At 43.6% G+C, this 72,089-nt stretch overlaps 1 protein-coding gene across 2 annotated transcripts; it reads right to left on the bottom strand.

Annotated features, from left to right (window-relative positions):
- Positions 1 to 20,847: 20,847 nt before the first annotated feature.
- MYG1 (MYG1 exonuclease) lies at positions 20,848 to 36,071 on the bottom strand. 2 transcript variants are annotated; one of them, XM_075851841.1, is made up of 7 exons: positions 35,817 to 36,071; positions 29,718 to 29,830; positions 29,462 to 29,621; positions 28,629 to 28,805; positions 22,178 to 22,300; positions 21,868 to 22,049; positions 20,848 to 21,119 (listed from the first exon to the last, which is right to left on the bottom strand). In XM_075851841.1, exons 1-7 carry the CDS (start codon positions 36,036 to 36,038, stop codon positions 20,960 to 20,962), a joined length of 1,137 nt encoding a protein of 378 aa, XP_075707956.1. In that variant the 5' UTR covers positions 36,039 to 36,071; the 3' UTR covers positions 20,848 to 20,959. The 2 variants fall into 2 exon arrangements, with proteins under 2 accessions (XP_075707956.1, XP_075707957.1); XM_075851842.1 differs by having other exon boundaries at positions 28,656 to 28,805.
- Between the last annotated feature and the right edge of the window lie 36,018 nt (positions 36,072 to 72,089).

Below are 72,089 nucleotides of genomic sequence, written 5' to 3'. Positions count from 1 at the left end.
CTTCAGTGAAATAAACCCCAGCGGGAGGTAGAAGGACACGTCGGGTGAGCTGTTGACTCTCCTGGGAGAACATGTCTGGCTCAGAAAGCTAGGGGTGCAAATTAGTCGTTTACATTAGAGAATACAGGGACCTTATAACAATATGAGGCCGGATTCACACGAGTGTGTGCGTTTTGCACACGCAAAAAATGCGGCGTTTTGCGTGCGCAAAAGGCACTTTACAGCTCTGTGTGTCATGATCGTATGGTGCGTGGTGGCGTGCTTTTTGCGCAGCCGCCATCATTATGACACTGTATGTTTGTAAACAGAAAAGCACGTGGTGCTTTTCTGGTTTCATTCATACTTCTCCATGCTGTTGCGCGAATCACACATGTCCCCCGGGAGTGCTTCCGGGCGGTGCGTGTGATTTTCACGCACCCATTGACTTCAATGGGTGCGTGATGTGCGCAAAAAACGCACAAATATAGGACATGTCGTGAGTTTTACGCAGCAGACTCACGCTGCGCAAAAATCACGGACAGTCTGCACGACCCCATAGACTAACATAGGTCTGTGCGAGGGGCGTGAAAATCACGCACGTTGCACGTACGTATTTTACGTTCGTCTGAATAAGCCCTAACTCTGGTTACTGACATCTAGAGGGTTAATTGTTCCAATGGAAGAGAATCACCTCTAAGAGATAACTAAAATAATACCAATATCCTAACAAAAGGGTATAAACTGATGCTAAAGTATTAAATTGTGTAACATTGCCTACGATTCAGGGCTTATGGTAGAAACTTATTGGAGTCCCTGTCATGTGGGAAGGAAGACAGCTGTAAAAGAAACAGTCAATAAGATACCGTTTGGCTGGTTCCGCTGAATTCTACTGGTGAGGCTGGATGGGTAGGCCTCTCGTTGCGAGGAGGGCTGGAGACAACTGGTTCAGAGTGAGGTAGATTTCCCACGATGAGGATGGCTATGCGCACTGGCAGAGGCGATATCAAATCTCAACTCATTTGTGGGCTCCATTAGGTGACAGGATTGTATGAACTTTGTCCTTGTAAGGGAAGGTCAATTTAAATGGAAATTCCCACTTGTATTTAAAGTTCTTGGCTTTTCTGACAGAACAGTCAGAAAGGGCTTGAAAGCAGATCTCTTAGTGAGGGTATGTTCACACACAAACTCAAAAACGTCTCAATATACGGAGGTGTTTTCAAGGGAAAACAGCTCCTGATTTTCAAACGTTTTTTTATGCCTCTCGCAATTTTGGCTGCGTTTTTTACGGACGTTTTTGGAGCCATTTTCTATAGAGTCTATGAAAAACGGCCCAAGAAGTGTCCTGCACTTCTTTTTCGCGGCCGTTTATTTACGCGGTTGTTTTTCAAAACTGCCGCGTAAATAACGGCCCATCACAACAGAATGCTGTTTTTCCCATTGAAATCAATGGGCAGATGTTTGGAGGCGTTCTGCTTCCGATTTTTCGGTCGTTTACGGCCCGAAAAACGGTTGAAAATAGGCCGTGTGAACATACCCTAATAGTTAGGCCTCATGCCCACTTCAGTCTTTTCCTTCAGGGTGCTATCTGTTTTTGTCACTGATGGCACCCTGAACCCATTCATTTCAATGGGCCCATGCACACTTCAGTTTTTATTTTTTGAGAAAAAAAACAAAACATGAGCGTTTACAACAATCCTCACACCCTTAATCCAAAGGATAATGAGGTACATCATTAGTACAGAATTACAGAAGAACAATAAGAAACAAACAGACAGTAAAAAGGAAACCGTGACTGCTGAAGAGAAAAGGAGTGTAAGGGTATGTTCACACGGCCTATTTACGGACGTAAATCGGGCGTTTTTGCCCCGAATTACGCCCGAAAATAGCGCCTCAATAGCGCTGACAAACATCTGCCCATTGAAAGCAATGGGCAGACGTTTGTCTGTTCACACGAGGCGTATATTTACGCGCCGCTGTCAAATGACGGCGCGTAAATAGACGCCCGCGTAGAAGAAGTGACCTGTCACTTCTTTGGCCGTAATTGGAGCCGCTATTCATTGACTCCAATGAATAGCAGCGCTAATTACGGCCGTAATTGACGCGGCGTTCAAGCGCCTGCACATGCCGGTACGGCTGAAATTACGGGGATGTTTTCAGGCTGAAACATCCCCGTAATTTCAGCCGTTACGGACCCCCGCCGTGTGAACATACCCTAAATGTTATACATATCTATTGAGTGTCAAACAGATATTATGGCTAACAGAATGTGCAAACATTATTAGGTCTAAATCCTATATGCAGAGAGACAGAAACTATACTTCCCAGAATCGAAAAACAAATATAATGGAAATATCTCAGCAGACAGATACCACAGGAGCTTGCGAGCGTATATCAGGAAGTTGGTCTACAAAGTCTGACCAAAGAGACCAACGTAAGGCAAAGGCAGAGTATCGGAAGGTTCGTATTGCCAACATTTTTTCCATTAACCAATCCAAGCGCACCTGGTTAGTGAGTTCCTGAAGAACCAGAGGTGACGGGGACTTCCAGGATCTAGCTATTATAATTCTAGTCGCCATTATTATATGTCCCACAATCGTCCTCATGGATTGCGGGATGTCCATAATGCCTATGAAGCATAGAGCTAGAGCCGGAGACGGGAGGATTGTGCAGCGAGTAACGTTAGATATTAAGGAAAAAGACACCTTCCAAAATTCAGATACCCGCGGGCAACTCCACCAAGCATGAAGGAAATCACCCCTCTCACCACAGTTACGCCAACATAGTGGAGAGTAGGATGGGTTAAACCTGGAGATTTGTGCAGGCGTTTTATACCATCTCATCATAATTTTTAAAGCAGTTTCCCAATGTGATGAACTATGAGAGGCTTGTTTTGAGCCTCTGATGGCCTGCATCCATTCTTCCATTGAGACAGTAGTATTGAGTTCCTCTTCCCACACCAAAAAATGACCAGGTTTCCAAGAGAGTTGAGGTCTATGGAGAGCAGTATAAAAAAAGGAAATACCTTTTAGTTGATGGGCTGAGCTGTTATAGTAATCGAAGGCTGCTTTGGGAATAGTCGGAGAGTCAGGAGACCAGGACTGTAAAAGATGTCGGATCTGGAGGAATTTATAAAAGTCCCGATTCGCGATGCCATATGTATTCCTGAGATGTTGGAAAGAAACGAGACCTGTGGAGTCCAGGAGATTTATCTGGGAGATGCCCACTTCTTCCCATCCTTGGAAGGATATGTCCGGAATCTTAATGGATAGGTATTTGAGCGGTAAAAATGTCAACAATTTGTAATCCTCGATAGGTGTACATTTGTGCAGAAATTTCCAAGCTGCCATAGAAGCAGCTATTGTAGAGAAGCAGGTTGAGAAACTCATTGGGTTCTGTTCACTGGAGCGTAACAATGAGATGAGAGGTACCCTGGCTAGATCTCTTTCAATGGCAACCCACCTTAGATCTGAGTTATTATTCCACCAATGTCGAAGATGGGAGAGAATGGAAGCGACATAGTATTTCCTCACATCTGGGACCCCCATCCCTCCACCAAAACAAGGTCGAACCATGGTGGAGGCGCGAATCCTAGGCTTTCTGCCCGCCCAAATAAAATTGGTAAGTAAACGTTGCAACTTTTGTAAAAAGGTGACAGGAACAGGTATAACAAATGCCCGGAAAACATACAAAATAATAGGAAGTATCATCATTTTAACAATAGCCGTACGACCAGCCCAGGAAATCATAGGTTTAGAAAAGGTGCCCAGAAGATGAGATATCTTGGGAAGAAGGGGAAGATAGTTCCTAGCATACATTTGAGAGCTGGGACTCGTCAAGGATATACCCAAATATGTCAGGGAGCCGTCCTGCCATGAATATGGTAATTGAGAAGCAAGTAACGTACAGGTCGCTTGATCTATACCAATGTTCAGGATTTGAGATTTGGTGTCATTAACTTTATAATATGAGATTTTGCCGAATTCTGAGAGAACTAGTTGCAATGACGGCAAGGAAGAGAGGGGCTGCGTGCAAGATATAAGGACATCTTCAGCATATAAACCTATTTTGTGGGTATATTGGTTTACCTGAATACCATGAATACTTGCAGTAGAACGAATTTTTTCGGCCAGAGGCTCCATGACCATAGCAAAAATTATCGGGGATAAAGGACACCCCTGACGAGTCCCGTTGGTGATGTTAAAGGTATCGGAAAGAAAGCCTGAGGACAAAACCCTAGCCGATGGTGAGGACACTTCAGTTATTTAAATGGCTCCGTTGTTCAGGTCCGTCAAAAGTAGAGCATGTCCTACTTTGGTCAGTGATTTAGTGACCGTGTGGCCCATAGAAGTCAATGAGTCAGTCAAAAAAACGGATGGCACACGGAAAACTTCCGTGTGCCGTCCGTTTTTGACGGGTCCGTTGCCATAGCAACGGCTGGGTGAGCCAAAGTTCACAGACTACAGTACACATTCATTCCTGAAGATGGATGTGGAGAGACTTATAGCATTGGTGCATGATCACCCAGAACTGTGGGATACGCGGGCAGAATGCTAACCACGACCGCTATAAAAAGGACGCCGCGTGGGAGGAACTTGCCAAGGAGCTTTTGACGCACAGATGGCAGCAGGGAACTAGTGCCCAGTGTCACAAAATAAGTAAGTAAATGCACACATTTCACTCCAAAAAAAAACAAAGCAAGCCAAGCAGAGTAATCTCAAACTGTGCTCTATGCTCTGAAAGCTACAGAAAACAGCACCAAAAACTTCTTGTAACCTTTCTATGGGTGTTTCCTGGGACATGTGACAAGTTCAAATGAAGTTTACCTTCCGTTTTCTAAACGGAAGCACAACATCCGTGTAAAACGGAAACACGGAAACAAAAACGGACACACAGATCCGTCAAAAACGGCCGATAAAACGGTGATGGAAGTGTGCATGAGGCCTTAAGGGAGCGAGATCCGGAAATAACTAGTAAGGGTAGCACTGAAATGTGAGGGCTTCAGCTACACTGGCGACTTGCAACAGTTTGACTGCGCTATAGATTCCGCCAAAAAATAGAAACCTTACGGAATGGAGACAATCAATTTGCAACAGAAGTATTACCATTGAAATCAATAGTATTGCAAACTGATGTTATGGTTTCAGTTTGCCTTTCAGTTGATGGGTTCCTCCGAAGGAAAGGTCTGACGGAACCCATCAACGGAAACCAAACGCTGATGTGAACACACCCTTACTGTATCAATAATGCAGTCAGTTCAGAAGGTGGTGTGCAGAGAACTGCATTACTGATTTCTAGCGTGCCCAGGAGTGTTGTAAGACCCAAAGCATATGTCCCCACTTTCACACAAAAAATAAAATAATGATTTATATACAGCTATTAAATCATACCTTTATACCAGATGAAATATTACCTGCATACTGTTACTGAACACAACTCACTATTATAAGACCAATAATAACACAATATAAAAGGTACAAATAATACTGCCACACCTCAGACACATAATGACTGAATAATACCTCCACACCATATAAAACTATACAAATCTATATTGCACATTATTTTTTTTTACTAGTTTAACCCCTTCAGGACCCAGCCACTTTTGGACCAAATGACACAGCCTTATTTTTTAAATCTGACGTGTGTTACTTTATGTGGTAATAACTCTGGAACGCTTTTACCTATCCAAGCGATTCTGAGATTGTTTTCTCGTGACATATTGTACTTTAAGTTAGTGAAAAAATTTGGTCGATAAATTCAATATTTTTGTGTGAAAAACACCAAAATTTAGAGAAAATTTGCAAAAAATTTGCATTTTCTAAATTCAAATGTATCTGCTTGTAAGACAGATAGTTATACCACACAAAATAGTTACTAACTAACATCCCCCATATGTCTACTTTAGATTGGCATCGTTTTTTGAACATCCTTTTATTTTTCAAGGACGTTACAAGGCTTATAAGTTTAGCAGCAAATTCTCAAATTTTCAAGAAAATTTCAAAAGCCTATTTTTTTAGGGATTAGTTCAGTTCTGAAGTGGCTTTGAGGGCCTAATATATTAGGAACCCCACAAATCACCCCATTTAAAAAACTGCACCCCTTAAAGTATTCAAAACAGCATTTAGAAAGTTTCTTAACCCTTTATGCGTTTCACAGGAATTAAAACAAAGTGGAGGGAAATTTGCAAATGTCATTTTTTTTTGCAGAAATTCAATTTTAATCAATTTTTCCTGTAATACTGAAGGTTTTTTACCAGAGAAACACAACTGAATATTTATTGCCCTGATTCTGAAGTTTTTAGAAATATCCCACATGTGGCCCTAGTGTGCTACAGGCCTGAAACAAAAGCCCCAGAAGCAAAGGAGCAGCTAGAGGATTTTTGGGCCTTCCTTTTCTTAAATTATATTTCAGGCACCATGTCAGGTTAGAAGAGGTCTTGTGGTGCAAAAATAAAGGAAACACCCCAAAAAAGACCCCATTTTGGAAACTACACCGCTTGAGGAATTCATCTAGGGGTGTAGTGAGCATTTTGACCCCACAGGTGTTTCATAGATTTCATTAGAATTGGGCAGTGAAAATGAAAAATCACATTATTTTCCAATAAGATGTAGCTTTACCTCAAAATTGTTATTTTTTTCAACAAATAAATGATGAAAAGCACCATAACATTTGTAAAGCAACTTCTCCAGAGTACGGAAATACCCAACATGTGGTCATAAACTGCTGTTTGGGCAAGCAGCAGAACTCAGAAGGGAAGGCACGCCATTTAACTTTTGGAGTACAGATTTTGCTGGTTTGATTTCTCGGCACCATGTCGCATTTGTAAAGCTCCTAAGGTACCAGTACAGTGGAAAAATAGTGACTCCATTTGGCAAACTACACCCATTGAGGAATTCATCTAGGGGTGTAGTGAGCATTTTGACCCCACAGGTGTCTCATATATTTTATTAGAAATGGGCAGTGAAAATGAAAAATTACATTATTTTCCAATAAGACAGAGCATTGGTTCAAAATCTTTCATTTTCTCATCAAATAAAGGAGAAAAAGCACCGTAACATTTGTAAAGCAACTTCTTCAGAGTACGGAAATACCCCACATGTGGTCATAAACTGCTATTTGGACACACAGCAAGGCTCTAAAGGGAAGGAGCGCCATTTAGTATTTGGAGTTGAGATTTTACAAGATTCGTTTTTTGACCCCATGTTGCATTGAGCTATAGTACCAGTACAGTGGTACCCCCGATAAATTACCCCGTTTTGGAAACTAGATCCCTCAAAGAATTTATCTAGGGGTGTAGTGAACATTTTGACCGCACAAGTGTTTTGCAAAAATGAGTAAACAATAGATGTTGCAGATTGAAAATTGCTGTTTTCCACAGATATGCCATTTCAGTGCCCAATGTGTTGTGCCCAGCTTGTACCACTGTAGACACACATCCCATAAATTGTTAAGTGGGTTCTCCAGAATACAGTAATACCCCATATGTGGTCATAAATTGCTGTTTGTGTACACGGCCAGGCTCAGTTGGACCACCATTTGGCTTTTGAAGCGCAGATTTTGCTTGGTGTTTTAGTGGTATTTTATCTTATAATGTGGGGGCATATGTAAGCTGGGCGGAGTACATCAGGGTATATGTAAGCTGTGCGGAGTACATCAGGGTATATGTAAGCTGGGCGGAGTACATCAGGGTATATGTAAGCTGGGCGGAGTACATCAGGATATGTGTAATCTGTGCGGAGAACATCAGGGTATATGTAATATGTGAGGAGTACATCAGGGTATATGTAATATGTGAGGAGTACATCAGGATATATGTAAACTGTGGAGTACATCAGGGTATATGTAATATGTGCGGAGTACATCAGGGTATATGTAATATGTGAGGAATACATCAGGGTATATGTAATATGTGAGGAGTACATCAGGGTATATGTAATATGTGAGGAGTACATCAGGGTATATGTAAGCTGTCTGGAGTACATCAGGGTATATGTAAGCTGTGAGGAGTACATCAGGGTATATGTAATCTGTGCAGAGTACATCAGGGCATATGTAAGCTGTGAGGAGTACATCAGGGTATATGTAAGCTGTGAGGAGTACATCAGGGTATATGTAATATGTGAGGAATACATCAGGGTATATGTAATATGTGAGGAGTACATCAGGATATATGTAATATGTGAGGAGTACATCAGGGTATATGTAATATGTGCGGGTACATCAGGGTATATATAAGCTGGGCGGAGTACATCAGGGTATATGTAATATGTGCGGAGTACATCAGGGTATATGTAAGCTGTGCGGAGTGCATCAGGTCATAATAGGATGATGTAATAATGGGGAGAATGAACCATGGATTGGTGTGGTACGCTTTGAACCTTTCCTTTATGCACAGGCCGGGTTTATTGGGTATTATACAAAATATCTGCGCTCCAGTATTGCCTAATCTTTGACTTCTTCACTAGCCCTATAAGCCGCACAAGGCCCTAAAGTTTCCTCATCACCGCTGTGTCCATGGGGTCCACCTGGGGGGTCCAGCAAATGACGATGTGGGGTATTTAGTGAAATTCTACTGGACCTAAAAATTAGTCTGGGCCGTCATTTAGAATAATTTTGCATCATTGCGTTTTGAGAGTCATAACATGTTATTTTTCCGTTAGGGCGTGTGTGAGGGCGCGTTTTTTGTGGAACGAGTTGTAATTTTTATTGGTTCCATTTTGGGGGACATGAGATTTTTTTTATCACTATTTATTCCATTTTTTGGGAGATGAGGAAACCAAAAAACAGCCATTCCAGCACGTTTATTTATATTTATTTTTTTACAGTGTTCACCGTGCAGTATAAGCAACATGTTAACTTCATTCTGCGGGGCGATACGATTACAGCGACACCAAATTTATATCGTTTTTTTACGGTTCACTAAGTTCCCACAATAAAAATACTCTTTTCTAAAAAAAATCATGTTTTAGTGTCGCCATATTCTGACAGCCATAACTTTTTTACTTTTTAGTTGATATCGCTGCGGGACGGCTTGTTTTATGTGTGACAAACTGTAGTTTCTATTGGTACCATTTTGCGTTACTTGCGACTTTTTGATCACTTTTTATTAAAAAAATTTTGAGACAAGATGACCAAAAAATAAAATACTGTCATTGTTTTTTATTAAAATTTTTTACGGTGTTAACTGTGCGGTAAAAATAATGTGATATTTTTATAGATCAGGTCGTTCCGAACGCGGTGATACCTATTATGTATAGTTTCTTTTCATATTTTCATTTTTTTTCTAATAATAAAGGAGTTGATCAGGGAGACAGGGCAAGTGTTTTTTTTTTATTATTTATTAATTTATTTATTTATTTTTCTTTCACATTTTTTTGTAAATTTTTTACTTTTTCTTTTACACTGACCTGGGGACTTGAAGATCTTGTCTTCTGATCCCCGCTACGATGCACTGCACTACTTATGTAGTGCAGTGCATCGTAACTGTCATTTTTCATTTGACAGTTAGCCGATTAGGTCCTGCCTCGGGCAGGACCTAATAGGCTACCGTACCTTGGCAACCAGGAAGCCTAGTAACGGCTTCCTGGTTGCCATAGCAACAATCGCCACCCGCGATTCATCGCGGGGGGGGGCCCGGGGGTTACAGAGGGAGCTCCCTCCCTCTGTAAACCACTTCAATGCGGCGGACGTCATTGACAGCCGCATTGAAGGGGTTAAATGGCTGCGATCGGCGGTAACAGCCATCGCAGCGGCAAGTCAGCTGTGTATAACAGCTGACAGCCGCTGAAGATAAAGCGCGCACAGCTCCTGTGCTCGCTTTATCTGCCGGGCGTAACTGTACGCCCGAGTGCGGGAAATCACTTGGAATTTGGACGTACAGTTACGCCCAATCGCGGGAAGGAGTTAAAACACAAGTAACAAACATAAATAAAACCAGTGACTGAGTAATACCCCCATACTGTTACTCAATAATACCGTCACACCATAACCACAGTGACTGAATAATACCCCCATACTGTTACTAAATAGAAACCACTATACAAATACCAATATTAACACCATAAAGTGACCATATAACGGTAGATCCCAGTTATATAATCTGCAGATCTCCTGTGTATAAGTGATTACAGCACATTTACATCCAGTGACTCACAGATGATGTTTTCTCTGATTAGTGTCGTTCACTTTCCCTTTTTTTTTTTCTCCATCCGGCCCAGACCACTGTGATGACTTATTCCAGCCACGATTTGTCTCTGCAGAATTTGACACGCAGACATGTTGGTTTCTCGCTTTTCCAGCACCCTCCGCACCTTTACCCCATCCTCTAAACAAATTCGTAATCCAGTGCCCCAGACATTAATGATTCCACAGTGCGGGGGCGTGGCTTAGCGGCGTATGTGAGAGGAAGCAGGAACCGGAGCTCCCGCTGCCGATACCCTGGAAATTATCCTGAGACTCCACTATACTAACGCGGACATACCTGTAGTGACAGGGGAGAAGACGGTGATCCTCCAGGTACAATTCTGGAGCTGATTGAAGCTGTTATGACCCGGTCCAGGAAATCTAAGGCGGCAGAGGACGGTGAGCTGGGGCTGCAAGATGGCGCCGACATGTGCTCGTATACAGAGAGCAGAGATGTGAGAGGGGCGGCAGCATCCAGGCTGGAACGCTTTGCTAGGAAGGCCCCTATGAAACCTGAGGCAGCTGGAGGAATGTCGGATGGAGGGAAGGAGCAGGCTGGCCGTTCAGGCTCGAGATATGAGCCGCTGCGAGCACAGATGGAGTCAGAGGAGGAGGAGGAGAATGGAGGAGACGCTCCAGGCGGTTCAGGAGGAGGATTGAATGGAGGCATGCAGAACTTGGACAAGCCGGGCCCCACGCTGGCAGATGTTTTTTTGGCGGTAAGCCTGAGTAATACTACGCTGGCTAAGCTTACCTGCCAGGTGGGGGGAATCAAGGAGGATTTGTCTATCATACGTCATGACCTGCAGAAGGTGGCAGAACACACAACAGCGGTGGAGGGCAGAGTCAGCAACTTAGAAGATGGCATGCTGCCCATGAGACGGGATGTAAATGCGGTGGCGGAGGATGTAAAGTATCTCTTATCTAAAACTGATGATTTGGAGAATCGTTTAAGACGAAATAATGTGAGGATGGTGGGAATCCCTGAAAAAGTGGAAGGGTCTAATCCGGATTCCTTTTTTGAAAAATGGCTATTGGAGGTATTTGGAAAAGAGTCACTGACCCCATTATTTGCAGTGGAAAGAGCTCATAGAGTACCCACACGTCCTGGTCCACCTGGGCGGCCACCGCGACCTGTTCTGGTAAAATTGCTCCATTATAAAGATAGAGACATAATTCTTCGACAGGCCCGGGAAAGGCAAGATATTCGGGTGAACGGTGTGAAGGTGTCTTTTTATCCGGATTTCTCTGCAGAAGTCCAGAAGCGGAGGATGCAGTTTCTGGACATAAAAAGGCGGCTGAGGAATCATCGGGTTCCATATTCTATGCTGTATCCTGCAAAGCTTCGGGTGGCGGCATTGGGGTCCGTACAATTCTTTGAAAGCCCGAAAGATGCACTCAGATGGCTGGACAGTCATGATGATCGCCTACGGCATGATCGTGAGGAAGCGGCGGCGTGATCAACAGGCGGATGGCTAAAGAAGGGACTCTGCTATGAAAGGAGGAAGATGAGTTACATGAGGGCATAAGGCCTTGTTTTTTATGCAGTTTTATGTTGGTCTAAAGTTAGGCTGCAGTTCATGTGTCATTGATGGTTGGAGGGGAGGGAAGTGCTGTCAGTTCAAAGGCAGACTGAGATGATGGAGTCATTAACAATACTAATTGTTTATTGAGGAGGAGGTAGCGGGAAGCTCTTGGTTCTGAGATTAACACTGTAAGAGGAAAAGAATGTGTTTTTGCAAAGTGAGTGGGAAGCTGTATGGTCATAGAGGTGAAGTTTTCTTTACCAGCCCGGGCCCTCCTAGGAGGGTATGTTTATGGATAGTTGGGGGGGTTAGGGTGGGGGGAGGGGAGAGGTTTTGGAGGGAAAGGGAGTTTGCAACGCAGTACACTCAGATAGCCACTGGAGGTAATAGGAATAGCCACTGTCAAAAGCAAGAAACGTCCAGATGGGGGGTAGGGTAAATCTGTTGTCCTGGAATGTGAGAGGTATGGGGGAGATAGCTAAAAGGCAGGCTATATTTGATTACTTAAAAGGGCAGTCCGCTGGAGTGATGGGCCTACAGGAAACTCATCTCACTGCTGATACGGTGCAACAGATAGAGTATGGATACGGCACAGCTTTCATTCTTTTCATTCTACATACTCGAGGGGGGTTAGCCTCCTAGTGCATAGAGATGTACCGTTTAGCTGTTTAGATTCCTTTAAAGATAGGGATGGGAGATATGTTGGGGTGCATTGTAAATTGTTTAATTGGAAATGTATACTTGTGGTGATGTATGTGCCTCCCCCGTACTCTGTGGTACCAATGAGAGAGGTGTTGGAGAAACTGGCTGGCTGGCCTATGATACCGACCATATTGATGGGAGACTTTAATAATATAATGGATAAAGGGTGGGATAAATTTCCAAACGGGGGGGGGGGGGGGGGAGAGATGTTTGTCTGACAAGGTTTGGTAAATACATGACGGAAGTTGGGCTCACGGATATCTGGCGGGCAAAGTGGCCGTCTACCACGCAATACTCGTGTGTTTCATCTACATATGGATCGCTGTCCAGAATAGATTTAATGTTTAATAATGGAATAGGGATGGAATGTGTGGAGGGGGTGGAATATTTGTCACGATCGCTGTCTGATCATTCTCCAATGTTGCTAAAGCTCCGAACAGGTGTACAGACGGGGGGGCTGAGAATGCACTGGAGGCTCAATCCATTTTGGATACGCTTGGTGGGGGAGGAGACCATAACCATGAGCCTGAGAGAATACTTCGAATTTAATAAGGGTACGGTTCCTACAGATATACTGTGGGATGCTATGAAGGCGAATATAAGAGGGGTGTATATAAGGGAGATTACCCACATAAAAACTAAGACAAGGCAAATAGGTCAACATTTGACGGACCGGGTGACAATAACGGAGGCGAGCCACGTTACCAATAATAATGCGGAAACTTTAGCACAATGGAAGGCGGCTCAAAAATTGCTTAGGGAACATCAGATGGAGCAGGCAGCTAATAAAAGATTATTTCTGCAACAAAAATACTATGAGGAGGGCGAGATGACAGGCAGATTGTTAGCAAATATCGCACGGCCGGCGCAGGAGAGTGCGTTCATACATCAGTTAAGGACAGCAAGTGGGGCTCTGGTGGAGGAAACAGGAGATATATTAGGGGTGTTGACATCATTTTATAAGGAACTATATCGCACTAAGGTGGACTATCCGGAGGATCTTCTGTCAGAATATCTGGCAGAAATGACGTGGGTTACTTTGGGAGAGGAAGAGAAGGAGGGGTTGGAGGAGTCAATTACTTTAGAGGAAATACAGGAGGCGGTGAGCTCTATGGCGAATGAAAAGGCCCCAGGGATAGATGGTATACCCACTGAACTGTATAAGACATATGGAGAGACGGTTCTGCCAGAGTTACTGGAGGTGTTCCAGGATAGTTTCGCCAGAGGGCGTTTACCGCAGACAATGTATGAAGCTGCTATAGTTGTGATTCCTAAAGATGGGAAAGATCGAACGCAACCTGACTCTTACAGACCGATATCTCTGTTGACTACAGACATAAAAATCTTAGCTAAAGTACTAGCTAATAGGTTGTCGCGCGTAGTGACTACAATAGTAGGGATGGATCAGTCAGGATTTATGCCAGCACGTTCTACAGCAGTTAACTTACGTAGACTATTCTTAAATTTGCAGACAGATGCCCCGGATATGCGGTGTAGAGCAGTGTTGTCGTTAGATGCCGCTAAGGCGTTCGATAGTGTGGAATGGAACTACTTATGGGCTGTATTGGAGCGGATTGGCTTTGGAAGGAATTTTATTAAGTGGGTACAATTACTGTATAAGGAACCGGTGGCTCGGATCAGAGCAAATGGAAGGATGTCGGACTCTTTTAGGTTGGAGAGGGGGACGAGACAGGGGTGCCCACTTTCTCCGTTACTGTTTGCGCTAGCGATTGAGCCACTAGCAAATATGGTAAGACAGCATCCGGGGATAGAAGGGTTTCGCTGTGGAGAGTTGGAGGAGCGTATAGCACTATACGCGGACGATATTCTGCTGTTCCTGGGGGAGATAGATCATTCACTGCCAGTGATAATGGCGATATTGGAGAGGTTTGGCAGGTTTTCAGGGTTAAAAATTAATTGGAGTAAGTCGGCGTGGTTACCACTCCAGCCAGTGAATACACCATTGATGATTGGAGGAACTGAAGTGCCGTGTGTACGGAAATTTAAATATCTGGGGATTACGGTATCAGCAAGGGTGCAGGACTTTGTAGAGTTGAACGTGATACCATTAATGAATAAATTGGCAGATAGGACCAAAGTCTGGCTTGGGTTGCCGCTGTCAGCACTGGGACGAGCAAATCTCATCAAAATGATTCTGATGCCCCAGGTTCTCTATATTCTGCACAATGCCCCAATGTGGTTACCTAAATACTGGTTCAGGAGAATACATAATTTGTTTAGAGACTTAGTGTGGAAAAGGGGGGTCCCCAGGATAAAAATGGAAAAGCTACAATTACCAGCAGAACAGGGGGGGTTAGCTATTCCGAATGCGTGGATATATTATCTAGCAGCCCAAATACAACACTTTAAAGGATGGAAGAACAGGGAGGATTGGAACTCCAGTGGGAAACTGGTATACTATCTGGGTCAAAGAACGAATTTATTAGAGGCCATGGAGTCGCATAAATTACGGAGGGAGGCGAGAGGGAAACCGACTCTGCTACTATTACATAAAGTTTGGTGGGAAAGTAAGAAGATATTGGGGATTGCAGGATGCTCCAACTATATGCCTTTATGGGATAATCCTTATCTATGGGAGGTTAATATTTTGGAAGGATTTCAGGATTGGGAACAAGCAGGGATTAGATATGTGCACCAGATATATGAAGGAGGTACTCTTAAGCTGTTTGCGCAGCTACAGGAAGAGTTTGGACTCTCACATAGGCGGTTCTATCAATATCTTCAGCTCAGGCATGCGATGCAGACACAAGAGAGGCTGGTGGATTTGAGTTGCTCCACTATGGGAGGGATGGAACGAGTGCTGGAGGCCCAGGACACTAAGGGGCTTATTTCGGTGCTATATAGTATGCTGCTTACTAAATTCCTAGGAGATCCGTTGGTAGAGACTAGACGAAAATGGGAAGAGGATGTAGGGACGATAGCGGATGAAGAATGGGAGGAATTAATCGGATCGCCCAAAATAATCTCTATTAGTGTGGCACACAGGAGGTCGCAACTCTTTCTGCTGCATAGGGTGTATAGGACACCTAAGGTGCTGTGGCAAATGCGAATTAGAACAACAAAAGAGTGTCCCAGATGTATGTTTGATGGAGCAGATATAAAGCATATGTTTTGGAGTTGCCCAAAGCTGAATATATATTGGAAAGCAGTTAAGGGAATGGTATCTAGAGTATATGGTAGAGATTTCCCACTGGAACGGAAGATCTTTTTATTGGGTTGTATGGGGGAGGAAGGAGGAGATGGGGTAGAATTACTGGCTATAAAAAAGGTTCTGTACCATGCTAGGAAATTAATTGCAAAATATTGGTTGCAGGCGGATCCCCCGGAGGTGGCTGAGCTATTTGGATATGTTAATCACACGGTATCACTGGAACACCGAATATATCTAAAAAGAGGGGCAATGCATAAATATGAGAAGCAATGGAGTAAATGGGTGAACACCTATAGTAATGTGACACATTAGATGGGATTTGAAGGTGGACTGACGCATATATATGTGTAAAGTATGATGAAATCACGGGCAGGCATACAGGAAGGAGGGAAGAGGTGGAGGGACTTGGCGAATCAAGGAACAGAGGAGGTACTGCGAAAGGGGAGGGGAGTTCGGGGGTTAGGGTTAGGGAAAGGGATATATATACTGGTACAACTAATGATGATGAAAGGCAAAGTGTAATGTAAATTACAGGAATTTTGTTCTAAGCACAAGATGTTATGTTGGTACTTTGCTTTTTTTCCTGTTGACTGATTCTTTGTACTTTATCAGAAATGAAAAGGATGTATAATTCATGTTGTATTTTCAATAAAAACTTGTCTGATTTAAAAAAAAAAAAATGATTCCACAGTGCTCGACACAATAAAAGTGCCCCTCAGTAACTGTGCCCTCACAGGCCAGCTTTGTGCCTCTTGTAGATCGCGCTACACTGTCACAGTCCTCCCCTTGAATATAGTGCCTCACAGCCCCCCTCCCTTGTATATAGTGCCACACAGCCCTTGTATGTGTGTGCATATATATATATATATATATATATATATATATATATATATATATATATATAGTGCCCCCCTTGTATATACAGTGAAGGAAATAAGTATTTGATCCCTTGCTGATTTTGTAAATTTGCCTACTGTCAAAGACATGAACAGTCTAGAAAATATAAATATATAAATATAAATTTAAAAAAAAACAGAAAATCACATTGTCAAAATTATATATATTTATTTGCATTGTGCAGAGAAATAAGTATTTGATCCCTTTGGCAAACAAGACTTAATACTTGGTGGCAAAACCCTTGTTGGCAAGCACAGCAGTCAGACGTTTTTTTGTAGTTGATGATGAGGTTTGCACACATGTTAGATGGAATTTTGGCCCACTTCTCTTTGCAGATCATCTGTAAATCATTAAGATTTCGAGGCTGTCGCTTGGCAACTCTGATCTTCAGCTCCCTCCATAAGTTTTCGATGGGATTAAGGTCTGGAGACTGGCTAGGCCACTCCATGACCTTAATGTGCTTCTTTTTGAGCCACTCCTTTGTTGCCTTGGCTGTATGTTTCGGGTCATTGTCGTGCTGGAAGACCCAGCCACGAGCCATTTTTAATGTCCTGGTGGAGGGAAGGAGGTTGTCACTCAGGATTTGACGGTACATGGCTCCATCCATTCTCCCATTGATGCGGTGAAGTAGTCCTGTGCCCTTAGCAGAGAAACACCCCCAAAACAAAATGTTTCCACCTCCATGCTTGACAGTGGGGATGGTGTTCTTTGGGTCATAGGCATTTCTCTTCCTCCAAACACGGCGAGTTGAGTTAATGCCAAAGAGCTCAATTTTAGTCTCATCTGACCACAGCACCTTCTCCCAATCACTCTCAGAATTATCCAGATGTTCATTTGCAAACTTCAGACTGGCCTGTACATGTGCTTTCTTGAGCAGGGGGACCTTGCGGGCACTGCAGGATTGTAATCCATTACGGCGTAATGTGTTACCAATGGTTTTCTTGGTGACTGTGGTCCCAGCTGCCTTGAGATCATTAACAAGTTCCTCCCATGTAGTTTTCGGCTGAGCTCTCACCTTCCTCAGGATCAAGGATACCCCACAAGGTGAGATTTTGCATGGAGCCCCAGATCGATGTCGATTGACAGTCATATTGTATGTCTTCCATTTTCTTACTATTGCACTAACAGTTGTCTCCTTCTCACCCAGCGTCTTACTTATGGTTTTGTAGCCCATTCCAGCCTTGTGCGGGTCTATGATCTTGTCCCTGACATCCTTAGAAAGCTCTTTGGTCTTGCCCATGTTGTAGAGGTTAGAGTCAGACTGATTAATTGAGTCTGTGGACAGGAGTCTTTTATACAGGTGACCATGTAAGAGCTGTCTTTAATGCAGGCACCAAGTTGATTTGGAGTGTGTAACTGGTCTGGAGGAGGCTGAACTCTTAATGGTTGGTAGGGGATCAAATACTTATTTCTCTGTGCACAATGCAAATAAATATATATAATTTTGACTATGTGATTTTCTTTTTTTTATATAATCTCTCACTGGTAAAATTAACCTAGCCTAAAAATTCTAGACTGTTTATGTCTTTGACAGTGGGCAAACTTACAAAATCAGCAAGGGATCAAATACTTATTTCCTTCACTGTAGTACCACATAGCCCCCCTCCCTTGTATATAGTGCCACAAAGCCCCCCCCCCTCCCTTGTATATAGTGCCACAGAGCCACCTCCCCCCCAAAAAAAAATAATTTTATTTTTTACTTGCCTTACCCCATTCCCGCACATCCTCTGGGCGGGACGCTTGCGCAGACCAACGTGTTGCAGTGATGTTATCACGCTGTCCTGCACAGGGAGTTCCCAGCGCCTTATAGGCCCAGTTTGCTTCCTCCCCCACATTATCACCGGCCCTGGATAAATGTATGATTGTTGGTGGTCCCTCCACTGATCTCTAGAACAGGAATCCCAACCCATTTGCCTACTCTCTGGACAATTGCAGTGAAAGATGATTTTGAATGGAGCAGCGGTCGCGCATGTGCGTTGCTGCTCTATTCAATGTCTATGAGGCCAACGGATACAGATGAGACTTTGAATGGAGCGGCCGCCATTCCATTCAAAATCCTTGCCACCGCGATTGTGCAGTGAGGAGGGACAGGGGTCTGGTGGTAGGTGTGCTAAAGGCTAATTGTGGGAAAACCACTTTATTGGCTCATGACAGTCAAGCAGCCACATTGTGCTGCTGTACAGGCTCCATTGTCTGCCGAGCGTTCAGGGAAGCAATACTTTTAGGATAGAATACATACTGCATCCGATGAAACATGTCCTTTTTCTCTGGTATTTGTATGGAATCTTGAAGAAAACCTCCATATGGAATTCGATGTATATGGGAGGTACAGCAAGAGTCCATACACTTGTTTGAGCGCAATACTACAGCTCTGCAATTCAAGAGTTTGTACGGAGCGATAATATAGCTGTGAGCAAGAGTCCTAACTAAATTTTAAGTGACGTCTTAAAGGGGTTGCACAGTTCCTAATAATTTAGAACAGCACAGATTAAAGAGCATGACAAGTTAGTTACTCTCATATATATTTTTAGCTATCACTGCATAAGAAAGCAAGGGATAGATTTACTTAGGTTTCCTTTAATAGCACATTGTTTTAAAGAACAGAAATCATTCATTGTGACAAATGTGTAATTATAGGGGACATTTGCATTTGGCAAATACTTTTATAAGGTGTAAAGCTATGTATACACTTAGATCAGTTTATTCTGAATCAGAGTTAAAGGGGTTGCACCATTAAACAATTGAAAAAAAAGCTCACCTGGTCCAGATGGCAGTCACAGGCAATGAGAACCAAGTTTCTAGTGCGTGCACAGAATCCCTGTTGGCCCCAAGGCAATACTCGAAAATAAAGTAGTATTGTCCAGCCCTTCAATATTAAGGATTTTCTTTTAATCAAAAATTCCTTAAAAAGATCATATTGCAAATAGACATGGTGAGTACACAGGTCCCACACGCTTATGCGTTTCAAACCTTGCGGTTCTTAATCAAAGGGGTTGTACCAGAATCGACTATCACCTATTCACAAGATAGGTAATACTTGTTGGAACGCTGGGAACCACACCGATTGCGAATACGGGAGTCCCCGAACTTCTTCACCACAATCACCCACACTGAGGAGCTTGAATGAAACGGCGCGGTCTAGAATGTGATTCCCGCTTCTTTCAATGTCTAAGTCTTACAGAAACAGCCAAGCCGAATAGATGGAACAAAAACGGTACATCCACATGTACCGGATTTGCTGCAGAAAACTTCAGCAGCAAATCCAGAGGGAGTCCAAGGGAAAAGCATAGCGGTATATCCAATCGTGCGTATTTAGTGCTGACCTCCTGTAATGACGTTTCGTCACATGACCGTTGCAGTTTGCGATTGACTGCAGCGGTCACGTGACGAAATGTCATCACAGGAGGTCGAGTGTACAGAGGCCAGCCGGGGGACCAGGGATGCATTGACTCAGCAGCGCCAAGGGGTGAGGAGTCTTATTTTAAACTTTGAAAATAGTATGGGTTTGTTTTGGGACTTGTGGATTTTGCAGCGGATCCGTAGGTAATCCACAGAAAAATCCGTAGCAAAGTCTGAACCCTTTGCCATTTGTTGCAGAATTTGACTACCCATTGAACTTCGTAAAACAAATCCGCAGCATAAATTGACCTGCTGCGCATTTAAAAATCCGTACCGCAGGACAATTTTAGCACAAAAATTTTTCAGCAGCACATGGATGAGTTTGTTCAAATCTCATCCACTTTGCAGCTACTGCTTTCTGCTGCGTCCCACGCACAAATCTGCAGCAATGCCGCAACGTGTGAACATAGCCAGAGAAATATGATTGTCAGAAAAAGCATACTATCCTATTACTGTAGCAGCATCATTACTGCAGAGAACACCATGTAGTCCTAATCTAAATGTTTGAGGCACTTAGCATTTAAGGGGTTGTCCACATCCACGCAACGGATGACCTATCCACAGCATAGGTCATCAGTCCGACACCCGGACCTTGCACTGATCAGCCACTCCGGCTGCCGGATGTTTTGAAGGGTATGCAGTAGTTGAAGCCGGAAGCAGATGGCTCCGACCACTGCATAGCAGCAGTTCTGCCGCTATTCCGTGACCAGTGCCATCTGCTTCCGTCATGGACCCGGAGGCAGCAGGAGCAGCTGGTCGGTGTGGGGTCCGGGTGCCGGAGTCCCACGGATCATATACTGATGACCTATCCTGTGCATAGGTCATCATTTGTCCGGTCGTGGACAACCCCTTTAAGGGACAAAATAAGAGAGACTGACCATCCTGTTTAGGGCTGCAGGTTGTGTATGTGTGTGATAAAGCGTACATAAACGGTCGCAAACACGCTTACATATGGACAGGTCGAAAAATAACTGATGATACAGACAAGCATAGAATACAAAAATATTTACTGATGTCACATAGTATAAATAGAAGTTGTCATATTCTCCGCTCTGCATGATGCCATTGGCTATATCCTAGCCTTAAATACAAAGTAACAACTCTAGGACGTCAGTGCTTTCCGTGCCATTTCCAGAGCGCCTTCCTGAGTCTCGTTTCCACCAATGAAGCCACTGGCATGAACAAAGATACAACCAGAAATGCCACTGACAGAGGAGAGGTCATCTGCTCGAAGCCCACGCCAGTCCTCGGGTAGAGAAAGCCTAGGCAGGTGAACAAGAACCGTGTTATCAATTCTTCCCCCAAAATAAAACAGGAAGACCAGGACTTCTGATCCTTCTACAATTTTTCTCTTTTTAGTCAACACACCCTGCCATTGAAATGTAGATATCTGACAATGCTTTAAGGGGTTCTCCAAACAATGAACATTGATCATCTATTCACTGGGACACCCAACGATCTCTAGAACGGGAGGAGGAACAGAGGATTAGAGATAGTGGGAGTCCTAGTGGTGGGGCCCCCAGAGATCATATACCTACTGTATTCTGTGGATAGGTAAAAAATTTAATTTAAAAGAAGTAGCGAACTGCTCTGTGCCTGGACACCCTGCTGAAGTCCCACCACCAAAGTTTCAGCATATGGGGAGAAGAAGCTGGGGACTAAATTTAGTAGTGTGGCCGGCGGTCCAGCAATGAAGGCAGCGTTTGCGCACAAGGATAGCAGGGGGGCCTGAACAGTAGATGGAACGGCCTCCTATAGACATGAAGATAAAACTACAGGAGGGGTACAGCTGGTGGGAGGGGCTAACACTTTTCTACTTAGTGTCCACCTCCTAGTGGCAGAAGTTATAACCAAGGTCTTCTGTTTCCATTTGACACGGAAAAGAAAAGCAATTTCTGTAATGCTTATATTTTAGGAAATAGCTGTTAAAGCAATTCGCAGATATGTAAGAGTAGGTTTACAACATGTGGACCTATATATTGTGTTTTATGAGAAGTTATTATTACTTACCGATTCAAAAAGGTGTTTGGACCTGTGGGAACACACTGTACCCTCCACTTAGCGCTCTGGTCTGGATAGATCACATATTTAATTTGTTTCTCCAGACTTATTTCCTTTTCGACCTGGAATAAATGCTCCTTCCAAGGGCATCCACCCTGGGCTAGGACCACTACTTCTCCACTGTTATCCACCTGCAAGAGACATATCAGTTATCATCAATGCACTGCTTATTACTGCCCCTAGAGGCATAAACCTTGATAAGCACATACTATATCCCAGGACTGGCCTCATTACAGCCTCAGCAAAGTAGATACTAAACCTGGAATCGCTGTCTGATGGCTTCCTCCACCAAAGCACGAGCCGGCAACCAAGATCGGTGGTAAAAGTCCAAGCGTGACACAAACTCCGTACCAGCCATTTCCATTGCCTTCTTAAATCCACCCTTAAATATAAATTTATGTGTGAGCTCCAAGTGACAGAAAACACACTATATATTTTAGACACCCACCTAACATTGTAAAGCTCCGCAATCTCTGCCATCTCCTTCACATAACACAGTGCAATGCATATGAAGAGCAAATCTGTACTAACATTCTCCTGCAGCTTAGATGCAGTAACACTGCCATGTACTCCGCTATGATCTCTGAGATCTACCTTGTTAGTAAGTCATACTGAGATACTTAAAGGGGTTCTCTGGGACTTAAAAATGTATGGCCTCTTAGACCCCGGCCAATCAGCACAATGAAGGGGCCGAAGCATTTGTGTTCCCTTCATTGTTTAAACAGGCACAGCAGATTGTCCGTATGAGCGGTTATGAGAAGTGCCAAAAGGAGCTTGAGTGCTCTATGGAGGCTATTATTCTGCGAAGTAGTGGTTAACTTAACCCTTTAATGACCAAGCTATTTTTTACATTTTTCCATCGTCGCATTCCAAGAGCTATAACTTCATTATTTGTGCGTCGACCTAGCTGTAAAAGGTCTTGTTTTTTGCAGGACGGGTTGTATTTTTTAATAGCACCATTTAGGGGTACATAGAATTTATTGATTAACTTTAATGAAAGATTTTTTTTTTGGGGTGGGATAGCAAAAACCCCAGAAATGTTGCCACTCTTTTTTGCGTCCTAAATTTACGCAGTTTACCGTGTGGTATAAATAACCCAATAACTATATTCAGGAGGTTGTTGCGATTGCAACGATACCAAATTTGTATAGTTTTTGTATGTTACTACTTTTACACAGTAAAAACACTTTTTTCAAAATTATTTGTTTTTGTCTCCATATTTGACGAACCATAACTTTTTTTTTTTTTTTCCGCCGACGCAGTTGTATGATTTTTTTTGCGGGACGACTTGTCGTTTTTTTGGTACCATTTTGGAGTAGATGCGACTTTTTTATCACTTTTTATCACATTTGTTTTAAGGCAGGATTCACAGAAAACAGCAATTTTTCAATAGTTTTTTTTATATTATTTTTTACGGCGTTCACCCTGCAGGTTAAATAATGTAATAGCTTTATAGTCGAGGTCGTTACGGAAGCGGCGATACTAAATATGTGCAACTTTTTATGTTATTTAGTTTTGTTTTTTTAATAATAAAGCAGTCTGTAAGGGGAAAAAGTGGGTTTTTCATTTTCTTTCACATTTTTTTTTTATTAACTTTATTAAACTTTTTTTTACTAGTCCCACTAGGGGACTTTAATATGCGATCCTCCGATCGCTTTTATAAAACACTGCAATACTTTTGTATTGCAGTGTATTACTGCCTTTCCGTTTAAAACAGACAGGCATCTGCTAGGCCATGCCACTGGCATGACATAGCTGGCATTCACTACAGGCAGACCTGGGGGCCTTTATTAGAACCCCGGCTGCCATCGGAGACACAGACACTCGGCGATCCTATCGCAGGGTGTTGGTAGGATGAGAGGGAGCTCCCTCCCGCTCTCCAAAACCACTCCGATGCGGCGCTCGCTATTGAGCTGATAACCCAGCCACAGAATTGGTCATCATTATATGATTTGCGGGGGTCCAACTCCCGGACCCTGCACAGATCAGCTGTCCCGACTGCCTCCGGGCACCGGATGTCTGTGCCGGAAGCAGATGGGTCCAGTCACAGTATAGCAGCCGTATTGCAAATCTGCTCCTGTTCAAGTGAATAGGAGCAGAGCTGTAGTAACCCAGCATGGCTACTATACAGTGTATGGAGCTATCTACTTCCGGCACTGTCCGCTGCATAACTTTTGAGGCCAGAGGCAGCCGGAGCAGCTGATAGGTGCGGGGTTCCAGTTGTCATACCCCCACCGATCATATACTAATGACCTATTCTGTGGATAGGTCACAAATATGAAAAACCGCTCCATGTCCGGAAAACCCCTTTAACCAATGCAATCTTATAGGTGTATCTGTACATATGTCAGATCAATAATACTTTCACTGGAGTTCCCCTTAACCCCTTAGTGACCAGCCTATTTTAGACCTTAATGACCAAGCTATTTTTAACGTTTTCCATCGTCTCATTCAAAGAGTTAACTTTTTTTATTTTTGCGTCGACAGCTGTATAAGTTCTTATTTTTTGCAGGACAAGTTGTATCCTTTAATAGCACCATTATGGGGTACATAGAATTTATTGATTAACTTTTATTAAAAAAAAATAGAAAATAGAATAGAAAAAAACCCATTGCAATGATACCAAATTTATATATATTTTGCATATATTACTATTTTTACACAGTCATTTTTGCATTGTTTTTTATTTTATTTTTTACAGCATTCAGCGTGCGGGTTAAATAATGTAATAACTTTATAATTGGGGTTGTTAAGGACGCAGCGATACCAATTATGTAACTTTTCTTACTTTATTGTTTTTTTTTTTAATAAAGCATTTTGTAAGGGGAAAACAAATGGGATTTTCATTTTTTTCATTTACTTTATTAAACTTTTTTTTTACTAGTCCCACTAGGGGACTTCACTATGCGATCGTCCGATCACTTTTATAATACACTGCAATACTTTTGTATTAGTGCCTGTCTGTGTAAAACGGACAGGCATCTGCTAGGACCCATTTGCTGGACCCCGCAGGTGGACCTTGTAGATGCAGCGGAGAGGAGGATACTTTAGGGCCTTGTGCTGCTTATAGGGCTAGTGAAGAAGTCAAAGATTAGGCAATACTGGAGCGCAGGTATTTTGTATAAGGGTATGTTCACACGGCAGCGTCCGTAACGGCTGAAATTACGGGCTGTTTTCAGGAGAAAACAGCCCCGTCATTTCAGCCGTAACGGCATGTGCAGGCGCTTGAACGCCGCGTCCATTACAGACGTAACTGGAGCTGGATTTCCATGGAAAATGGCTCCATTTACGTCTGAAGAAGTGACATGACACTTCTTTGGCGCGGGCGTCTATTTACGCGCCGTCTTTTGACAGCGACGCGTAAATATACGCCTCGTGTGAACAGACAAACATCAGCCCATTGCTTTCAATGGGCAGATGTTTGTCAACGCTTTCAAGCCGTAATTTCGGACGTAATTTGGGGGTTAAAACGCCCATATTACGTCCGTAAATAGGCCGTGTGAACATACCCTAATACCCAATAAACCCGGCCTCTGCATAAAGGATTGGTTCAAAGCGTACCACACTAATCTATGGATTATTCATTCACCCCATTATTACATCATCCTATAATGTATGACCTGATGTACTCCGCACAGATTACATATACCCTGATGTACTCCACCCAGCTTACATAAACCCCCACATTATAAGCTGAAATACCAGTAAAACACCAAGCAAAATCTGCGCTTCAAAAGCCAAATGGTGGTCCAACTGAGCCTGGCAGTGTATGCAAACGGCAATTTATGACCACATATGGGGTATTACTGTATTCTGGAGAACCCGCTTAACAATTTATGGGATGTGTGTCTACGGTGGTACAAGCTGGGCACTGAAATGGCATATCTGTGTAAAACTGCAATTTTCAATCTGCAACATCTATTGTGTATTCATTTTTGCAAACCACTTGTGGGTTCAAAATGCTCACTACACCTCATGATAAATTCTTTGAGGGATCTAGTTTCCAAAATGGGGTAATTTTTAGGGGGTTCCACTGTACTGGTACTATAGCTCAATGCAACATGGTGTCAAAAAACGAATCTCCACTCCAAATACTAAATGGTGCTCCTTCCCTTTAGAGCCTTGCTGTGTGTCGAAATAGCAGTTTATGACCACGTGTGTGGTATTGCCTTACTCTGGAGAGAATGCTTTACGAACGTTGAGGTGCTTTTCTCCTATAGTCCTTGTGAAAATGCAAAATTTTAGGCTAAAACTACATCTTTTCGCAAAAAAAAAAAAAAAGTTAATTTTTTCATTTTCACTGCCCATTTCTAATAAAATCTATGAGACACCTGTGGAGTCAAAATGCTCACTACACCCCTAGATGAATTCCTCAATGGGTGTAGTTTGCCAAATGGAGTCACTTTCGGGTAGTTTCAACTGTACTGGTACCTAAGGGGCTTTGCAAAAGTGACATGGTGCAGAAAAACCAATCCAGCAAAATCTGCTCTCCAAAAGCCAAATGGCGCTCCTTCCCTTCTGTGCCCTGATGTGTATTCATACAGTAGTTTATTACCACATACGGGGTATTTTCGTACTCTGGAGAAGTTGCTTTACAAATGTTGGGGTGCTTTTTCTCCTTTATTTGATGAGAAAATTAAAAATTTTGAGGTAAAAATACATCTTAGTGGAAAAAAAAATGAAATTTTTCATTTTCACTGCCCAATTCTAATGAAATCTATGAAATACCTGTGTGGTCAAAATGCTCACTACACCCCTAGATGAATTCCTCTAGGGTGTATTTTCCCAAATGGAGTCATTTTTGTGGGGTTTCCTTTGTTTTTGCACCACAAGACCTCTTCTAACCTGACATGGTGCCTGAAATATAATTTAAGAAAAGGAAGGCCCAAAAATCCTCTAGCTGCTCCTTTGCTTCTGGGGCTTGCGTTTCAGTCCATTAGCACACTAGGGCCACATGTGGGATATTTCTAAGAACTGCAGAATCAGGGCAATAAATATTCAGTCGTGTTTCAATGGTAAAAACCGTCAGTATTACAGGAAAAATTGAATTTCTGCAAAAAAAGGAGAGTGAAATTTGCAAATTTCCCTTACACTTTGGTTTAATTCCAGTGAAACGCATAAAGGGTTAAGAAACTTTCTAAATGCTGTTTTGAATACTTTAAGGGGTGCAGTTTTTAAAATGGGGTGATTTGTGGGGGTTCCTAATATATAAGGCCCTCAAAGCCACTTCAGATCTGAACTGTTCCCTAAAAAAAAAATAGGCTTTTGAAATTTTATTGAAAATGTGAGAAATTGCTGCTAAACTTATAAGCCTTGTAACGTCCTAAAAATAAAAATAAAAAAAATGGATGTTCAAAAAATGATGCCTACATAAAGTAGACATATGGGAAATGTTAACTAGTAACTATTTTGTGTGGTATAACTATCTGTCTTGCAAGCAGATACATTTGAATTTAGAAAAATGCTAATTTTTCTCAAAATTTTGGTGTTTTTCATAAAAAAATATTTAATTTTTCGACCACATTTTTTCACAAACATAAAGTACAATATGTCATGAGAAAACAATCTCAGAATCACTTGGCTAGGTAAAGCATTCCGAAGTTATTACCACATAAAGTAACACGTCAGATTTTAAAAATGAGGCTCTGTCATTTGGTCCAAAAGTGGCTGCGGCGGGAAGGGGTTAATTGAGAATATTACACAAACAATATTATTAGTGATTGTTGCAGCCCACCACCACTGCGGTCAGCGTATTCTGGCCATACAGCCACCTGCAGGCACTACATGGGTATGCCATTTCCTTGCCCCGAGATGGGCACAGGAATAGGGAACAGGTGATTGTGAAGATAAAAATGGCTAGGGCACAAAATAGTACAAAGTAATATTGTTTGTGTTAATGTGTAATAAAGCAATAGTTCTCCATCCACATATAGTAGATTAGACTAGATAACTTCGTTAATAAGGAACAGAAGTTCAGGAGGGGAACCCCAGATGCAAAGGCACATTACATCAATACATTGTTTAGCTTTCCTTTTTAATAGGTACATGGGTGTAACTTTTAAGGTAGCAAGAATAGCAGTCATGGGGCATAGAAAGTAAGCACGTAGAGGTGAGTAACAGTGATGTCTATGGCTGATAGAAGGGAAGAATGAAGAATGTAATGGAGGTCATTGGGAGACCAAGGAAAGGAAAGTATTCTTGTGCTGCAATATCCTTTTTGTTTGAATTCCTTCTATCCTGAATCATTACTGTGCATATTATCCCCGTACTGTGACATCTCTATGTGCATAGCTACTGTGACATCACTGTGTGCATTATTCCTGTACAATAGGAAAAGACACATGGCACAGAAGGGAGACCAAAATAATCATAAAAGTCTTAGGTTCTAAACCCGTTTGCTTCTGAAGGTGGTCATAGTGGAGTGGGGACTTGGCACATTCATTTTTGTAAGTCGGGCTGGTGTCTACATATAAACTTGTCACGTGACTATAAGGATTACAATGAACTCACAGGGCATATGAAAAGATCACACTCATTGCAATGAAAACAGAATGTACATAAACGAATGGATATGTATGGAAAAGACGTAGGAAAGCAGCATCACAGCAACATATACATTCACATTGGATACATTCAGAGAACTTTAACCACAATAGCAGGTCCAGATACTTAGAGCAATAAGCCTCTCGGACACCAGACTTTCAATTTACCAAGGGAACCCCATGACAAGTTATTACTTCTGTGTCCTGATCAGGTTCATTCCAGCGCGGGTTTAGATGTCCCACTCGGGAGCTCAGGGTGGAGGTAACATTGTATCTCTGCTCTCCATCAAACTGTGATATTCCATTGTCTATAGCATCGATTTCTTCGACAAAATTCTCATACATCTGTGAAACAGAAATATCATGTTTACACAGCACATACATATCTTGACTTCTTTTAACCCCTTAATGCATTATCATGTACATGCATGTCACAGGGAGGGTCTCCTTCCCACATTTCCGACGTGCATGTACGTTATGGTGATCATGTGGGCACAGAAACTGTGTGATCACCGCGGGAGACCGGCTGTGTCGGACAGCCGAGCTCCAGCTGCAACGGCCGGGATCGGAGAAACCTCTGATTAACCCCTCAAATGCATTTAAGCAGTTTGACAGATGGATCAGGCTCCCTCTGTCTACCATGATCGGCACACGATCGCCCGCCATTGATGGTTTGCCATAGCAAATAAGCTCACATTGACAGAAAAATATAGAAGTTATCACTCTTGGAACATAATAATTTTTGTTTAATAGTACTTTTATTGTGCAATTTTTAATTTCCCTCCCACGAAAAAAAAGTTAATCAATGTATTATTTGTACCAAAAAATGGTGCCATTGAAAAAAATGTAGCTAGTTCCGCAAGAAACAAGCCCTCCTACACCTATGGCGGCAGAAAAATCAAAAAAATATTGACTCTTGAAATGTCGATAAAAAAAAATCAAAAAATGAATAGTCATTAAGCGGTTAAAACAAGTTAATATGTTCATTTTGTATCACTTGCCTTGTCATAAAGAACAGGTATAATAGGGTCCTCTTCATCAGTTCCTAGAAGTGTAGCTAGTATCTGTGCACCAAAGTGAGCATATACCAGGCCAGCACTGCTCAGTTTGGTAACCCATGGCTTGTCAGGATATAAGCTGTTCATAGTTTCACAGAAAGATCTACAAGATTTCAAAGGATGTAAAAGTTACAAAGCCCAGAAAAAAAATAAAAAACACCAAATGGACTTGGAGAACTATAGATAGATGTACTTTCACCTTTGATGGTGGTCGTAACGGTTCCGGGAAGGATCATACTCTCCACCCACATCGACTAAAACATCACACTGGGATAAAAGCTGCGGGTCCCGGGTCCTAACAATCTCAGAATCCTAATATAGGACAAAAAAAAATAACCCAAAAAATGTTATATATGGCACAAATGAAGTGTCACCCTATGCTGGGGTACTCTAGTGGCAAGGAGATCCTGGAGGAACCATCAGGACATTGACCTGTCTACACAACGCCTCCCATAGTCCATCAAGTAATGCATGGTGTCAGATAAGGAGAAGTGCACACTTGCCATTTTTGATGCTGCATGGCCACTTGGGTGATTTACTGTAGCAACCACATGTTACATTGTAGCGAAAAGGATTTGTTAAAATTCCGTTCACATGATTTTTTTGTATTTACTCTGCCACAGATTTTTCTTAAACCCTTAACCCCTTCCCGCCGGATCACGTATATAAACGTCATTAAAATCGGTGGCTTACCGCCTTTTCACGTAAATATACGTCATGGAGATGAAGCTAGCTCAGGAGCTGAGCCAGCGACATCACCACCGGGTGACAGCTGTATGTTACAGCTGGCACCCTAAGGTATCGGCCAGGACCGGAGCTAGCCTCCGATCGGACCGATTAACCCCTCACATGCTGCGTTCAATAGAGATCGCAGCATGTGAGGAGTTTATAGCCACCGGCACCCCAGCAACGTGATCGCTGGGTTGCCGGTGGCTGCAAAGGCGATCGGAGGGCTAATGCTTACCTCCCGATCAGCCTGTAACGGAATCCTCCTATGCCCCGTCGTCGGCGGGGCCCAGGAGGCTTCCGGTAACATCGGCAAGATGGCGCCGGCTCAGCTTCCGGCTCAGAAGCTGAGCCGGCGTCATCAGCAGTGGGTGTCCGCTGTATGTTACAGCGGACACCCCGATCTATCGCCAGGAACCGGAGCTAGCTCCGATTCCTGGCATTAACCCCTTCGATGCAGCGATCCATTGTGACCGCTGCATCCTAGAGGTTTGTAGAAAATCGGCAGCCTTGCCATGCGATGGCAAGGCTGGCGACTGCTACCATGGCAACAGGAGCCCTAACAATGGACTCCTGTCTGCCATTACGTAAGCTGATTAGGCCCCGCCCAGAGGCGGAGCCTGATCGGCTTGCTGTCAGTGAACAACTGACAGTTCCAATACATTGCACTACATAGGTAGTGCAATGTATTAGAACATCAAACAAACAGTTGGACATTCAAGTCCCCTAGTGGGACTAAAGAAAAGTGTAAAAAAAAGTGTAAAAAAAGTAAAAATAAAAGTTGGAAAACATACAATAAAAGTTTCAAATAATAACACAAAACACAATCGCCCTTTTTCCCTTATAAGTCATTTATTATTGAAAAAAATAATAAAGCCATACATATTTGGTATCGCAGCGACCGTAACGACCTGAACTATAAAAATATTATGTTATTTATCCAGCGCAGTGAACGCCGTAAAAAAAAAACCTCAAAAACACTGCCATAATTACTGTTTTTTTGGTCACTGTCTTCCAAAAATTGAAATAAAAAGTGATCAAAAAGTCGCATGTATCCAAAAATGGTACCGATAAAATCTATACCTCGTCTCGCAAAAAAAACAAGCCCTCACACAGCTCCATCGACGAAAAAATGTAAAAGTTATGGCTCTCACAACATGGCAACAGAAAAAATACATTCTCTTTCCAAAAGTAATTTTATTGTGCAAAAAGTTATAAAAAAGTTCTATAAATTTGGTATCGCCGGAATCGTACTGACCCGCAGAATAAAGGTAACATGTAGTTTATAACGTACGGTGAACGGTGTATATAAAAAAAAAAGTGGCACAAGCTGGGCATGACATTTGACACTGAATTGGCATATCTAGGGAAACTATTTCATTTGTACCTTCCGCAGCGCAATCATTTATGGAAAAGATACGTGGGGTGAAAATGCTCACTACACCTCTTAATAAATGCCTTGAGGGGTGCAGTTTCCAAAATGGGGTCACTTCTCAGGGGTTTCTTTTATTATTTCACATCAAAGCCTCTGCAATTGTGAACCAATACTTTATATGTCGCCAAATTAGGCCTCAATTTTACATGGTACTCTTTCACTCCTGAGCCCTGTCGAATGTCCAGGCAAAAGATTAGGGCCACATGTAGGGTGATTCTAAAACAGGGAAACACCGCATAATAATTGAGAGCTGTCTTGTTATGGTGGCACAAGCTGGGCACCACATATTGGCGTATCTAAGGAAAAATTTCCATTTTCATTCTCCCACATCGTGTGCACACGAATTTCTGCAAAACACCTGTGGGGTTAACATGCTCACTACACCCCTAGGTGAATACCTTGAGGGTGTTGTTTCCAAAATGGGGTCACTTCTGGGGGGGATCCACGGTTTTGGTCCCACAGGGACTTTGCAAATGCAACATAGCGACCAGAAACCAAATGCAGCAAAATCTGTACACCAAAAGCAAATGGCGCTCCTTCCCTTCTGAGCCCTGCCGTGTGCCCAAACAGCATTTTACGACCACGTGTGGGGTATTGCCGTACTCCAGAGAAGTTGCTTTACAAGCGTTGGGGTTCTTTTTTTCCTTTATTTGTTGAGAAAATTAAAAATTTGGAGCTAAAGCTACGTCTTATTGAAGAAAAAGGATTTTTTTTATTTTCACTGCCCAATTCTAATAAAATCTATGAAACACCTGTGGGGGCAAAATGCTCACTACACCCCTAGATGGATTCCTCAAGGGGTGTAGTTTTCTCAATGGAGTCACTTTTTTGGTGTTTTCACTGTTTTGGTCCCTCAGGGGCTTTGCAAATGCGACATGGCCTGCGCAAACCATTCCTGCTAAATTTGAGCTCCAAAAGCCAAATGGCGCTCTTTCCCTTCTAAGCTCCGCCGTGTGTTCAAACATCCGTTTATTACCACATGTGAGGTATTGTTTTACTCGGGAGAAATTGCTTTACAAATGTTGTGGTGCTTTTTCTCCTTTAGTCCTCGTGGAAATTAGAAAAAATTAGCTAAACCTACATAATCTTTGAAAGAATGACGATTTTTATTTTCACGGCCTACTTCCAATAATTTCTGCAAAAAACCTGCGGGGTCAAAATGCTCACTATACCCCTAGATAATTTCCTCAAGGGGTGTAGTTTCCAAAATGGGGTCACTTTTGGTGGATTTCCACTGTTTTGGCACCGAAAGAGCCCTTGAAACCTGACATGGAGCCTAAAATATTTTCTAATAAAAAGGAGGCCCAAAATCCACTGGGTGCTCCTTTGCTTCTGAGGCCGGTGCTTCAGTCCATTACCACACTAGGGCCACATGTGGGATATTTCTAAAAACTGCAGAATCTGGGCAATAAATATTGAGTTGCGTTTCTCTGGTAAAAACTTCTGTGTTACAAAAAAAATAGAATAAAAATGAATTTCTGCAAAAAAAAAATGAAATTTGAAAATTTCACCTCTACGTTGCTTTAATTCCTGTGAAACGTTTAAAGGGTTAAGAAACTTTCTAAATGCTGTTTTGAATACTTTGAGGGGTGAAGATTTTAAAATGGGGTGACTTTTTGGCGGTTTCTAATATATAAGGCCCTAAAAGCCGCTTCACAACTGAACTGGCCCCTGTAAAAATAGCCTTTTGAAATTTTCTTGAAAATGTGAGAAATTGCTGCTAAAGTTCTAAGCCTTGTGACGTCATAGAAAAATAAAAGGATGTTCAAAAAACGATGCCAATCTAAAGTAGACATATGGGGGATGTTAATTAGCAAAAATTTTGTGTGGTATAACTGCCTGTCTTACAAGCAGATACATTTACATTTAGAAAAATGCAAATTTTTGCAATTTTTCACCAAATTTTGGTGTTTTTCACTGGTAAATATTGAATTTATCGACCACATTTTTCCACTATCATAAAGTCCAATGTGTCACGAGAAAACAATCTCAGAATCACTTTGATAGGTAAAAGCGTTCCGGAGTTATTACCACATAAAGTGAAATATGTCAGATTTGAAAAAATGAGTCTGGTCCTGAAGGCCAAAATGAGCTTGGTCCTGAAGGGGTTAAAGTGTAGCTAAACGTTTGACAAACTTCTGACATGTCATAGTGACATGTCAGAAGTTTGGATTGGTGGGGGTCCGAGCACTGAGACCCCCACCAATCGCTAGAATGAAGCAGCTGAAGCACTCGTGTGAGCGGTTAGCCGCTTCGTGTCTGATCGGCTTTTTCCGTAAATAAATGTATCGGTGTACGGACTCAATAGAAAGTCTATGATCCCGTACTCCGATACATCGGCTTTCCGGAAAAAGCTGAACAGACACGAAGCAGCTCAGCGCTCACACGAGTGCTTCAGCTGCTTCGTTCTAGTGATTGGTGGGGGTCTCAGTGCTCGGACCCCCACCAATCCAAACATCTGACATGTCACTATGACACGTCAAACGTTTAGCTACACTTTAATGACCAGCTAATTTTTTTTTTCGTTTTTGCCGCTCTGCATTTCAGCAGTCATAACTTTTGCATTTTTCATTGACGTGGTTGTATGAGGCCTTGTTTTCTGTGGAAGAAATTGGACTTTTTTCCTGCCTGTCTAGGGGTAGAACATTTTTTACTGTGTCAGTTACAGCAATTTTTGTGGCGTGAATGTAGGAAAAAAAGAAATAAAAATTTCAGCATTGTTGTTTTTGTTTATTTATTATCCCGTTCACGTTATTATGGTCGTGTAGATACCGAATATGTGTAGAGTTTTTGTAATGTATAGGTAATAACTATAATAAATATTTTTGATGACTTTTTTTTGGACCTTTTTTATTTTTACATTTTTTTTTTTTAAATCCCACGAAGGGATAACTTTATTTTTTACTTATATTATATTCGCATACTCCTCTATACTAATACATTATACTGTGTCACTATGACAGTACATATACAGCACAAAGTGTGCAATAAGGCATTCTGAGCAGACAGCCCAGTCCTTTCTAGGTCACCAGAGCTGACTGCAGAGGGTTCCCCCAGTCTCCGATCACATTACCGAGTTTCCGGTGATGCGATCGAAGAGGAGAGTCCCAATTGATCATGCCAGGGTAACGGATTTTGGCAATCAAAGGGTTAAATAGCTGGGTTTTCCTATCACAGCTGTATTCAGTAAGCTTGTCTAAGTTCAGGAGGTGTAAGTTACAGCTCCTGCTTAGAGGATGCCATCAGCCTTTTCCACAGCGACGCCAAAAGACGTCGCTGTAGACTATGGACCTGCAACGCTCTATGGACCTGCAACTGTCTGATAAAGTGAACCCAGAGCTGCCAAGTGTAATTCACAATGCGCTTGCACGGGTTCAATGAATTATGGTACAAGTGAATTCCTTGCTGTGGGCAGAGTATTCATTTTCATTCTGCGCATGCACTGTTCTCCATCTAACTAGATTTGGAGAGGCCTTATGATATATAGGAGGCGTCAGCCACATCTATCAAGCAAACACGGGCTGGACACAGCCGGACACTTGGGAGATCTGGATAAGGCCAGCGGACTCTTCAGCCCCAATTGGCACACGACACGTTCATTTTTATAAGTTCGTTTTCTGAGGTCTGTGGCGCCACATTTTCTACAGCATGGTGGGAATAGTGTATAAGGGGTCAAACCTGCTGACAGGTTCCTTTTAAGGGGCTAAAAAAGATCCTTTAACAACCCGGTGCCAATTTTCCAGCGTAATGTGTAAAGACTTTTGTGGATTTCAAGTCCGAAAATTGGTGCCAAACTATGGCAGCTACAACCGGCTTCACTAGCTGTGGCGTATTCCTATTGCGCACTATACACAAATTACAAAATGGCATAACGCTCAGCGCCAAGTAGAAGTAAACATGCCCCTAAAGAACTAGACAAACCAGTACCATGAACTTTGGGACAACGCTCTAAAACATACATTGTTCATTTCAATAAACTTTATTTATAAATACCAGGAGAACTATATTGAAGTTTTAATGTCATACAACGTTCACCCACATCGTCCATGTCCCGAGCCAGCACGTATAAAAGGAGTGCAGGAAGAGTAATAAGGCGGGAATACACGATGTGCCAGGAATATGTCATTATGGTCTTACTCTATAGGGCTCCAGCGCCCGCAGCAGGTAGCACGCCAGCGCTTCGTCGCAGTGGAAGGTCCCGTCGTGGGTGCCGATTTTCGGCGCCATGAGTCGTTCCTCCCGCCGGGGCCGCTTTGGGTCTTCAGGCATCAAGAGTGGTGGAAAGCCGCCTGCAGTGATGGAGAAGCTGGCGCGGCAGAGCAGATGGACGGTGCGGAACTGCAAGGCCCGCCACACCATGTGGAACCAAATAGACTAGGGGGCGGAAAGGATAAAAGTGCAAACCCAATACTTCCGGGAACCGTTCCTTCCATGGATAGTCAGGGAGTTTGCCCATAGTAGCGCTCAGAACTGTAGTGTAGACTGAGGATTGCGGCTCGTATACCGGGATCTATGATCTGCGGCGACCGGCGGGATGTGTCTGATATTATTGCGCTTCCTCTATTATCTGACCCCGGGTAGATTGAGCTCAATTCGGTTATATTCACAGGTGGTCGATTTGTTGCAATAATGTCTGCGATTGAAAATCCGTTCCATACATGTAAATTGTTCTGCAAACCCCACTCAGATGAACGGGACAGTCACAGAAAATGCTGAAATGAATCTGCCGTGTGTGAACAGACCCATAAAGAAAAGCTCTATCAGCGATTTCCTGCCACTTACAGGGAAGGTGTCATGAATTTTTTAAATTATTATATTGCTTTTAATATGATATCAACATAAATTTTATTTATTTGTGTTCTCATGTTCTACTCTTTACATTGTTCTTACTTTTACTTCTCTATGGGGGCTGTCCGTTTTTTTTTTTTCATCTCTGTATGTGTCGATTAACTACACACAGATGTAATACGGCACATACATCCCCATAGAGAATGCCAACGGGAGCCGTTCCATTCACTGCAGCGTACGCCGTCTGTGTGGGAACGGCGCATGCGCAGCTCCCACACAGACCAAAAGGACGCTCGTTCGCAGAGCGAAATCCGGCGCCATTTTCATGTGGACCGGAAGCTGCTGCCGGACAGTCAGATGACGACTTCTGGCTGCAGCTTCTGCCCATATGTTCAGGCGCAAGGAATAGGAGCGGAGGCGGCAGGTAATTTATGTTCGTGTGATACTGTCTGCTGAGCCCTGTATCTAATCCTTCTACACTGTGCAGTCGCTCAGAAAATGGCGGCACACAGTGTAGGAGGTTTGAAGATTCAAACCCTTCCTTTTCCTGGCACTAGCCAGAATAAGGGAGGGGGGATTGTGTGAGGACACTAGAGGAGAGTGTGTCCACCCCAAATATGCAGCATAAAGCAATGAGGTTGCTTTACCACAGTGACCATGCTGTAATTTTGGGAACTGCTCCCTCTAGTGGCCAGCAGATGGAAATGTTATAAATTAGAATCTAATTTATAATATTTTCTTGACTTGTGAAAAAATTAAAACAATGTGTAATCACTTATAATAATTGTTTAACTGAAAAAAAAATTCTAGCGACAACTTCCCTTTAAATTCTATGGGTAAGTTCACACATAGTTGCATAGTTACATAGTTAGTACGGCTGAAAAAAGACACATGTCCATCAAGTTCAACCAAGGGAAGGGAAAAGGGAAGGAAAAATTTCTACACATAGGAGCTAATATTTTTTTGTTCTAGGAAATTATCTAACCCTTTTTTAAAGCCATCTACTGTCCCTGCTGTGACCAGCTCCTGCGGTAGGCTATTCCATAGATTCACAGTTCTCACTGTAAAGAAGCCTTGTCGCCTCTGCAGCTTGAACCTTTTTTTCTCCAAACGGAGGGAGTGCCCCTTGTTTTTTGAGCGGGTTTTACAAGGAACAGGATATCACCATATTTTTTGTATGTGCCATTAATATATTTATATAAGTTAATCATGTCCCCCCTTAGTCGTCTTTTTTCAAGGCTAAATAGGTTTAATTCTTTTAATCTTTCCTCATAACTTAAATTCTCCATGCCCCTTATTAGCTTCGTTGCTCTTCTTTGTATTTTTTCCAACTCCAGGGCATCCTTTCTATGAACTGGAGCCCAGAACTGAACTGCATATTCTAGATGAGGCCTCACTAATGCTTTGTAAAGTGGCATTATTACATCCCTGTCCCGCGAGTCCATGCCTCTTATAATACACGACAATATCCTGCTGGCCTTTGAAGCAGCTGATTGACACTGCATGCTGTTATTGAGTTTATGATTTACAAGTACACCCAGATCCTTCTCAACAAGTGAATCCGCCAGTGTAGCGCCCCCTAGGACATATGATGCATGCAGGTTGTTGGTACCCAGATGCATAACTTTACATTTATCTACATTAAACTTCATTTGCCAAGTGGATGCCCAAACACTTAGTTTGTTTAAATCTGCCTGCAATTCATGAACATCTTCCATAGTCTGAACTATATTACATAGCTTGGTGTCATCTGCAAAAATAGAAATAGTGCTATTAATCCCTTCCTCTATATCATTAATAAATAAGTTGAATAATAGTGGTCCCAGCACTGAACCCTGGGGTACACCACTTATAACCGGGGACCATTCAGAGAAGGAATCAATGACCACAACTCTCTGGATACGGTCCTTGAGCCAATTCTCAATCCAATTACAAACTATATTTTCTAAACCTATAGTCCTTAATTTACCCATTAGGCGTCTATGGGGGACAGTGTCAAATGCCTTTGCAAAGTCCAAAAACACTAAATCCACAGCGGCCCCTCTGTCTAGACTTCTGCTCACCTCTTCATAAAAACAGATTAGGTTAGTTTGACAACTTCTGTCCTTAGTAAAACCGTGCTGGCTGTCACTTATAATGCTATTTATTGTCACATAATCCTGTATATAGTCCCTCAATAGCCCCTCAAACATTTTCCCCACGATGGATGTTAAGCTTACTGGTCTATAATTACCCGGGGAAGACCTAGAGCCCTTTTTGAAAATAGGCACCACATTTGCCCTGCGCCAGTCCCTTGGCACTATACCAGTCACTAGAGATTCTCTGAATATTATGAAAAGGGGGACAGAAATAACTGAACTAAGCTCTTTAAGAATTCTAGGGTGTAACCCATCTGGTCCCGGAGCCTTGTGCACATTTATTTTATTTAATTTAGCTTGGACCATCTCTACATTCATCCAATTCAGTATATCAACTGATATATTAACAGCACTGGCACCGGCTACATCAGCTGCTCCTTCTTCTGTTGTATATACAGAGCTAAAGAACCCATTTAGTAACTCTGCCTTCTCTTGATCCCCTGTGACCAACTCCCCATTACCATTATCTAGGGGTCCTACATGTTCAGACCTGGGCTTTTTTGCATTTATATGCTTGAAGAATTTTTTAGGATTTGTTTTACTATCCTTGGCCACCTGCCTTTCATTTTGTATTTTTGCTAATTTTATTACATTTTTACAGATTTTATTAAGCTCTTTATATTTTACAAATGCTACAGCTGTACCCTCAGATTTGTATTTTTTAAATGCCCTTTTTTTTGTCATGTATTGCCCCTTTCACAGAAGGTGTAAGCCATGTGGGGTTTAATTTGAGTCGTTTATACTTATTACCTGTAGGAATAAATTTTGCACTATAATAACTCAAAGTAGATTTGAAAATCTCCCATTTATCATTTGTCCCATTATTTGACATTAGTTCTTCCCAGTCTATATCCTGAATTGCAGCCCTCATCCTGGGGAAATTGGCTTTCTTAAAATTAAAAGTTTTTGCCCTCCCAGCCTGCGTTTGTTTTTTACAGTATGTGTAAAATATAACTATATTGTGATCACTGTTACCGAGGTTTTCACGAACATTGACATTCCCAACAAGATCTGCATTATTAGAAATGACCAGATCCAACAGAGCTTCACCTCTAGTCGGGTCTTCCACAAACTGGCCCATAAAATTTTCCTGCAACAGGTTGAGGAAATGTCTCCCCTTTGCAGTTGAAGCCGAACCATGACACCAATTAATATCCCGGAAATTAAAATCTCCCATTATCACTACAGTACCCGCCTGTGCAGCCCGCTCCATCTGTTTATATAGCTGAACTTCCATCTCCTCAGTTATATTGGGGGGTCTATAGATTACACCAAAAGTAATTTTTTCAGTGTTTACCTCCCTTTCTAGTTCCACCCACAAGGTTTCAACCTCCTCACAATCTTCACCCACTATTGTCTCTTTCACACTCGCCTTCATATCACTTCTCACATACAGACATACACCTCCACCTTTCCTATTTGTCCTGTCTTTCCGAAAAAGTGTAAAACCCTGTAGATTTACAGCCCAGTCATGTGAAGAGTCCAGCCATGTTTCAGCAACACCAACTATATCTATATTTTCTTCCAGTATCAAGGCCTCCAGCTCCCCCATTTTGCTTGCTAGACTTCTGGCATTTGTGAACATACACTTTAACTTGCCTGTCAGTTTTTCACTTTTATTATCAGAAATGTGATTTGACATTAATCGGTCCTTTTTATTTACACTGATGTTTTGTAACGAAAGGATCTCCTTATCTTGTTGTCTAGTCCTCTCCCCACATTCTGTTTCTCCCCCCACCAATATAGTCTGACCCCTCTCTAACCTGGCTACCCCTTTTTTTTCTACATTGACCTCCCTCCTCAGCCCTAGTTTAAATACTCCGCCACCCCAGCTAGAATTCTCTCCCCCAGCACAGCGGACCCCCTTCCATTTAGGTGCAAATCATCTGCAGAATACAGTTTGTACCCCAATGAAAAGTCTGCCCAGTGCTCTAGGAACCCAAATCCTTCTCCTCTACACCAAGACTTCAGCCATGCATTTAACTCCCTAAGCTCCCGCTGTCTTTCCTGTGATGCGCATGGCACAGGCAGTATTCCTGAGAATACAACCTTGGAGGTCCTTCCCTTCAGCTTGTAGCCTAGTTCTTTAAAATTATTCTTAAGGCTCCTCCACCTACCATTTATTCTGTCGTTGGTACCGACATGGACCACGACAGCTGGATCATCACCAGCCCCTCCCAGCAATTTGTCCACCCGTTCCACCACATGCCGAACCCTGGCACCAGGGAGACAGCAAACCATTCGGTTGAGGTGGTCTTGGCGACAAATAATTCTATCCGTCTTCCTGATTATAGAATCCCCTACGACTATCAATTGTCTTGGCTTACCTGCATTACCATCCCGCCGACTACTAGCTGGGCTGTTCTCCCGGCTGTTAGGGAGATCAGTATCCACTAGGGCTGCCATTTCTGAGACTGACACCCTCGCATCATCACCCAACTTGGCAATTTTGCCTGGAATGTCAGAAACCGGATCGGCCTTCCTTGTCTTTGACCCCTTTCTACTGCCCCTAACTACATTAACCCAGCTACTTACCTGATCCTGCTCACCCATGTCTTCACCCTCCAGTTGTAACCCACTAACTGCATGCTCTGTGAGCAGCAAGCTCCGTTCAAAATTGTCTATCCTCCTCAGTGTTGCATTCTGCTCCTCCAGATCTCTAATACGAGCTTCCAGGTGAACAATATGCTCACATCTGCCACAGAGATATTCACCCTGGAACTCCGGCTCCAGTCGTGCATACATATGGCAAACTGTGCACTGAAGAAAACCTCCAATCTTGCTGTCCATTATCCCAGTTACAAAAAAACAGCGAACAGGTGTTAATCAAAAAGAAACTCCTGAAAGTGTTCTTTCCATTTGTGTGGGGTTTACAGAAATACACATGCTGCAGAAAACCCATTCACATTTCTTCCAAAAAATGGACCTTTTTTAAAATTCGCATGTGTTCGACTAGCTTCTCTACGAGGCAGAAAAATGCATGCAGTACTTTTTACGTGGCGTAATTTGACACATTGTTTTTGAAACTGCGGCCCAAAACTACGCCTTGTGTGCACGACCCAGCTTTTAATAAATGAAAACAATGTTGAGCTGTTTGCAGGCGTTTTGAAGGCGTATTTTGGAGCGTAATGCGACTGTTTTAAGTTAAAAAAGACACTAGAAAAAACTCTGGGTGAACATACCCGAAGTCAAACAAAAGGGGTTTGGGTTAAGCTGTACGGAGCGGCAACTACCTAGGCGCGATGCAGCCAAATACCACACCAGCACGCAGTTCGGCGCAGTTGTCAAATTGCCTGTTAATGGCCGGGTGGGTATACTGCAAAAACTGCATCCATTAATAGACGCATATGACTGCGCGGTTTTGCAGGTAACCAGCAGTTTTACCCGCAGCACCGTGCAGCCATTAACAAGCAATTTGGTAACCGCGCCTGACAGTGCCGACATGGTTTTTGACCTTACCAGAACTCATTTTGCTTGGCTAATTGTGGGGGGCGCAGCTACAAGGTATTCTAAAAATTCAGTCCATGGTCATATGACTGACACTCAGGTGCTAGAATCGTTCGGCTATGTTCACACAGGGCAGATATGAAAAGCACAGTGTATCCGCCCTGGTCCCCGCAGGGAATTCCAGACGGAAAACTGCACAAAACTGTGCTAAAGTCTTTTGGCCTGGAATGTCTGCTGCGTAAAACAGCAAGGAAAAAAAAAAAGCCTACACTTCACCGTAGTCATGGCGACGCTTCCCTCTGACGTACTACAGCGTAGCCTCCTGGGATGACCTTTCATCCCATGTGACCGATGCAGCCTGTGATTGGCTGCAGCAGTCACCTGGGATGAAACCATCCCTGGAGGCCGGGCTGTGTGCAGAAGCAGAGAGTCTGTGTAAACATATATTTTTTCCCTGAGTTGCGATTATTGCGGTGGAATCACAGCATTTCCACTACAAAAATCACAACATCTGCTATTTGTTGCGGGTTTAACCCCTTAATGACCGGGCCATTTTGCACGTTAATGACCAAGGATTATTTTTTGTTTTTTCACGGTCGCATTCCAAGAGTCGTAACTCTTTTTTTATTCCGTCTACATAGCCGTATAAGGGCTTGTTTTTTGCGGGACGAGTTGTATTTTGTAATTGTACCATTTTTAGATGCTTATAATATATTGATTAACTTTTATTAACTTTATTTTAGGAGAGAATTGAAAATAAGCAGCTATTCCAGCATTAATTTCCACGTTATAAATTTACGTCGTTTACTATGCAGCGTAAATAACATGTTAACTTTATTCTGTGTGTCGGCACGATTACAGGGATACCAAATATGTAAAGGTTTTATATGTTTTTTCTACGTTTGCACAATAAAAAGCCTTTTAGAAAAAAATTACTTGTTTTTGCATCGCCGCGTTCCAAGAGGCGTAACGTTTTTATTTTTCCGTCGATGTGGCCGTACGTGGGCTTGATTTTTGCGGGACAATGTGTAGTTTTTATTAGTACTATTTTGGGGTACATAGGACTTATAGATTAACTTTTATTTTATTTTTTATGGGGGGAATGGGAGAAAAGAGCGAATTTTGACGTTTTTTTTTGGATTTTCTTTGGACGCCGTTCATCCGGCGGTTTAATTAATATGTTCATTTTAGTGGTCAAGTTGTTACGAACGCGGGGATACCATATATGTGTATGTGTGATTTGTTTTGACCGTTTTACTAAATAAAACCACTTTTTGGGCCAAAAAAGTAGTTTTATTTGACTTTGACTGTAATTATTATTTATTTTTTTTCACAAACTTTATTTAACTGTTTTACATTTTTTTTTTTAGTCCCACCAGGGGACTTCACTATGCGATGTGCCGATCGCATATATAATGCTTTGGTATACTTCGTATACCAAAGCATTATTGCCTGTCAGTGTAAAACTGACAGGCAATCTGTTAGGTCATGCCTCCGGCATCGTCTAACAGGCAGATGCTGAAGGCAGACCTGGGGGTCTTTGTTAGACCCCCGGCTGTCATGGAAACCCGACGGCGACCCGCGATTTGTTTGCGGGGGCGCCGATCGGGTGACAGAGGGAGCTCCCCCCTCTGTCAAACACATTAAATGCCGCTGACCATCACAGGACGGATATATCCGTCCTCCTGCGCGAACTAGCAGCTGCTGAGGACGGATATATCCGTCCTTCGGCGTTAAGGAGTTAAAGAGAACCTTTCACCTCCCCATACCTGAGCAGCTGAGTGCAGCATGTAATGGGGAGGGCTGCACAAACCCAGTGCTGGGGAGCGATTGCACTGTCCATAGCAGTGACACGCACCCTTGCCAGTTCGGTAGATAATACAAGACTGATCTCTAAGGCCCCATGCACACAAACATATTTTTTCCTGTCCGTAAATACGGGTCCTTGGTCAAACGTATTCGACCCGTATTGCACCAGTATTTACGGACCCGTGCCTGTGATTGGCTGCAGCGGTCACATGGGCTGAAACGTCATCCCAGGAGGCCAGACTGGAGGAAGAAGCAGGGAGTTCTGGGTAAGTATGAACGTCTTTGTTTTTTTTTGTTTTTTTACAGGTTGATCTATATTGTGATCGGTAGTCACTGTCCAGGGCGCTGAAACAGTTACTGCCGATCGTTTAACTCTTTCAGCACCCTAGACAGTGACTATTTACTGACGTCGCCTAGCAACGCTCCCGTAATTACGGGTGCACACACGTAGTCACCCGTAATTACGGGTGCCCCATAGACTTCAATGGCCTGCCCGTGCCGTAATTACGGTCTGAAATAGGACATGTTCTATATTTTTCAATGGCACGGGCACCTTCCCATAAGCATACGGGGAGGTACCTGTGGCCAATAGAAGTCCATGGGCCCGTAAAAACGTGCCGTAATTACGGCCCGTAATTACAGGCGTTTTTACGTTCGTGTGCATGGGGCCTTACAAGAGCTGAAGAGAAGAGAGCGCGTGCGCACACACACTCTCATTCCTTGCTCTTGCTGTAACACTGTCCAAATCTGATTGGACAGTGTCACAGCCATAGTAACACACCCCCTTGCCAGTACACGACCCATTGACTGGTCAGGGGGTTATTTAACCCCTTCAGGACACAGCCTAATTTGACCTCGTGGACACAGATGATTTTTTTCAAATCTGACATGTGTCACTTTATGTGGTAATAACTTGGGAATGCTTTAACTATCCAAGCAATTCTGAGATTGTTTTCTCGTGACACATTGTACTTTGTTAGTGAAAAAATTTGGTCGATAAATGCAATATTTATTTGTGGAAAATTTGCAAAAATTTGCATTATTCTCAATTTAAATGTATTTGCTTGTAAAACAGATAGTAATACCACACAAAATAGTTACTGGTTAACATTTCCCATATGTCTACCTTATGTTTGCATAGTTTTTTTTCACGTCCTTTTTTTTTTCTAGGACGTTACAAGACTTAGAACTTTAGCAGCAATTTCTCACATTTTCAAGAACGTTTCAAAAGGCTATTTTTACAGGGACCAGTTCAGTTCTGAAGTGGCTTTGAGGGCCTTATATATTAGAAAGTCCCCATAAATCACCCCATTTTGAAAACTGCACACTTCAAAGTATTCAAAACATAATTCAGAAAGTATTTTAACCCTTTAGGCGTTTCACAGGAATTAAGGCAATGTAGAGGTGAAATTTACAAATTTCATTTTTTTTTGCCGAAATTAATTTGTAATAAAAAAAAAATCTGTAACACAAAAGGTTTTACCAGGGAAATTCAACTCAATATTTATTGCCCAGATTCTGCAGTTGTTAGAAATATCCAACATGTGGTCCTAGTGTCCTAATGGACTGAAGCATCGGCCTCAGAAGCAAAGGAGCAACTAGTGGATTTTGGGGCCTCCTTTTTTTTAGGAATATATTTTAGGCACCATGTCAGGTTTGAAGAGGTGTTGTGGTGCCTAAACTGTCGAAACCCACCAAAAGTGACCCCATTTTGGAAACTACACCCCTCAAGGCATTTTTCTAGGGGTATAGTTACCATTTTGACCCACAGTTTGTTTTGCAGAATTTAGTGGAATTAGTCTGTGAAGATGAAAATCACCTTTTTTTTCTGTGGAAACATAGAATTTTTTCATTTTTACAAGGAATAAAGGAGAACAAGCACCCCAACATTTGTAAAGCAATTGTTCCCGATTATGGCAATACCCCATATGTGGTAATAAACTACTGTTTGGTCCCACTGCAGGGCTCAGAAGGGAAGGAGCACCTTTTGGATTTTGGAGCGCAGATTGTGCTGGATTGGTTTTCAGTGCCATGTTGGGTTTGCAACGCCCCAGAGGGACCAAAACAGTGGAAACCCCCCAAAAGTGACCCTATTTTGGAAACTACACCCCTCAAGGAATTTTTCTAGGGGTATAGTGAGCATTTTGACCCCACAGGTTTTTTGTGGAATTTAGTGTAATTAGGTTGTGAAAATGAATATCAACAGTTTTGTCCACTAAAATGTTGAATTTTTTTAATTTTCACAAGGGATAAATGAGGAAAAGCACACCAGCATTTGTAAAGCAATATCTCCTGAGTACGGCTATATCCAACATGTGGTCGTAAATATTTTTATTAGAAATTAACCCTTTCGGGACTGATCCTTTTTTGCTTTTTCGTTTTTCACTCCACGCCTTCCAAGAGCCATCATTTTTTTTTATTTTTCTGTCAGATTGGTGAGGGCTTATTTTTTGCGGGAAAAGTTGTAGTTTCTATTAACACCATTTAAAGTACCAGTACTGGGGAAACTGGAAAAAACTGACTCCTCCATTGTTTTTGGGGTTTTGTTTTTAAGTCTTTCACAGTGTGGTAAAAACAACAACTTTAGTTTTATTCTGCGTCTCAATACAATTACGGTGATACCAAATTTATACAGTTTTTTTTTATATTTTACTACTTTTACAAAGAAAAGACAATTTGTTAAAAAAAAAAAAAATTGTTTTGTATCATCACATTCTGACATCCAGAATTTTTTTATTTTTTGGTCGATTGAGCGGTGTGAGGGCTTATTTTTGGTGGGAGGAGCTGTAGCTTTTATTGGTACATCCTCCTGATCACTTTTTCTAACATCTTTTTTAGAGCTAAGGTGACCAAAAAAAAACAGCGATTTTGGCGTTTTAAATTCTTTATTTCTTACGGCTTTCACCGTGTGCAATAAATTAAGTTTTACTTTATTCTGCCAGTCAGTACGATTACGGAGATACCATATGTATATAGTTTTTTTTAAGTTTTGCAGCGTTTGCACAATAAAATTCAGTTTCTATAAAATAATTTCTTTTCTGAGACACCCTATTCTGAGCCGTAACTTTTTTATTTTTTAATAAAAAAGCTGTGGGAGGTCTTGTTTCTTGCAGGACGGGTTGTAGTTTTTATTGGTACTATTTTGTGGTAAATGCGACTTTTTGATCACTTTTTATTTTATATCTTGGGAGGGCCGGTGACCGAAAAAAAATGCGGACATAGTTTTCTGTTTATTTCGTTTGCGGCATTTACTGTGCAGAAAAAATAACATTATAGTTTGGGTCGTTACCAAATATGTGTACTTTTTTTTGAACATTTTCATTTTTTTGCTATAATAAATGACTTATAGGAAAACAAAAACTTATTTTTACACTTTCATAAAACATTTTTTATTAACTTTTGTTTACTTCTTACACTTAATTTTTTTTTACCTGCAGCTCTGATCGCTGCTAGAATACATTACACTACCTAGGTAGTGTAACGTATTCCAACTGTCAGTGTGACGTCACAGTCACTGACAGTAAGTCTACGAGGACCAGCCAGAGGCTGGTCCTCATAGGCTTCCATACATGGCAGACCCGGAGGCCGTTGCCTGGCCTCAGGATGCCAACATAAGCATCAGCAGCCCCCACAATTGCATGGGGGCTGCTGATGTACTACAAACCCCCTAAATACGGCGATCGCAATCGAGCAACGCATTTAATGGGTTAATTGCCGAAATCAGCGGCGATGAGCCGCTGCTCGGCAACACTGGAGTGTCAGCTGTCGGGGACAGCTGACCTCCCAGTTCCCGAAGCACACCTTGTCGCGGACATTGTGCATCGGAAACGACACAGTGACTTCCTGTCACTCTGACAGGAAGCCTATCAGGACCAGCCGAAGGTTGGTCCTGATGGGCTTCCATCCATGGCAGACACAGAGGCCATTGTTTGGCTTCCGTTTGCCATGCTAACTATCGGCAAACCCCGCGATTTCGGAACGGGGTCTGCCGATATGCTAGAAACCCCTAAAATGTGGCGATCGCAACTGATCGCCGCATTTAAGGGGTTAATTCGCCTAAATCGGCAGCAAAAGACCACTGGCCGGCAAGAGTGGAGTGTCAGCTGTCGGCGACAGCTGACCTCCCAGTTCCCGGTGCACACGGTCGCCGACAATGTGTACCGGAAACGACTCAGTAACTACATCCTCGTGCGGGAAGTAACCTCCCGCGACGACGTATCGTTACTTACTCGTGCGGATAGGGGTTAAATATCGGGCGCCAAATATAACGTCACCGATATCTAAATAACGGAGCGAGGTAGAAAAAGAATGTAAAGTGCCCCAGGGTTTGTGCAGCCCTCCCCATTACATTCTGCACATGTATGGGAAGGTGAAAGGTTCTCTTTAAAGAGGCTCTGTCACCACATTATAAGTGCCGTATCTCCTATATAAGGAGATCGACGCTGTAATGTAGGTGACAGTGATGCTTTTTATTTAGAAAAACGATCTATTTTAACCCCTTCCCCCTGCTTGCATTCTGGGCCCTAATGACGAAGCCATTTTTAAGTTTTTCCATCGTCACATTCGAAGAGCTATAACTATTTTATTGTTCCGCCGATGCAGTTGTATGAGGGCTTGTTTTTTGCGGGACGACTTGTAGTTTTTATTGGTACCATTTGAGAGTAGATGCGACTTTTTTATCACTTTTTTTTTTTTTTAATTCTTTATTTTCGTGGCCGACAGCCACATGCTTACAGAATACAAGATACATCAAGTACATATGGGAAGATATAACAACTTACAGAAATAAAGATGTATGAATTTGAACCACAAACTGTAAACCTTCCACGAGGTAGCATTATATGTCATCTCTAGAATATACTCATGAAAACTCCCCACTATGCATAAGAGAAACAGACCTAAACAGAAGTAAAGGAAGGGTATAGAAGGGCGAGAAGAGGAGGGAGGAATAGCAACTCCCACCGAGGAGACCCCCGCCACTCCCGACCGGGATCCCACGAGCTATCCATCAGTGTCCACACTTCCAAGAATGTCTGTGTAGGAGTCAGTGTCCTGAAACACGATCCAAGGAGCCCATGTGCGGCAGAACCTATCGTGAATGGAGGAAGTCAAGTCCTCCATATGCATAAGGTCATTGACCTTCGAAACCCAGAGGGACAATGTGGGAGGAGAGGATTTCTTCCAGCGCAATGGAATACAGTGTCGTGCAGCCATCACTAAAAAGTGAAGCAGAGAGCGTTTGTAGGTGTTAGCCGGAATGTCACAGTGATGGAGGAGAAAGAAGGCCGCGTCCATGCTACAGGTGGTGTCAGTTACTTCGAAGATCACCTTCTTGACCCCGTCCCAAAATTCTGCTAGTAGCGGGCAAGACCAGAAAGTGTGGAGAAGGGTACCATTATCCAACAAAGAGGTGAGACGGTCGGGAAGATTCGATGGAGACGGACCGGGGTCCTATACCATCGTGAAAGCAGTTTGAAGCTAGCTTCCTGATATCGTGAGCTAATTGAGGTTTTATGAGCTAGGGAGAGAATTCGGGACCATTGACTTGTGGTAAATGTATTTCCCAGTTCCACCTCCCATTCAGAAATGTATCCAGGAGTTGGTAAGTCCGGCGGGTTCAGCAGGAGCCGGTAAATCGTGGACAGAGTATGGCGAGCCGGTCCATCGCCGACACATACCGCTTCCAACTGAGATCTAGGAGTATGGAAAAGAGCCGGAGAAGGCAACGAGGAGTAGAAGTGGCAGAGTTGAAATATACGCCAGTAACCCAAGGGAGGGAGGTCAGGCATCTGTGTCAACTCCACGAGAGAGAGCCACTCTGAATTCTTCAGGAAGTGTTCTGCCCTAAATACACCTGCCGACGACCGGGACTTGAACACCGGATCAGTCAACCCAGAGGGAAAGGAGGGGTTCCCCAGGATCGGAGTCATGGGAGAGCAAAGAGGAAGGAGACTTGATCGGACCGTAAGAAGAGCACAACAACGAAGCGTGGGGCCGATCGTGGGATGGTGGTGAAGGGATGTGAGAAGTCCCCGTTTCAACCACGGAATCGTCTCTAAAGGGATCTCCGAAAAGCCTTGCTCAAGGTCTACCCAGGCCTTAAAGGGGGCATGCCTGCACCAATCCACTACGCGCGACAGATGGGCTGCAATATAGTATGAGCGAATGTCAGGAAGTGCCAGTCTCCCGGGAGCGACACAGGAGCGCACGACTGAGATGTGGGAGTTTGCCATTCCACACGAAGGACATTTGAATGGTGTTAATCGCTTTGAAAATGAAGGGGGAACTGCTATAGGAAGGGCTTGGAAGAGGTATAGTAGACGGGGTAGAATATTCATCTTAAAAATCGTGCAGCGCCCCATCCACGTAAATGTGCCCCCCGACCATCTGGCACAATCTGCTTTCACTTCAGCAAGAAACCCTGGGAAGTTTACGTTATAGAGCTCCTTCAGGTCCGCCAGGATGCGCACGCCGAGGTACTTAACCCCTTAACGCCGAAGGACGGATATATCCGTCCTCAGCAGCTGCTAGTTCGCGCAGGAGGACGGATATATCCGTCCTGTGATCGCGCGGGTACTGACAGTTTACCCACGCGATCAGCGGCAGGAGCACGGCTGTTATACACAGCCTGGCTCCTGCTGCAACTGCCGGAATCGAAGCACGCGCCGATTCCGGCAGTTTAACCCATTAAATGCCGCTGTCAACAGTGACAGCGGCATTTAATGTGTTTGACAGAGGGGGGAACTCCCTCTGTCTCCCGATCGGCGCCCCCGCAAACAAATCGCGGGTCGCCGTCGGGTTTCCATGACAGCCGGGGGTCTAACAAAGACCCCCAGGTCTGTCTTCAGCATCTGCCTGTTAGGCGATGCCAGAGGCATGACCTAACAGGTTGCCTGTCAGTTTTACACTGACAGGCAATAATGCTTTGGTATACGAAGTATACCAAAGCATTATATATGCGATCGGCATATCGCATAGTGAAGTCCCCTGGTGGGACTAAAAAAAAAAAGTAAAACCGTTAAATAAAGTTTGTGAAAAAAAAAATAAAAAAAATTACAGTCAAAGTCAAATAAAACTACTTTTTTGCCCCAAAAAGTGGTTTTATTTAATAAAACGGTCAAAACAAATCACACATACACATATATGGTATCCCCGCGATCGTAACAACTTGACCAATAAAATGAACACATTAATTAAACCGCCGGATGAACGGCGTCCAAAGAAAACGCAAAAAACAACGGCAAAATTCTCTCTTTTCTCCCATTCCCCCCATAAAAAATAAAATAAAAGTTAATCTATAAGTCCTATGTACCCCAAAATAGTACTAATGAAAACTACACATTGTCCCGCAAAAATCAATCCCACGTACGGCCACATCGATGGAAAAATAAAAAAATTACGGCTCTTGGAACGCGGCGATGCAAAAACAAGTAATTTTTTTCTAAAAGGGTTTTTATTGTGCAAACGTAGAAAAAACATATAAAACCTTTACACATTTGGTATCCCTGTAATCGTGCCGACCCATAGAATAAAGTTAACATGTTATTTACGCTGCATAGTAAACGGCGTAAATTTATAACGTGAAAATTAATGCTGGAATAGCTGCTTATTTTCAATTCTCTCCTAAAATAAAGTTAATAAAAGTTAATCAATATGTTATAAGCATCTAAAAATGGTACAATTACAAAATACAACTCGTCCCGCAAAAAACAAGCCCTTATACGGCTATGTCGACGGAATAAAAAAAGAGTTACGACTCTTGGAATGCGACCGTGGAAAAACAAAAAATAATCCTTGGTCATTAACGTGCAAAATGGCCCGGTCATTAAGGGGTTAAGGGCCACCGGGTTCCATTTGAAACTAAAGGATTGCTCTAGTGTAGACAGCAGGGCGGGGGGAAGGGAGACATTCATGGCCTCGGATTTGGAAAAATTTATTTTAAAATTAGAGAGGCTGGAAAAGCGACTAAACTCCTGCATCAGATTTGGGAGGGAGACGGAAGGGTTAGTCAGAAAGAATAACAGATCGTCTGTGTACGCTGCCATTTTAGCGACTCTGGATCCCTCTCCTAGTCCCTTAATGTCCTGATTGGCACGAACATGTCTTAAGAATGGTTCCAGAGTAAGGATAAAGATCAAAGGGGACAAGGGGCAGCCCTGGCGGGTCCCATTATGGATTGTATAATCTTCCAAAAGGATGCCATTCACACGAACCCTGGCAGATGGGCAGGAGTACAATGACATTATCCAACCCATCATTTGAGGACCCAGTCCAAGTCGGAGAAGTGTTTCCTCCATGTACGTCCAATTGACTCTGTCAAATGCTTTTTCAGCATCTGTGGACAGAAGCATAAGTGGTACGCGGGACAATTTGGACTTGTGAATGAGATTGATCGCCTTCGTAGTGTTGTCTCGGGCCTCTCGTCCCAACATGAACCCCGCCTGATCAAGATGAATTACCCCACTGAGCAAGGGGGCCAAACGCATTGCCAAAATCTTAGCGAAGAGTTTAATGTCTGCGTTAAGCAGTGAAATTGGCCTGTAGCTGGCGCACTGGGAGGGGTCTTTCCACGGTTTGGGAATCACCGCTATATGGGCCCTGAGCGCGTCTGGTGGAACGCGTGCGGAGGAGAGAGAATTCAAGGATGACAGAAGATGCGGACCAAGGCGGGAGATACATTTTTTATAGTAGGGTAGCGTGAAACCTACCCCGGGGCCTTACCATAGGCTGAGTTTTTGAGCGCATCAGTTAGTTCAGTCGTAGTAATCGGTTCTTCCAAGGCAGTGAGTACCTCCTCTGCCAAGGGCGGCAATCCCGAGTCCGCAATATAGGATTGGATATGTGCACGGAAGTCGCTTGGCAGCGTGGCCGGATTGGTGGAGTCGGCGTTGTAAAGGGAAGCGTAGAAATCGCGGAACTGTACAGCTATGTTTAGAGGCAGGATGGCTCGTGTGCTGGGGGAGGATGCAATAAAGGGAACATAAGTGCGCGCTTGCTGGATTCGCAGAGCTCTAGCAAGCGATCTGCTGCATTTGTTACCATACTCGTAGAAATGGCGCTTGCATTTAGAGAGGGTGGCTTTAGCTTTGGATAATAATGTGGTACGTAATTCGTCCCGTTTCTGAATTAACGCAGTTCGACATTCTACTTCATGGGAACGTTTGTGCGTGGTCTCTAAGGCCTTGATCTCCGACAGTAGCCGAACAATAGTCACGGCGCGCTCTTTTTTTCAATCGGGCTCCGTGTTTGATAAGAGTGCCGCGAACAACACATTTATGTGCTTCCCAAAGCACCCTTGGGTTCGTGTCAGCGGATGTGTTTGTGGAGAAATAGTCATCCAGCGTACGTTGTACATCCGATGAGACGAGGGAGTCATTGAGAAGCGAGGGATTAAGTTTCCATTGGGATTGGAACTTTATCGGAGTTTGCAATGACATGGACACCGTGGCAAGGGCATGGTCTGAGAAAGAGATGGAATCATAGTTACATAGTTAGTACGGCTGAAAAAAGACACATGTCCATCAAGTTCAACCAAGGGACGGGAAAAGGCAAGTAAAAAATTTCTACACATAGGAGTGAATATTTTTTTGTTCTAGGAAATTATCTAACCCTTTTTAAAGCCATCTACTGTCCCTGCTGTGACCAGCTCCTGCGGTAGGCTATTCCATAGATTCACAGTTCTCACAGTAAAGAAGGCTTGTCGCCTCTGCAGGTTGAACCTTTTTTTTCTCCAGACGGAGGAAGTGCCCCCTTGTTTTTTGAGGGGGTTTTACATGGAACAGGATTTCACCATATTTTTTGTATGTGCCATTAATATATTTATATAAATTAATCATGTCCCCCCTTAGTCGTCTTTTTCAAGGCTAAATAGGTTTAATTCTTTTAATCTTTCCTCATAACTTAAATTCTCCATGCCCCTAATTAGCTTCGTTGCTCTTCTTTGTATTTTTTCCAACTCCAGGGCATCCTTTCTATGAACTGGAGCCCAGAACTGAACTGCATATTCTAGATGAGGCCTCAATAATGCTTTGTAAATTGGCAATATTACATCCCTGTCCCGCGAGTCCATGCCTCTTTTAATACACGACAATATCCTGCTGGCCTTTGAAGCAGCTGATTGACATTGCATGCTGTTATTTAGTTTATGATTTACAAGTACACCCAGTTCCTTCTCAACAAGTGACTCCCCCAGTGTAGCTCCCCCTAGGACATATGATGCATGCAGGTTGTTCGTACCCAGATGCATAACTTTACATTTATCTACATTAAACTTCATCTGCCAAGTGGATGCCCAAACACTCAGTTTGTTTAAATCCGCTTGCAGTTCATGAACATCTTCCATAGACTGAACTATATTACATAGCTTGGTGTCATCTGCAAAAATAGAAATAGTTCTATTAATCCCAACCTCTATATCATTAATAAATAAGTTGAATAATAGTGGTCCCAGCACTGAACCCTGGGGTACACCACTTATAACCGGGGACCATTCAGAGTAGGAATCATTGACCACAACTCTCTGGATTCGGTCCTTGAGCCAATTCTCAATCCAATTACAAACTATATTTTCTAAACCTATAGTCCTTAATTTACCCATTAGACGTCTATGAGGGACCGTGTCAAATGCCTTTGCAAAGTCCAAATACACTAAATCCACAGCGGCCCCTCTGTCTAGGCTTCTGCTCACCTCTTCATAAAAACAGATTAGGTTAGTTTGACAACTTCTGTCCTTAGTAAAACCGTGCTGGCTGTCACTTATAATGCTATTTATTGTCACATAATCCTGTATCTAGTCCCTCAATAGCCCCTCAAACATTTTCCCTACGATGGATGTTAAGCTTACTGGTCTATAATTACCCGGGGAAGACCTAGAGCCCTTTTTGAAAATAGGCACCACATTTGCCCTGCGCCAGTCCCTTGGCACTATACCAGTCACTAGAGATTCTCTGAATATTATGAAAAGGGGGACAGAAATAACTGAACTAAGCTCTAGGGTGTATCCCATCTGGTCCCGGGGCCTTGTGCACATTTTATTTTATTTAGCTTGGACCATATCTACATTCATCCAATTCATTATATCAACTGATGTATTAACAGCACTGGCTACATCGGCTGCTCTTTCTTCTGTTGTATATACAGAGCTAAAGAACCCATTTAGTAACTCTGCCTTCTCTTGATCCCCTGTGACCAACTCTCCATTACCACTATCTAGGGTTCCTACATGTTCAGACCTTGGCTTTTTAGCATTTATATACTTGAAGAATTTTTGGGGATTTGTTTTACTATCCTTGGCCACCTGCCTTTCATTTTGTATTTTTGCTAATTTTATTACATTTTTACAGATTTTATTAAGCTCTTTATATTTTACAAAGGCTGCAGATGTACCCTCAGATTTGTATTTTTTAAATGCCCTTTTTTTGTCATGTATTGCCCCTTTCACAGAAGGTGTAAGCCATGTGGGATTTAATTTTAGTCGTTTATACTTGTTACCTATAGGAATAAATTTTGCACTATAATAACCCAAAGTAGATTTGAAAATCTCCCATTTATCATTTGTCCCATTATTTGACATTAGTTCTTCCCAGTCTATATCCTGAATTGCAGCCTTTATCCTGGGGAAATTGGCTTTCTTAAAATTAAATGTTTTTGCCCTCCCAGCTTGTGTTCGTTTTTTACAGTATAGGTAAAATGTAACTATATTGTGATCACTGTTACCGAGGTTTTCACGAACATTGACGTTCCCAACAAGCTCTGCATTATTAGAAATGACCAGATCCAACAGAGCTTCACCTCTAGTTGGGTCTTCCACAAACTGGCCCATAAAATTTTCCTGCAACAGGTTGAGGAAATGTCTCCCCTTTGCAGTTGAAGCCGAACCATGACACCAATTAATATCCCGTAAATTAAAATCTCCCATTATCACTACAGTACCCGCCTGTGCAGCCCGCTCCATCTGTTTATATAGCTGACCCTCCATCTCCTCCGTTATATTGGGGGGTCTATAGATTACAACAAAAGTAATTTTTTCAGTGTTTACCTCCCTTTGTAATTCCACCCACAAGGTTTCAACCTCCTCACAATCTTCACCCACTATTGTCTCTTTCACACTCGCCTTCATATCATTTCTCACATACAGACATACACCACTACCTTTCCCATTTGTCCTGTCTTTCCGAAACAGTGTAAAACCCTGCAGATTTACAGCCCAGTCATGTGAAGAGTCCAGCCATGTTTCAGCAACACCAACTATATCTATATTTTCTTCCAGTACCAAGGCCTCCAGCTCCCCCATTTTGCTTGCTAGACTTCTGCCATTTGTGAACATACACTTTAACTTGCCTTTCAGTTTTTCACTTTTATTATCAGAAATGTGATTTGACTTATTTGGGCATTTTTATTTACACTGCTGTTCTGTAACAAAAGGATCTCCTTATCCTGTTGTCTAGTCCTCTCCCCACATTCTGTTTCTCCCCCCACCAATATAGTCTGACCCCTCTCTAACCTGGCTACCCCTTTTTTTTTTCTACATTGACCTCCCTCCTCAGCCCTAGTTTAAATACTCCACCACCCCAGCTAGAATTCTCTCCCCCAGCACAGCGGACCCCCTTCTGTTTAGGTGCAAATCATCTGCAGAATACAGTTTGTACCCCAATGAAAAGTCAGCCCAGTGCTCTAGGAACCCAAATCCTTCTCCTCTACACCAAGACTTCAGCCATGCATTTAACTCCCTGAGCTCCCGCTGTCTTTCCTGTGATGCGCATGGCACAGGCAGTATTCCTGAGAATACAACCTTGGAGGTCCTTCCCTTCAGCTTGTAACCTAGTTCTTTAAAATTATTCTTAAGGCTCCTCCACCTAACATTTATTCTGTCGTTGGCACCGACATGGACCACGACAGCTGGTTGATCACCAGCCCCTCCCAGCAATTTGTCCACCCGTTCCACCACATGCCGAACCCTGGCACCAGGGAGACAGCAAACCATTCGGTTGAGGTGGTCTTGGCGACAAATTATTCTATCCGTCTTCCTGATTATAGAATCCCCTACGACTATCAATTACCTTGGCTTACCTGCATTACCATCCCGCCTACTACTAGCTGGGCTGTTCTCCCGGCTGTTAGGGAGATCAGTATCCACTAGGGCTGCCATTTCTGAGACTGACACCCTCGCATCATCACCCAAGTTGGCAATTTTGCTTGGAATGTCAGAAACCGGATCGGCCTTCCTTTTCTTTGACCCCTTTCTACTGCCCCTAACTACATTAACTCAGCTACTTATCTGATCCTGCTCACCCATGTCTTCACCCTCCAGTTCTAACCCACTAACTGCATGCTCCGTGAGCAGCATGCTTCGCTCAAGATTGTCTATCGCCCTCAGTGTTGCATTTTGCTCCTCCAGATCTCTAATGCGAGCTTCCAGGTGAACAACATGCTCACATCTACCACAGAGGTATTCACCCTGGAACTCCAGCTCCAGTCGTGCATACATATGGCAAACTGTGCACTGAAGAAAACCTCCAATCTTGCTGGCCATTATCCCTGTTACAAAAAAACAAAAAAAAAACAGCGAACAGTTGTTAATGCAAAAAGAATAGACTAGTACTTACTGGGGCTTTAACTCCTTTTTTTAACTCCGGTTTTTGGAACTCCACTTGATATACAAACCACTTGTTTTTCAAGACCACAGAGCAGGCTCCACAGAGTACTGAGGCCTAATTTATACCACCTGGGACCAGCTAACCCCTCCCCCTAGTCAGCTGCTCAGCAGGAAGTAAGCTGCAAAGAAAAAATGGTTTTAAATTATGTCACTTTTGCAAACTTTTTAGCAAGCAAGCAATCAATACATATATCACATACAATGGCCCCCCACTTTGTCACACACAACACAGTAAGTCAATCCGGTTTTTGGAACTCCACTTGATATACAAACCACTTGTTTTTCAAGACCACAGAGCAGGCTCCACAGAGTACTGAGGCCTAATTTATACCACCTGGGACCAGCTAACCCCTCCCCCTAGTCAGCTGCTCAGCAGGAAGTAAGCTGCAAAGAAAAAATGGTTTTAAATTATGTCACTTTTGCAAACTTTTTAGCAAGCAAGCAATCAATACATATATCACATACAATGGCCCCCAACTTTGTCACACACAACACAGTAAGTCAATCCGGTTTTTGGAACTCCACTTGATATACAAACCACTTGTTTTTCAAGCCCACAGAGCAGGCTCCACAGAGTACTGAGGCCTAATTTATACCACCTGGGACCAGCTAACCCCTCCCCCTAGTCAGCTGCTCAGCAGGAAGTAAGCTGCAAAGAAAAAATGGTTTTAAATTATGTCACTTTTGCAAACTTTTTAGCAAGCAAGCAATCAATACATATATCACATACAATGGCCCCCCACTTTGTCACACACAACACAGTAAGTCAATCCGGTTTTTGGAACTCCACTTGATATACAAACCACTTGTTTTTCAAGACCACAGAGCAGGCTCCACAGAGTACTGAGGCCTAATTTATACCACCTGGGACCAGCTAACCCCTCCCCCTAGTCAGCTGCTCAGCAGGAAGTAAGCTGCAAAGAAAAAATGGTTTTAAATTATGTCACTTTTGCAAACTTTTTAGCAAGCAAGCAATCAATACATATATCACATACAATGGCCCCCCACTTTGTCACACACAACACAGTAAGTCAATCCGGTTTTTGGAACTCCACTTAATATACAAACCACTTGTTTTTCAAGCCCACAGAGCCCATGTCGGCCGCCTGCAACATTATAAGAGTGCGATGCTTGATAAATAACAGATAGAGTCTGGAGTAAATGTCGTGCACGGAGGAGTAAAAGGAAAAGTCCCTGTCTGCTGGATGTAAAAGACGCCACGTATCTACAAAGTTATGGTTGTGGAGGGCTCGTTTAAGGCGACGTCGTTGGGAGTGTGGGATTGACGATGAACCCGATAAAACATCCATGGTCGGGTCCAATGCCACATTGAAGTCACCGCCTAGAAAAATGGTACCCTCTCCAAACTCCTCCGGTGTATCTAAAAAACCAATCAGTGCTGAACCCTGACCCACATTAGGCAAATAGAAGGAAGCGAAGGTATAGATCTGTGAGTCGATGCTACCCTTGACCAAAAGCATTCGCCCCATCCCATCACTGCGAGAGTCCAGAAATTCCCATGGAATAGAGCGGGAAAGAAGGATACTTGTCCCTCTGGATTTCGGGTCGGGAGAAAAACTATGATAAGCGTGTGGAAACTATGTTAGATAACTTAAAGGGTTTCTGTTCACTCAAGTGCGTTTCCTGCAGGAAAGCTACGTGTAATTGTCTGCCTTTCAACATGTTAAGCAGAATGGATCGCTTCCCAGGACTATGTAAGCCCTTGACATTCAATGAGCCTATCCGTAGCTCTGTCTGGGAGTGACAGGCCATGTTCCCGGCGGGAAGGGGTAGAAGGTAAGGAAGGGAGGATGAGAAAGGGAGAAGTGGAGAATCGGGTAGAAGAAAAAGAATATAGACAGAAAAAGTGGCCCAGAGGCCAACTCCTACGTGGCAAGAAGACCTGTGGAGAAAAAGTTAGCGACAAAACGGGAACAAGGAAAACCAAAGAGAAGCGGGATGGGGGGGGAGCCCCATGCAGTGAGCAGCATATCAAATGAAAAATATAACTTTCGTCCAGTGCCCACCAGGAGGTGAGCAAGGGAGGCCAGAACACCTTATATAACCAGGCCCAACAGTCAAGGCCCATAAAACAATACTATCCCTTTTCCTGAGAGCTTTAAGAGCGGAACACGGAGAGACACCAGGGCAAGGCTATTGGAAGAGTACGAGCTCAGGTCATTATCAAACCACTTTTAGAAGGCCAGCAAACCAGCAGACCTCTGACCGGCATTACAATGACCTGTCATTACCTCCTGCCGCCCGGTACAATAACCCTGCCCGGGCACTCTACAATGTGCAACTACCCGACGAGACACCTGTGCTAAATAAGAGGAGGGGAGGGGAAAGAAAAGGGATGGAAGGGAGGAAGAGGAGTGTGAGGCAGGTAAAAGGGGAGGGCAGACAGAAATATCCGATACCCACCAAAAGATGAGCAAGGGATACCACACTGGTACATATAACCGGTCACTGCGAACATAATGTTACAATCACTAGAAGCCCCTGCCTTGAGGACATTGAAATATGAATATGGAGTGTGTAGGGAAGGCTAAGACAGATGGTATCAGCCCGGACAGATAAACTACCCATTAATGTATATGCGAAACGATAGCCCACATAAGAACACTACAATAAATGGGAGTAGCCCATTAACGAATGTTACACTGCTCATATAACATATAATAGGACCCTAGGCAGAAATACTGACGCATTGACATGATAATAAGCAAACGACCCTCCCGGCCGATCGCCTGTAGGAGCATGACAGGTAAAGGGCTCTAAAAGAGGAGGTGGGACTTCCGGTTCCGGCGCTGGGGATGCAGGACGCGAGTGACTGAGCTCCCGCTCCCGTCCAGCCTGTAAGCTCGCAATAGTCGCTACGGCGACGATAATCAGCGGGGAAGTCACCAGCCCTGAACACGGCAACATCATCGGTGGTGCCTGTATGGACAGGTACCTCCTCAGAAGCGCGCAGAAGCCAGCCATGGAGGAATCAGCCGCGGCCGTGGTAAAGGGAGGTAAGATGGCGGCGCTTCCCGCCACTGCGACCCTGCTATACACACAGGAAGATGAGCTGCAGCACCATCAGTCCCAGCTTTCAAGCCCGGCAGAGCATGTACTGTCCGCTCTTCCAGTAGCCATTGACTATGTAACCCTGGCCCGTGAAGTAGCCAAACAGATAGCGCCAGACCTGCAAAAGGCGCTGGAAAAAACGGTGCAAGATTCTCTAAACCGCGTGCATGCGGAGCTGGCACAAGTCACTATCAGAGCTGATGAGTTAGAACAGCGTATGACGCTGCTGGAGGATGAAAATGAACGCCTGCAATCCAAACTCAAAGGGGTGCTGTCTGTTACTGCGCAGTTGGGGGACAAGGTGGAGGATCTGGAAAATCGCTCCAGGAGGAGCAACCTGCGACTGGTGGGGCTGAAAGAAGCGGTGATATCTGCTGATTTGCAACGAGTGTGTGAGAGGACATTGCCGGAAGCCTTAGGTCTCCCCCGTCCATGCCGGGTGGAGAGGGCGCATAGAGTGGGGCCGGACCCCAGAAACCTCCCAGCAACAGCTGACCACAATTCACATCGTCCCAGACAAGTGATCTTCAAACTGTTGGATTACAATGACAAGGTGGCACTCATGAAAGCTTTCCGCAGCAGATCGCGTCCTTTGGAAATAATGGGCATGAAAGTGCTACTATTTGAGGATTTCTCGGCGGAGGTTGCAAAACGAAAGCGGGCTTTCAGCAAGATCTGCACCGCGCTGTTCCAAGCGAGAATACGCTTTAGCCTGCAGTACCCAGCCATCCTGCGGGTGTTTCAAGAGAACGGGCGGAATAAGGTTTTCACCACTCCACAGGAAGCGGAGGACGCACTTGCGGAGCTTTTTGGGAACAGATCACAGCAAGAGGAGCGTTACAGTCCAGTACATAGTCCGCAGCGCAAGTCAAGAGAAGACAAAAGGAACCGGCTAAATATGGAGCGTACCTGGGCAGAAGCCTTAATGCCCACACCTGGAAGATCCCGGGGGGGTCGAGCCGGAAATAGAGGGGACTCTCCGAAGCCGCAGAGGCGAACACGGGACCGCACCCGATCCACGTCTCCTGATTGACGGACGAAGTCCTTTTTGGCGCATTTTATTTAAGCTGTTGTGATGATGATTTTGTGGACGCTGTAGACCAATTGCAGATTCCGACCAGCTACAGATAAGTTTACAGATAATCTGAAAGTTATTGAGGGGGATATTTTGCGGTCTTATACAGCACTATGTACCGGTCAATAGTTGACCTATTGTTACAATGTTATCAAGGTTGAAGTATATGCATTCTGATATTTCCCTGCTTTTTCACTGCAAGATATTTGTGAGGGAGTTAGATCAGGATCTGAGGTTGTCCCTGGTGGGCGGGATTGACCGGGAGTGATACAATGCCTCCCCCACGCAAGGGATTAGTGTTATCTGTTACAATGGCAGACTGAGGGAAATTGTGGTAGGAGATAGGGGACACAGAGGTAGGGAAACCTTGAAGCGAAGCAAGGTTCATAGGGAAATGTGAGGATGCAATCCTAACGGACTCTAGGCTGTTAAAGTAATGATAAGGGTGCGCAGGCGACAAAGAGGTACTGAGGGGGCAAGGGCAGGTGTTACTTCCTCATGGAAGGAGCCATATAGGCAGGCTGGGGGGGAGGGGGAGGGAGGGGCGCGTTCTGGCATAACAAAAAAGTGAAGTCACATACACCAGTGGTATTAAGGGACTGCTAACCCTTGCCGCAGGTGATTTTATGATTTTGTTAGGTAAGGGATGGTTGGCCTTGTTGGTTCTGGCTTACAAGCCAGGGTTTGGTTATGATGTTAATGTTTGTACATGGCTCTTGGGAAAAGACGGATCTGACTCCCTGGACTCCACACGACTTTTAGGCACTTTAGCTCATCTTAAACACGGTCCAATAACATGAAAATAGTTTCTTGGAACGTTAAAGGGCTGAGATCCCCACAGAAAAGGACCAAACTTTTAAGGCACATGAAACGATTGCATCCTGATGTGGCCCTATTGCAGGAAACTCACCTTACTGAGCCGGAGTTTAAGTATTTGCAAAAGTTCTGGGTGGGTCAGGTTTTTGGCTCGTCGGCAAGGGAGGGTAAGGCGGGAGTTATAATTCTGGTACATAAAAACTTTGCGTTTACGCTGGTGTCCCAGGAGCGGGATGACGAGGGCCGTTGGATCCATCTAGTGATGGAGCATGAAGGGGAAACCATCAGTATTTATAATGTGTATGGCCCAAATACGGTTAACACTGTTTTTTTTGGTCACTTGGAAACCCAACTCCAGCAGGATCGCACTAGGTTTTTGATTTTAGGGGGAGACCTTAACACTGTAAGGTCTTCAAAGGAGGATAGGAGCGCAGGGACTAGTTCGCAGAGAAATAGAGATAAGATCTTGCCCGACTTTTTAAGACACACGGCCCTAATAGATGCGTGGAGGAGTTTATACCCAGATGCGCGGGAATATACACATTTCTCTCATGTTCATCAGTCATGGTCGCGTATTGATTATTTGTTAGTTAGTGACGCAATGGCGCAACGTTTACGTGAAGCGGCAATTGAAGATCTAGTTATTTTGGACCATGCTCCGGTTACCATTACATTGGCTGACACAGTAGCTAGAGGAACGGATTTTATCTGGAGGTTTCCCGCTTTTCTGGCAAAGGATGAGGGCTTTACACAGAAGCTTAAGGGGTGGTGGATGGAATTCGATGGGGATAATGTAGCGCATCGCTCGGAACCGTCATTGTATTGGCGTACAGCCAAGGCGGTAATAAGAGGGAAAATCATGCAGTATATGTCTAATCTTAAACGTAAGACGACCGAAGGATACAAGGCAGCGAGCGACAGATTACGGCGTGCGTACACAGCATTCCTACATTCGCCATCAATGCTATTGGGGGAGGAATGGAAGGAAGCCAAGCGACAGTTTGATCAATGGTTAGACAAAAGAGAGAGTATTTACCGGTCCCAATTTGATGCTGATTTAATGCGTTTCGGCAATAAGGCGGGCAAATTATTAGCGCGGTTAGCAAAGGGGAGGTATGCACCGGCACATATTTCAACACTTAAAGAATCAAACGGAACTCCTACCTCGGACCCAAAAAAAATCAATACCATATTAAGTAAATATTACCAAGCCCTTTACTCAGAAACACCCATAGATCTCCAAAAAGGGAGGGAATTTTTGGAGAAGGTGAAGTTGCCAGGGCTCACCCAGGAGCAGAATGGTCATTTGAGCGTGGAGATTACACTAGAGGAAGTTTGGAGCGCCATTAAAACATTATCTAACGGGAAGGCCCCGGGTCCGGATGGATTCACAGGGGAGTTTTTCAAATCTCTGAGAGAAGAAATCAGCCCTACCTTGGTGGCATATTATAATACTTTACTAGGAACGGGAGCTTTACCAGCAGAGGCCAAGGTAGCGCATATAAAGGTGTTACCCAAGAAGGGGAAGAATCCTCTTGACCCGGGGTCGTACCGCCCCATCTCGCTGATAGATCAAGATCAGAAATTGCTCACAAAAATTTTGGCCAATCGACTGGCTATGTATCTACCCATACTGGTGGGAAAATCTCAGGTAGGCTTTGTAAAGGGCAGGGCTGCAGTGACAAATTTACGCAAGGTATTGACGGTGCTAGAAACAGTCAGGCACGATCCCCAGCCAGGTACCAGGCCGGCACTTTTAGCGCTAGACGCAGAGAAAGCCTTTGATAACATACAATGGGAATGGCTGGGGATGGTGCTAGACAAAATGAACATTCAGGGAGATTTCCGGGTCTTCCTGAAGGGAGTCTACAATAGCCCGCAAGCACGTGTTCACTCCTCGGGGTTCCTATCAGATCCCTTCCAATTACATAAAGGAACACGACAGGGTTGCCCCTTGTCGCCCCTGCTATTCAATCTAGCACTGGAACCTATGGCCAGATTCTTGGAGGAATCGGATATGTTCAGAGGCATTCAAGTGGGATCTTGTGCAGTGAAATTAGCCCTGTTCGCTGATGATGTCATACTTTTTATGTCAAACCCTCAGGAGCATTTAGGGAAGGTTTTTCAATTTTTGCAGGAATTTGGGCAATGCTCGGGATACAAAGTCAATATAGCTAAGAGCGAACTGCTGGAGTTGGGCAGGCCATTGCCAAAGACCTTTTGGCAATCCTTGGGTTGCGGGATATCACCGGTGGAACACTGCATTACCTATCTGGGTATCAAAATAGGGAGGGTACCAGATACTCTGTATGGCTTAAATTATCCCCCGTTAATTAAAAAAATACAAGCGGAACTCACTAGATGGGGCCAATTGCCGTTGTCCCTCTTGGGAAGATGTCATCTGATCAAGATGGTTAGTTTTCCTAGATTGCTATACCCCTTTCAAACGCTACCTCTCTTATTGAAGCATGTGGATGTCTCGAAATTGACGGCTTCATTCACTAAATTTATATGTATAGACCTAAAAACGAACCAAAGATGGGACATGACCCTAAAGCAAGTAATGTACTCCAAAGATAAAAGTACAAAAAATCTTTATTAAATATAGTAACAATAACAAATAATGAGAAAAGAGATCTGATACAATAAACACGGAGACATATACAACAGGGTCAGATGAAAAAGACCAGAACCAACAGAATCAACCGTCCACTAGAGACCTAACACACGCTCAATTATAGGTAAGTAGTTAGTAAACCCGGGGGTATGGGGAGGTTAGTCCCATACATAGTGCCAAGTAATCAGCTAGATGAACAACGTGTAAAGTATGTCAGTATGCGTAGCCTGCACAGTATATGGTGCATGTAACAGTACGTGCGCAATCTATACAAAATAGTAGGTAGTACGTGACAAGTTTAAACTGGAAAACATATGCAAGTAGTATGAAGGCTCAAATAGCCAAGAGAAATATGACTGGCTGAAATAGCACAATACTGTGGAGGCTACAAAGGGCTGAAAAAACCTGTGCACATACCCAGAGACATGATGAGGAGCGTGGAGGATCAATGAAGTGGATGGGTGAATGAACGCCTCAAAATTTATATGGGCAGGAAAAATTTATATGGGCAGGAAAAAGGCCGCGTATAGCGCTCACCAAGTTCATGATGGGTAAACAAGAAGGGGGTGTGAACTTTCCGAATGTCAGGGGTTATAACGTGGTCTGTCTTTTGCGTCATGTAGTAGATTGGCTTCATGAAACAAGTAATTATTCCAATTTAGATCTGGAAGGGGAGTATGCTTCACCTTGGAACCTGAAAGCTTTGTTACATTGTAGAATCGCTTCTCTTCCGTGCCGTCTCAAAACCTCCATTGTATTGAGAGATACAGTTCTAGCTTGGAAAGTGGTACGTAAGCAGTTTGGGTTACCCCACCTGGTATCGAAGTATATGCCGTTGAGCGGTCATCCGGAGTTTTTACCGGGAATGGACAAGGGGGACGGAATTGCCTCATGGGGGAGGGTAGGCATTGGTAGCGCAGGGGATCTTATGCATACAGAGGAAAAGAGGTGGTTAACTGGGGAGGAAATCACCGCTAAACTCAGACCCATAGTAGATAGAGCCAATTTTTTGCAAGTACTTCAGGTACGAACATTTTGTACTTCCAGGCTCAGGGATTTGAGTAAGGAAGCTACTACGCACACTCTGGATGAGGTCATAGGTCCAACAACTGGGCGGGCGACCATTTCAGGAATGTATAGAGCATTGAGAGAGGGTTTTGTTCGTCCGCAATTAAGGATTAGTTTTAAAAGCTGGGAACGGTGGACTCAGGATCCAGATATAGGAGAGACCATACTGGGGGGTTGGGAGACGGTACGGAAGAGTGTGATAAATGAGAGCTGGAGGGAAACCTATTTTAAGTTGATGCATGCAGCTATATATGGCTTTAATATCTTGCCCTCACAATCTTTCCCTGATCGCATTACAAGTTGTCCCAAGTGCAATACACCACTGACGAATTTGTGGCATGGAGTGTGGGGGTGTGTACATACGAAAAGATTTTGGGGGATGGTACAGAAATATATTAAGGACCATTGGAAAACGAATCTCCCAATGACGCCTCAAGCGCTACTATTCCATCAGGCGCGGCCGCCAGAGGAAGAGGGTGCTCGAGGAGTAAGATCACCTCCAGTGTTGGTGCACACGATTTTACTGGTAGCTTTGAGATGCCTCCTGAGTCACTGGTTAGAGGCAGACACGCCGGGGTTAGAATTGATTGTGTCACGGCTGAAACAGTTATTGGTTCTTGAGAGGGTGGAGGTGGAAAGGCGGAAGGAAACGGGAAGCAAGAAGCTATTTGATAAGTGGCAAGTATTTATAGAAACGCAATGTACAACAGCCGAAATAGCGGAAATTGTTAGGCCTTTCCAGTACACAAAGTGGTACTGCACACAGCTCTTGGCAGGCGTTTTAGGGAGGATGCAACTGTGAACCAGCTGGGGGAGAAAGGATGAGTGGAAACTCATTGATGATCTAGGTGGTGTTGGAGTTGGGGGAGTCATGTTTGTTTGGTCCATCTGAAGATCGACAATTATGCCATGTTTCTATGTTGGTGTGTTTATATGTTATGTTGAATTTAATTTAAAAGTTAATCCCATGACAGTTGAGTGCTGCGCACTCATGATGTAACTCTTACGTGAAATGTTTGTAAGAAAATGTGAAAACTGACAATAAAAAGGATATTTAAAAAAAAAAAAGAGGAGGTGGGAGGGGGGGCATACATATTCCGGAATACCAACATGTTGGGGGTGTAGGAAGGGGGGGGAGCTGGGAACGAAGGATGTGAGCAATATAAAGGACCGGGTATATCTACTGTTCTGCAGGTAGCGTAAGATCAGACGTATCAACCCGCGTCCAGGAAAGTCCCATCGATCAGGGGAAAAGAAAAACGTAGCGGGGATGCTCAGCAGGGCCGGCGTGTGAGGACACTCTTCAGGAGGGCGTAAAAAGAACCTGTAAACAAAAAAAAAAACAAGAGAACCACTAGGCACTTTAGGAAGCCCAGAGACAGTAGAAGCCATCGATTTAGTATAGTGATGACAAATTGTAGATCCGGAGTCCGGCTCAGGCCTCAGGAGGCAGTCGAAGCGAAAGGTCTGGCTGAGATCCTATTGAGTCCTGTAGCGAGGGCCTGTTGAAAGGCTGGCTCGGGCGCCGATTGTGCCGGCGTTGAGGCGGTTCAGACCGATCCAGTGCCAGCCAGTCCGGAACCGGGAACGGATCAATCTGCAAGAAACGAAATAAGGCCTCCAAATCCGAGGAATGGCGCAGGAGAAAGGAGGTTGCGTCTCTTTTGACGACCACGTGGAATGAATGCCCCCATCTATAAGTGGCTCCAGCTGCTTTGATCTTTTCTAGCAGCGGATGCAGTAGACGTCTCATGTAAAGCGTCCGCGGAGAGACATCCGGATAGACCGCGACCCTGCCTCCATCAACCGAAATCGGACCATGCGACCATGCTCCTCTGACAATCAAATCCTTGTCCGAGTAGTAGTGCAAACGACACAGGACATCCCGCGGGTTTGAAGGGTCATTCGGACCGGGCCTAGAGACTCTGTGCACACGGTCCAGTAAGAATGTAGCTTCCAGGGGTCTATTGGTGACTTTATTAAAGATGGCGGTGATTCTATTAGGGAGGTCGTCTCTGGGACCTAAATCCGGGAGGCCCTTCAGTCGAATATTATTTCTGCGGCCTCTGTTTTCTTGATCATCCAGTTGGAGTGCAAGGGATTGCATATGTGTTCTATTAGCAATGGCTGCCTGCTCCATTACAAGCACTCGGCTGTCAATAGCGGAAACAGCGCAGTCAGTGGAAGTAATCCTGGTGTCCACCCTGTCTACTTCGTGTCTTAGGTCCGCGATATCTTGTTGGTGGGATTGCTCAATCCTGGTCACCAGGGAATCTAAGTCTTGTCTAGTAGGGAGAGCTTGTATTAGTTCCCTGAGTAAGTGTAAGTCTGCATGCAGGGGGATGCCATCAGAGCTTCCAGGCAGGGGGACTGTGACTGACGGCAGGGAAGACAGGGGGATGGCAGGGGATACTGGCGGTACCTCATTACTGCTCGTCCAGCTGCCCCTGCATGCTAGGTGTCGTTGCCGCGTTCAGGCGATCCTCTGCACTCCATGTGGCCGCTGGCAGTGCAGCGGCCGCCATGACACCCTGAACCCCGGGAGCGGCTTGCGGCGCTGAGAGGAAGCGGTCCATGCTGACACTCCGTGTCTGCGCGCGAGGTAAGGAGCGGGAGGGCGTAGCGCTTTGTCCCCTACGCTTTCCGGGGCATCTCCCGGTAGTCAGGACGGACTCAGGCTGTGTTCTGCGGCTCTGCTGCACGGAGCTCCCCCGAAGCACATGTTCACTCCGCCATGGCTTTTTTGATCACTTTTTATCACATTTTTGTTTTAGTCAGGATTAACAGAAAACCCAATTTTTCCATTGTTTTTTATTTTATTTTTTACAGCGTTCACCGTGCGGGTTAAATAATGTAACAGCTTTATAGTCGGGGTTGTTACGGACCCGGCTATACCAAATATGTGTAACTTTTTTGCTTTATTGTGTTTTTTTTAATAGTAAAGCATTTTATAAGGGTAAAGTGGGTTTTTCATTTTTTTTTTATTAACTTATTCAACTTTTTTTTTTTTAATTTGTCCTACTAGGGGACTTTCATGGGATCATCCGATCGCTTTTCTAATACACTGCAATACTTTTGTATTGCAGTGTATTACTGCCTGTCCGTTTAAAACGGACAGGCATCTGCTAGGTCATGCCTCTGGCATAGCCTAGCAGGCATTCATTACAGGCAGACCTGGGGGCCTCTGGCAGCTGAGAGCAGGGAGATTTGACAGCTCCCTGCTCGGTTTACTTTATTCTAATGTAGCGCCGTGGAATGGTGGCGCTGTAGAATAAAGCCCATTAATAACCGCCGTGAAAAGGCTAATCGGCGGTCATTAAGGGGTTAAACCACTTCATTAGCGATTTTTAGCTTTGCTAATGAGTTTCTTAATGCCCAAGTGGGCGTGTTTTTACTTTCGACCAAGTGGGCGTTGTACAGAGGAGTGTGTGACGCTGACCAGTCAGTGTCATACACTCCTCTCCATTCATTTACACAGCAGCATCACGTTCAACCTGTTTCTGGGCCTTTGGGAGAGGCAGGTTGTGCATGGCGACGGCGCCTATGCCGCCAACCATGTGCAGTGCTGGTTACGTTACATTGATGACGTATTAATCATCTGGCAGGGCACTGAATTACAGCTTGCCGATTTCATGCATAACTTAAACATCAACACTTGGAACATAAAATTGACGTTTGTCCATGATAGACAAAAGGTGGATTTTTTGGACATAACCATTGAAGCTGATAACGATGGAAGATTACAGACTGACGTCTTTAGGAAAGAGACGTCGGTCAACTCCCTACTACATGCGACATCGGCTCACACATATTCCACTGTGAAAGCTTTCACGGTTGGTCAATTCCTGAGGATGAGGCGGATCTGCTCTTCAGAGACCAGGTTTGAAAATCAAGCATCAGATCTGAAAGAACGTTTCAGGGAAAGGGGTTATAGCCACCGTTGTATAAAACAGGGCTATAATAGGGCTAAGAGAGTGGAAAGGAAACACTTACTCAACCCACTACCGTCAGAACGAAAGGACGAGACGCCCGGGGTGATTAGGTTCATCTCTACCCACAACAATCAATGGCAGACTATGAGAGATATTCTACAAAAACATTGGCCCATCTTACAACTAGAGCCAACACTTACTCCAGTCCTAGCTCCTCGTCCCCAAATGACAGCGAGAAGAAGCAGGAATTTGAGAGATTTTCTGGTTCAGAGCCACTATGTCCCGAAACGAGAAAATCCTTTTTCAACCAGAGGCCCAGCCCAGGGATGTTTTCCCTGTGGTGACTGTGTGGCATGCCCTAATATTTTACGTATTACAACTTTTGATTCTGTCAGGAGTGACAGACGCTTCAGAATTTTGCAATATATTTCGTGTAGTACCACTCATGTGATATATTATGCCACATGTGACTGTCCCAAGGTGTATGTGGGTTTAACCTCTAGACAATTCAGGCTGCGGGTCCAGGAAAACACACGGGACATCATTGCAGCTAGGGACATAGACGATCTGACAACCTTAAAAACCATTCCTAGACACTTCAAATTAAAACACGGATGTGATCCTAAAACCTTTCGCGTACGGGGGATTGATCGAACACATTGCAGTGTCAGAGGTGGAGATGTCAAAAGGACACTTGCACAAAAAGAGTGCAGGTGGATTGTTACTTTGGGCACTATGACCCCCTACGGTCTTAATGAAAACTTGAGTTTCTCAGCATTTCTATGAGAACCCTTCTCTGTTATGGTATCTGTCCTATACCATCTTAGTCTCTCTCTTTTATCTATATTCTCTTTACTTTTTAGAGTTTTTAGCTGTTGTTAATGCCTGCTTTTTGTCGCATTGCTGTATTTAGATGACTGGGTGACTCCAATCCGCTGCTCCTGGAATAGGCAGTTGTACTCCTTATGCACCAACCAACCCCACCAGACAAGATGAAAACCAACCGAGTTTATCATTGTCTATTATTTTCTAATATTGTATTGGTGCTTTTTATCCTTACTAGATGATTCCCTTTTTGTGTCATACAATGTGTGGTAACCCACTCTGTCTCCCTTCCTTTTCCCCTTGGTCCTATGAAATCAACAATTTGTTATTATTCTCTTCCTTTGTTATCACTATCGCCAGCATTCACATTGGCTTGCGTCTTCCATTCATGATTACTCATGATCCTTATTTTCACTTAATAATTGTGTATTATATGTGTTTGATCCTCCCCCCCCCCCCTTTTTGTTTTACTATGGGTGCTAACCCGTTGTCTTCCTTCCTCTTTCCCTCGGTCTTATGATTACAATAATTTGTTACTATTCTTTTCCTTTGCTGTCACTTATCGCCAGCACTTACATTGGCTAGCGTCTTTCATTCATGACTTTTCATGATCCTCACTCCCACTCAATAAATGTATATGATATTATTGTTATTATCTGCTTTCTCTTGTTGCTTTTTATGATCCACGGCCTCACCTTCTGTTTTATACATAATCCGTTAAATCTTGGATTATTAACATAGCTCTCATGTACCTATCACTTTTCATTATGATGTTTATATTATTATGCTTTTAATAACATTGTATTTGCCACAGCTTTTAGTGTACATTTCTGTTTCACTCACCACTCCTTGTTCTGTTTTCCCAACTTTTTTTCACTGTGCCTTTCTCTCTTTTCTTCTTGTTTCTTTTCTTGTCTTTTCTTCTTTACTGGGGACATAATATAACTAGTTACTCCTCTCGAATGGGACCATAGTTAGGATTCTTTTATCATACTTACTCGCACATCGTCTCTTTCCGGGGTTGCGCATGCGCGGAGGAGTCTGGGAGCCTCGCCCGGCTTTCTGTCGTCTTCACGCTCGTGCTGCGCCTGCCTCGTCTCCAGGGACACGCGTCCCTGGGGGCGCGCATGCGCGGCGCGGGCGTGACGACAGACAGTCAGGATCTCGCG

Source organism: Rhinoderma darwinii, chromosome 2, assembly GCF_050947455.1.
Source record: "Rhinoderma darwinii isolate aRhiDar2 chromosome 2, aRhiDar2.hap1, whole genome shotgun sequence".
Lineage (NCBI taxonomy): Eukaryota > Metazoa > Chordata > Amphibia > Anura > Rhinodermatidae > Rhinoderma > Rhinoderma darwinii.
Note: the sequence above shows the minus strand (reverse complement) of the source record. Positions and strands in the feature narration are given on the sequence as shown.

Bases quoted from the DNA above. Each gene is read 5' to 3' on its own strand.
- MYG1 (XM_075851841.1), bottom strand. From the start codon at position 36,038: ATGGTGTGGCGGGCCTTGCAGTTCCGCACCGTCCATCTGCTCTGCCGC. The intron at 22,301-28,628 runs GTAAATTGAAAG...TTTATATTTAAG, and splicing joins CTTGTCATGGGGTTCCCTTG to GGTGGATTTAAGAAGGCAAT. The intron at 22,050-22,177 runs GTTTAGTATCTA...TGTCTCTTGCAG, and splicing joins CCATCAGACAGCGATTCCAG to GTGGATAACAGTGGAGAAGT.